The sequence below is a fragment of the Salvia splendens genome, chromosome 18 (genome assembly GCF_004379255.2).
Source record: "Salvia splendens isolate huo1 chromosome 18, SspV2, whole genome shotgun sequence".
In the NCBI taxonomy this organism is placed as follows: Eukaryota; Viridiplantae; Streptophyta; class Magnoliopsida; order Lamiales; family Lamiaceae; genus Salvia; species Salvia splendens.
The window spans coordinates 5,251,268-5,314,350 of NC_056049.1; the positions used below are offsets into that span (position 1 = coordinate 5,251,268).

Below are 63,083 nucleotides of genomic sequence, written 5' to 3' on the forward strand. Positions count from 1 at the left end.
GCTGCGTCGCGTGCCATCTCTGGTGGGCCCATCTATGTTAGTGACTCCGTCGGGAAGCACAACTTCGAGCTGCTCAAGAGCCTCGTGCTCCCTGACGGAACCATCCTCCGTTGCGACTACTACGCCCTGCCCTCTCGCGACCGCCTCTTCCTAGACCCCCTCCACGATGGCAAGACCATGTTGAAGATTTGGAACCTCAACAAGGTTCGAAATTAGAATCACATTTATTTTTTATTTTCATTATTATTATTATTAAAGCAATTAAATGAAAAAAATAAACTCCATTCCCGCCCTAATTTGTGGCTCAAATTGAACAGTTCACCGGAGTGATCGGAGCATTCAACTGCCAGGGCGGCGGGTGGGATCGCAAGGAGCGGCGCAACCAGTGCTTCTCCGAGTGCTCCCGCCCGGTCTCCGCCACCACTGGCCCGAGCGACATCGAGTGGAAGCAAGGCGGTAACCCGATCGCCGTCGACGGCGTGGAGAAATTCGCGATGTACCTCTACGGCGAGAAGAAGCTCGTCCTCTCCAAGCCCTCCGACACCATCGCCGTCGAGCTCGATCCGTTCAACTTCGAGCTGATCACCGTCTCTCCTGTGAAGACCTTGGCTGGAACCTCCGTCCAGTTCGCGCCGATCGGGCTGGTGAACATGCTCAACACCGGCGGCGCGATCCAGTCGGTGGCGTACAACGATCGGGCGAAATCGGTGAAGATCGGAGTGAAGGGAACCGGAGAGATGAAGGTGTACGCGTCGCAGAGGCCGGCGGCGGTCAAAGTGAACGGCGCGAACGTGAGATTCGGGTACGCGGATTCCTTGGTGGCGGTGGAGGTGCCATGGGTGAATCCTACTGGAGTTTCGGTGATTGATTATGTGTTTTGATTTTGATAGCTGATTTGGGGAAAATGGTGCCCTAATTGAGATGAAATTGGGGCTTTTTTTTATTTTTGTTGTTTTTGATTTTTCGATGATTATGAGCGATGTATTTCGTTTGAAGCAAGGAAATGTATTTCCGAGTAATGGAATATGAAATAAAATTTTCTGCATAAGTTTGATTGACTATAATTTAGCTTGACACTGTTGTTATTATCATTATTATTTGCATAACTACATATTTTCGGCGAATCCGGAATATTCCCTTCTTTTTGTTCTTCATTTAGAATATTCGCAATAATATTTAAATATTACTATTGGAGTATTATTTTAACTTTATGATGCACAATCTATAGATGAATCGAGGGAATAGGATAAAGTATGATGCTTTTGGGAAATACAAAGATAATAACCACCACCCACTACATTAAACCGAGCTAAAGATGACACCACTTAGAAGAATGTAAAAGTGATAAAGGTTAAGAACTCATCACTTTTGGAGAAAACCAAAAGTTAAAGAATTCAAGAGATTAGGCAATTGGAAGCCAAAATGATATTATTCATCAAACGTAGTCTGCCTCTTTCTCCACACCTTCTACAATATATAGTCATGAATTATAAATCATGACTCTTCACCTTTCATTTTCCATCATGTCTCTTCACTTTCATGATACTTCATCTTCTATTGTTTATTAACTCAATTAAATAGACTTTGATAAATACTAATTAGGACTCCTCATTTCCCTTATTCTCTTCATCTTCCTGTGCATTATTCTCCTCTGGTTGAAATGGACTCGCCCTCGAGTCATTGCCCACGGGAATAAAAGGAGCCAAATCTGTCACGTTAAATATGGGGGATACACCATATTCCTCAGGTCGATCGATCTGGTAAGCATTGTTCTCCATTTTCTTGATAACTCGGAATGGTCCATCCGGCTTAACAACGTTGCATTGAATTTGTTCTCTGACTTGGAGATTGCTTCAGGACGCATTGGCAACAATTTAATCTTGTACCCATCTTTCACAAAGGAATATGTATTATGAAAACCATCATGTGAGACTCTTCGATCATACTCCCATGGTCTTCCTAATAATAAGTGACAAGCATCCATCGGCATCACATCGCACCATATTTCATCTTTATAGGTTTTGCCAATTGAGAACGACACCAGACACTTCTTTAGTATTTTGATTCCTCCGCCATTCTCTAACCATTGAATCTGATATGGTCTGGGATGTGGTTCCATTTGTAATCCCAATTTAGTCACCATTTCCTCAGACACAACGTTGGTGCAACTCCCGTTGTCTATAATTACTGAGCATGCTTTCCCATGTGAGGTACAACGGGTGTGAAATAGCGACTCTCTGAGTTACAACTCATCCTTAGTAGTATCAGAGTGCAAACTTCTCCTCATGATCAACATTTCACCCTCATCAGCGCACTCTTCAAACTCCTCATACTTAGACATGCCCACCGGTTCCGGTTCCGGCGGTTAACCGCCGAACCGGAACCGGCGGTTCCGGAACCGGAACCGGAACCGGCGCAATATTCCCGAACCGGAACCGTCGCAATTCGGTTCGCGGTCCGGTTCAGGTTCAAGATATTTCGAACCGGAACCGTCACCGAACCGGCGGTTCGGGACGGTTCGGAACCGGCGGTTAACCGTGGAACCGCCGGTTCCGGCGCTTAAATCGAGGCAGGGGGATGGGGGCCGGTGGTGATCTTCAAAACCGGTCGAAACCGCCGGTTTTTTCGGCGGTTAACCGGAAAAACCGGCGGTTAACCGCCGGTTTAGTGGCTTTCGAGGCGGCGCGGAGCACGAGGCGACAATGGAGCAGCTTTTGCAGACGGTTCGTTGACCGAACCGGCGGTTTTATTTCGGAAACCGGCGGTTTTGGCCCGGAAACCGGCGGTTCCGCCGGTTCCGGCGGTTTTCCGCCAAAACCGCCGGTTTTGTGAAAATTCAAAATTTTTTTTTTTTTAAAATTTCAAATTCGAATTCTTCCATTTTCCCCCTCATTTTTTTCTATAAATACCCCCCTCTATCCTCATTTACATTCACCCCACTCTTGTGTTAATAAGAGTTTCTCTCTTCAATCTCTCAATTCTCTCTCTTTGTCTCCAATTTCTCATTTGTGCTATTGTGCTTCCATTTAATTACGCAATTGCTACTCTTATTACGCATTGTTATACACTTATACAGTTATACTTGTTCCCGTAGTTCTATAAGTTGTCTTTCTTTCTCAATTACTAAAACAAAAAAAAATATATTATTCCATATTTCTACATTTCTACATACCATTCCAATATGTCTTCATCCCGAGAAGGTCGTGTTGATAAGGGAAAGGGAAAGGCCAAGAGGCCATCTCGGAGATCCGTTATTGATGAAATTTCTCAAATGAACATGGATGAGTGGCAGGTTAATATTTATTATCTACTAATTTCATTAATTTTGAATTACATTTCATTATTGTTCATAATTTTATTTTGTATTTACAATACAAATATTATTTTGTAGGCTCGAGAAGAGCAAGATGTGGCACCATAAAGGTAAGCAAGGTAAGAGAACTACGTGGGCTTTGATTCCTCAATAAAATTGTGGATACGTAGGCACCTCAACTTAAATTTGAAAAGTTTAACTTCGAAAGTTTAAGTTGAGCTCAAGCCCTTTTCAATTTTTTTTCCCCCCTATTTCATAGATCATTCAGGATGCGGCTATGTTGTACTTGAAGATCATTAAAATATATTCCCCATTTGATAAATATCAAATGCGGAATATATTTTAATGATCTTCAAGTACAACTTAGCCGCATCCTGAATGATCTATGAAATCTTACCTTGGAATCAACCTTTTTTTCTTGCAAAATGTTGCCCATTTTCTAAGCAAACACATATCAGCACGCTATATACACATTGCTGCATTTCTAATAGGGGCAATTTGATCTTCCAAAGCAATCAATGCATCTCGAACACACATAGTCAGAACATTATTCAAGCATCTAGCATGGAAAAAATCAGAACAAACTATCTATTAGTACTAATTTTTTCAATGCTAGATGCTTGAATAATATTCTGACTATGTGTGTTCGAGATGCATTGATTGCTTTGGAAGATCAAATTGCCCCTATTAGAAATGCAGCAATGTGTATATAGCGTGTTGATATGTGTTTGCTTAGAAAATGGGCAACATTTTGCAAGAAAAAAGGGTTGATCCCAAGGTAAGAGAACTACGTGGGCTTTGATTCCTCAATAAAATTGTGGATACGTAGGCAACTCAACTTAAATTTGAAAAGTTTAACTTTGAAAGTTTAAGTTGATCTCAAGCCCTTTTCAATTTTTCCTTTTTCCCCCCCATTTCATTTTTTTTTAAATTTACCTTCCGAGTCCGACGAGGCGACGAGCCGACGCCCGACGACACTTGTAAATTATATTACATTGTTGTATGTTGTTGTATTGTATACTTATGTATTGTAAATTGTAATGTATCGTTGTCCGTTACAACTCAAAATCAATAAAATTTATTTCATTTTCTCCTTATTCGTCTTATTTGTGCTTGAATTATGCATTGTCTTGTTCCGATTTGTTGTATAAAGCCAAATTTCAAATTAAAAAAAAAAAAAAAAAATAATTGAACCGGCGAAACCGCCGGTTCAAAAACCGGAACCGCCAAAACCGCCGGAAAACCGGCGGTTCCGAACCGGAACCGGAACCGCCCGGTTTTCGAACCGGAACCGGAACCGTGAAATAGCCTCACGGTCCGGTTCCGGTTCCGCTTCCGCCAAAACCGGAACCGGCGGTTCCGAACCAGAACCGCCGGTTTTCGAACCGTGGTCATCTCTACTCATACTCATCATATTTTGGAGCTTCTTCCTCGTCCTCTCCTTCTTCTTCCACCACGCCATTGATTGTTATGACTCTCTTATTAGGACAATCGGCTTGGAGATGACCATATCCTTGGCACTTGAAACATTTTCTCTTTATGTTAGGCAGCTCGACAGGTTGCTTTCCCTTCTCAACATTTTTATATGGACCATCTTTGTTAAAGGAGAAACCAGATGTACTAGAATTACCTTTAAAAAAAATTGTCTTCTCAAAGGTATTTTTCATCGCCTCTCGTTGTTGTTGTTCCACATTAACAGCCAACTTCTACACATCATTAAAAACCCAATAAGGTTGGAGACGAACAACATCAGAAATATTTTTTCGAAGACCACCCAAATATCGAGCAATCGTCTGCTCCTCCAGCTCACGAACATCACACTTCAATTTTAGAAACTCAAACTTCCTGGTGTACTCCTCCACCGACAACTCTCGTTGTCGGAAATTATGGAGTCGCGAGTAGTTTTCTTGCTTGTATGTATCAGTTAAAAATTGCCCATTTAGCTCCCGCTTCATTTTTGCCCAATGAAGAATTTGGTTTCGACCTTCTCTCTCACGCTGTCGTTTTAGATTTTCCCACCAATAAGATGCATATCCTCGCAGCTTAATGGCCACCAACTTGACTTTCTTTTCCTTTAAATCAAAGATTCTTTCCACCTACATAAGCTATTCGACAAAATCATCTCCCCGAGCTTTCCCATCAAACTCTGGAATGTCTACCTTCACATCATCCCTTCGATCTCTTACGAAACGCCTTCTCCTCGGAAGGTTACTGGAATCATCACTGTCGTCCACTCCATTGCCAGCATGAAATGGGTTTTCTTCCATTTCACTATCATTTTAGAGTCACGAGGTGATTCAACATTCCCCCTTGTTTCGGCATGTCGTTGTTGGAGTTGTTGCACTTGTCTTCTTAATTCCTCCAATTCGATATCGCGAAGATCGCGTTCACGCCTTGGTACTTCTCCTGGAATGACCTTTCGACGTGGCGGCATCACGACTCTCGTCTCTGATACCACAATGATGCACAATCTATAGATGGAATTGAGGGAATAGGATAAAGTATGATCCTTTTGGGAAATAAAAAGATAATAACCACTACCCATTACACCAAACCAAGCTAAAGACGACACCACTCGGAAGAATGTAAAAGAGATAAAGGTTAAGAACTCACCACTTTTGGAGAAAACCAAAAGTTATAGAATTCAAGAGATTACGAAATTGGAAGCCAATATGATACTCCCTCCGTCCCGCACTACTCGCACATTTCCTTTTGGGCATGGAGATTAAGGAATGAGTGATAGACAAAGTCAACAATTACGGCTGTAGGTATAAATTGTAGCTAAAAATGGAAAGAGTGCAAATAACTTGGGACGCCCAGAAAGGAAATAAGTGCAAGTAGTGCGGGACGGAGGGAGTATTATTCATCAAACGTAGTCTCCCTCTTTCTCCGTGCCTTCTACAATATATAGTCATGAATTATAAATCATGACTCTTCACCTTTCATTTTCCATCATGTCTCTTTACATTCATTATGTTTCATTTTCTATTGTTTATTAACTCAATTAAATAGACTTTGATAAATACTACTAATTAGGACTCCTCATTTCCCTTATTCTCTTCATCTTCTTGTGCATTACTTTATATACTATATAAGATTTTTAAAGGTGAATATTCAAGATCTTTACAAACTATTTGTGTAAAAAACTTTGGGTGAATAAGTACAATAGATTAAGAAATAAAGACATATGCTCCTCAAAATCGTTAACGTTAGTTTGTATAGAGACGAGTATGATGCAAAGGACATAATACTATTATTTTAAATAAAAATTAAACGATGAAGCTATGTTTTTTTGGAAAATAATTCCCACATTCAAATATAGATTTTTTTGTTGAATTTGTGTCTATTGTTTTAATTGTGTTGAATCACTTCTGAAATGATTGAGACTGATACACAAAGCGGCCAAATCTCAACAGAGAATTAAAAAAATGGACTCGCACAACAGCTATATATATCAATATAGAATCAACAAAAATGTCAATCGAATTGCAACGTAGAATCAACCGTAGCTTATAAAATGTCAACATAGGATATGCCATGTGATACGACATATCAACAAAAATTCCAATAATTTCAACACAGGTTCAACGGAAAAACAAACACAATCTGAATAACAAATTGTATTCGTAATCGACTCAACATACGAACATCTACATCCTAAGAATCTGAAAATCACAAATCTGGAAATGAAAAATCTTTAAAATATGGAAATCACGAATCACAAATGTGTCAATCTTCAACGTATGAAAATTATGAATCACGAATGTGTCAATCTTCGACATATAGAAAACACGAATCTGAAAATGAAAAATAAAAAATCTTCTGCGGCATTAAGATTAACCTATAATTCTCATTACCATGAAATTACCTTTATCAGCGTTAGAACCCTCCATATAATAAAAAACCTTTATGACACAGAATACACCGGAATTGATTTTATGAAATATGAGATTCGGCCGGATAATATTACGCCGGTGACGGTACAACCATAAAATAAATTCTTGAATACACTGGCAAAGAAATCAATTTAAGTATTCAGAATAAAGCTTTAACGTCAATTACAGTGGTGTTAAGATCCTTTCAAAGATGTGAATATTTTCAGTTTTGGAAGGTGGGAGAGAAATTAGGAACGCAAGAACCGTTCAAAAACTTAACTTACAAAAATACTCTCTGTTGACAAAATACATGCTCTTGTTGAGATGAAAATTCTACGCAATATTAACTACATATCTGTTATAATTAATGGCTAGGATTAAAGTTTTGAGTTTGTATTAGATATATGGTTTGCATTTGATCACACCCTTTCAAATATATTTGTAAAAAAGATAGAACCTAAAGATAAATTCCTCTATACTGTTACTGAAAATTTCCAAGACCGGCTAATGCCTTCATTAAGTTAAGGTCTCTAACACTGGAAGATAGGTTACAATATTAAACTTTAAATATTACATTCATATTTAGAAAATACCAATGAATTTAGGTTAATTATTCCCTTAAGTGATTAATGAACATAAATGAGAAGAAAAAATTGAGAAAGAGTTGAAATATGATTAATGATTTTCTAATAATATAAAATGATATTTTCAAGTTAAGAAACTTAAATAATGCAAAACCATTTTCCAATTACCTAATTTGATGTTTAATAGTACTACTGTCTTATCCATCCACGATTACAATCCACGTTTAACATAACACAAGTTTTAAGAAAGATGGAACATCTTTTTTGGTCCACGAACTTTACCAAAATATCATTTTAGGTCCGTAAACTTTAAAAATATCATTCAAGGTTCACCAACTATGAGTTAATATCATTTAAAGTACTTTTTACTATTTTCAAGTTTTTTTGACGAAAATACCCTCAATATCTTAAAGGGTGTATATTTTTAATTAATTTATCATATACTCATATTTTTTTATAAATATCTTTACAATTTATTTTTGATAAATTTTCTAAATATAATTTGACCTTCAATATTATCATTTAATTTTATGACATGCAAGAAAAGATCTTTATTCAATTTTTTATTATTAAATAAAAGTTCTTTATTCAATTTTAAAAAAAATTAATATAAAAAATTGAAGAAGCAATTTTACTTGCATGTCACAAAATTAAGTGATAATATTTAAGGTCAAATTATATTTAGAAAATTTATCAAAAATATATTGTAAAGATATTTATAAAAAAATATGAGTACATGATAAATTTATTAAAAATATATACACTTTAAGGTATTGAAGGTATTTTCGTCCAAAAAAACTTGAAAATAGTAAAAAGTACTTCAAATGATATTAATCTATAGTTGGTGGACCTCAAATGATATTTTCAAAGTTCACGGACCTAAAATGCTACTTTGGCAAAGTTTGTGGACTAAAAAAAATGTTCCCTCTTTAAAAAATATAGTAAAAAGTTAGTAGAAAAAGGATAATGGAAGGTGAGTCATTCTTTTGTTCATATTAATTTCATAATAAAATGTGAGTGAGATAAAGTTAGTAGAATGTGGAATATATTACCAAAGTAGTAAAACAACAAATGTGATATTTATTAATGGACAGACGAAAATAACAAAATGAGACGTTTATTGATTGACAGAGGGAGTACGAAATATTTAATCCTAAGAGTACTTCAATAAAAGTAACAGTTAGAAAGATCTTAATTGAATTAATATTTATAATATAAGTAAAGGGAAAATTGTTATTTAATTCACAATTTTTGGGTTCTCTGATTTTATAACTTGTAAAATTCGCTTATTAAATCATAACTTTTGCACAATTTTCAAATTTCCAATATAATTAAAATTTTGATGAAATTTGTTATTTAGATTATTTTTGGTTAACTTCTTAATAAATTTAGCATTACTCTATATCTATAATGTGATGGTTGATTTTAGATAAATGTAATTGGTGAAGATATAATAAAGAAAAATACCAAATTCACAATAAATTTATCAAAATTTTAATTGCATGGGATAATTGAGAAATGTACAAAAGTTATAATTTAATTAGCTAGTTTGATAAGTTATGAAATTTATGAGAAGTGAACCAAAAATTATGATTTAATTTAGAATTTTCATATATAAGTATGTTGTATCACGGTTCCAAACTCCTAATCGTAATTGTATGAATCTGTATAATCACGGTATCTCTTTCTAAAACACTTAGCATAATTTTCAAATAAATAATAATTTAATAGCATGAATCACATAATTTATTGATAAAAAACAAATATATGTGGGTCAATCTAGAATAACACTTAAAACAAAGCACCAAACTGCAAAGACTTCCCGCACACCCTTATACAAGAGCAGCTTAAATCTCTAATTTCTTGAAAATATGGGACCTCAATTGAATTTAACCATTTTTCCTAATCCAATCCTGTTTGTAAACTAAAACCCCAATTTCAGCTTTTGATTCATCTCTCCTCAATCTTGTTACAGAGAGGAAACTGGGAAAATATTATACACCCGACAGACCACAGCTCCGCACAGCGCACATCTGGTGTTTGATAAAAGGAGACAGAAATTCGGAGGATCATTTTTGGGGAAGCTTCAATTGAATCGCAAACCGATGGAATTATATGCATAGGCAATGCGAATTTACGAATTGCAGGAACAAGGGATTAAAACCCTAGGAGAAGGCAAATCCCATTTTTCCAGGTTAGTTTCAGCTGCCCGTGTCATTCGTTTTTTCAGTTTTCATATTAGGTTTCGTGTTTGAGCTATAGGTTTCTTGTATGAGTTCTGCACATGCCACGAATTATAGCATTTTAATCGCGTCGATGGTTTGCGGTTAATTTTTGATGGAGTTGTTCCTGGGTTGTTCCTTTTGTTCTGATTCTGTGCTAGAAGTGATTATGGTACGTAGCGCCTGAAAATGTGGAATATTACAGTATTAGCCTTCAGTTTGAATACTTTTCTTCGTTCTGGGCCACCAGTGAATTCGAATTTAGGACTTGAATTGAAAAACTTGTTCGATGTGGTTGTTAGTTTTTTGAATCTTAATGTCTCTTCAATTTTATGTGATTATCTATTACTAGCGTAGACATGATACAAATCGGCGTTCCCACAAAATATTAGCTTGTGCTAGTTCACACGGTTATATTTTGAATTCCCAACTCTCGCCCTGTAACACAAATGTCAAGATTTTAGGGAGTCTATGTCGAAAGCATTAAGCTTGGAGTTGAACATTTTCAAAAGCCTAGAACGAATTTTAGTTTGTTTCTGAGTGATGTGTATCACAGGTCAGCTTGTAGTTAGCTAATAAGACAATGACTTAAATGTGTGTGATATGATGAAGATGTCGAGATTCTGAAATAATTTGGTCACCCTCGTATTGACTGCCCAGATTAAAAAACAATTATTTTAAAGCTGTTTCCAACTTCCAGTGACACGTGTTAGTATCTACACCAAACCCCTTGCCTCTACTGTGCTACAGCCTACACACGGTCATTTAGTGTCTTATTGATGTCTATCCTAGTTCAGAAACTAAATGAGTGCCCAAACTTGCAGATATTCTGCATCAAATCTAAAACTTACTTTAGTGTTTTTGGCTTAGATTTAAATGAGTTATGTCACCTTTTGAAGTTATCATCTAAAAGATTATTATTGTAGTAATAGCTGATGACCTCTAACTTCTCCACATTAGTACAGATATCCCCATTATAATAAGCAGGTTTGTCTGTTTTTTCTAAGATTTATAGAAGTCATCACCAGCCTATAGTTGTCTGTTTCTCCTGAAAGTAGTTAGTAAGGGACCATATTGTCATGGTAAGCTAATAGGTTGCTTTTTAGATTTTTTTATGCATCAAAGATTTGCAGGGATAATCATGATACCGAAAATCATAATTTACTGTTATTAGAGTGATGCCGGACCAGAATGATGGAATGAAGGTACTTCAAGAAGTGCATCAATTTCGATTACTATCTAATTTAGAAAGAGATTGAAATTCAAGGCATAGAAAAGGAATTATGTGCATACATGACTATGTAGACACTAGACTGTCTTTATTGCATCTTGATTTAAGCATATAACTTGAATCTTTAAAGTTCTTTCTTTTGTGCCATGTTCGAAATGCTTTGAGAAATCAGAAAGGGGTCAGGTCAATGAAACCTATTTCATTTTTTCATTGTTGGTTCCTTCAATCTTTACTGACTAGTGCTCAAAAGCTTTAGCTTATTTTTGTGTGCGCGGTTGAAATGTCAATAATATATGTGTGCATGACTGCACATCCATAGGCGTTTGACATTTAGAGCTCTCTGGTTCATTAACTTTCATCTGCCTGATATGATAGATTACTGGATTATGGCAATATGAACCATTCATACCATGAACTGAATTTCTGACAAAATACTTTCAGACAGACTGATTTAGTTATTTTTGTTTATAATGGCCTTATGCTTTGTTATTTTGTGCCAGGTGCCTTGACAATATTTTGTTTCTTTTGTTGGCTTTCCAGTCTTGGAGCCATTTGCAGACATATTTTGCCTATATATATCCTCTATTTTCTGAACATGCTGTAAGGATTATTGGAGTAACACAAGAAACCTGATATATCTTGTTCATCACAAACATTACATGGAACTCAAGGTTTCTCCAGAAAAACCTGGGTTTTCATCTTCTGATGTGGCCAGTGATACCGAGGAGAAAGAAATCAGTGAAGGTGAAGATGACGACGATGATCGTAACCACAAGCATCGTAGGCAGGAGGCTCGTTCTCAATCTCAGGAAGGGGAATCTCTTGATAACCATTTGAAAAGACCATACAGAAAAAGAAACCGGCCTTTTGAAAATGGTTATTCTTACAGGGACCCACAATCAGGTGAACCCTGGAGAAATTACAATATGGCTTCAGACAGGGACTTTCCTACTAGGTTTGACAAGAGACGTTTCAACCAGGGCTCATTTTCCAAAGCTCCTATGGATTTGAACCAAAGGATCAGAGGTAACCACAATCTACCAGGTGAAGTTGGCTTTGCCAGGGGTAGGGGGAGGGAACCTGTTCCTTGGGGCATCCATGATGCAAGGTTTGGATTGGTTGATGTTGCATCTCAAATAGTTCAACCTGGGCCTGTTCCTTCTGCTATGTTTGCTGGAAGGGGCTTGTCAAATGTTTCTAGTGCACATGGTACATCTTGGAATGCATTTGGGCTGGTTCCCAGCTTACCTAATGGTGGACTTGACTCACTTCACCCCCTTGGTTTGCAAGGACCGCTAAGACCAGCAATCATTCCACCAGCGAATGTTGGGCTTCCACGGCAACGGTGTAGAGACTTTGAGGAGCGTGGGTTTTGCTTAAGGGGAGACATGTGCCTGATGGAACATGGTGTTAATCGTATAGTTGTTGAAGATGTTCAGGTGTGCAAACTTTCGTAGTTATAAGTTCTCAAGCTATATTCATTAGGTCTTATGGAATTCTCTTGGTGGTTAGTGAGTGTCATTTGCAAAATTATATTGTATTGTAGGAAGAATACATTCTTATTCAGGTGTGGTAGAACATGTAATTTTCCTTGTGCTACATATTTCCAGCATGAACTGTATTTTTTTTTCTGTGAACATTTCTTTTAGCCACCAAGCTTGCAAAAATTAGATGTTGTGACTTGTGATTAAAAACCTGTGTTGTTGATTGTATCTTTATTGTTGGTAGGATCTCAACATGAATACCCCCTGGTATAGAATTCCCAAGGAACTTTCAGTTGCACAGATTTGAGATGTCTTCATAGGTCAAGAGTAGTCTCAATATCATTTTGGGTTCATAGATATGATGTGTAGTCAGCTTTGCTGAGAAACTAGCAAGCCTCTTCTTTTTGGTTAACAAATGCTTTGTTACTTCTGTATTGCAATCAATTATGCATCAATATTAACTTCTCAATTCTCATGTATAAGTGTATGTGTATTTACTGTTGAGTGCCATGGGTTTATAATTATATTGCCAGCAGTTTATTTACTTCTGTGCTTTGATGATTATTAGTCATCACATATAAGGCCTTGATTACTTACTTTTCATATTTTTCAGAGCCTTTCACAATTCAATCTCCCGGTTTCACTTCCAGGCTCGCAACTTCTTGGAGCGTCTTCTGCACAAGGAGCTTTACCTGTTAACAACAAAGTTTTTCCTGCAAAAAGTAGCAAGCCTGGAATGAATGTAGATGGTTACGGCCTGAATGGTGGTGTTGTGGGGGGTTCCATGGCAGGGGCATCGACATCTGATGTGTATGATCCAGATCAACCTTTATGGGCAAATGAGACAACGGCAGCACTAATAGCACTTAATCAAGCAAATGTTGATGAAACTGAGTCGTTCATGGACATGGACCTTCCCAACCAGCATAATGTTGAATCAATTGAAGGTCTTAATGATGGTCGTCCACTCAGAAATGCCAATACTAGTGGATCCCAAAGTACATCTGTGTGGGGAAGAATAAGCAGTTCAAAACATGATTCAGAACAGGAAAACAAGACTGTGAAAACTCTGAACACGGATCGTTCAAATGTTCCCAATCAAGATAAATGGATGAATGTTAATGGAGATGGATCAATTGTTAAGGAGTCATTTGGAAAGAAACAAAGTGATTTTGTTCGCGACACTCGAACACCAGCTCAAAGGGGACTCCGTACTTTATTTGTCAATTACATTCCTCTAAAAGACAATAAGAAGGAAAATCTTCTCTCACATTTTCAGAAATTTGGTGAGGTTGTTGACATTTATATTCCCATGCAAACAGAATGGGCTTTTGTTCAATTTTCTAAAAGGGAAGAAGCAGCGGAAGCACTAAAGGCACCCGATGCGGTAATGGGCAATCGGTTTATCAAGCTTTGGTGGGCAAATCGAAATAATATTCCCGATGATGGAATAAGTGGCTATAATGCTGCGCCAATTACACCTCGTGGAACTTCACATCCTCCCGTTTCTAATCAATTTATTCTCGACAAAGGAAAAGAAAATCCTCATCCTGTAGTTGGAAAAGATAGCAACTCCCATGCTACTGTTGGTCAACAGCCGGTTTCTGACCATCCCAAGTCAGTGATTACAAATGGTTCCAAAGCCCCTCCTTTACAGCAAAAGAAATTTGAGAGCTTGGAGATTTTGAAGGAAGAACTTCGTAAGAAACAGGAGTTGCTGGATCAAAAACGAAATGAGTTCAGGCGCCAGTTAGACAAACTCCAAAAACAAGTAATTCTTCATTTGAAATGTGGCTGTCAGAGCTGTTCCATTTAAGTGTTTAGCATGCCATCTCTCATTATCTTAAAAACCGTGATGTTTCATTAGCTGAACTTGACATATTTAAACTACCAGGCAGGTGTGTGGTTACCATGTTCTGTTCCTTTTTTTCGGGGGGGTGGTGGTGGTTAAGTTACCAAAATATTGTTTATTACAAAGGAGTCGAGGCTGTATAGAACTGACTGAACAATCTTCTTCTCCAGCCTCCAGTTTCTTTAGTTTAGTTGCTATATTTCTCCATTCTTGTGTTTCCTCTCCTCTCCTGGTTTTCTTTTATTATGGAATATGGAGTCACTGTTGTCAAGTGATTAACATAATTGCAAAGCATCACTTATCTTTGTTCTCCCCTGATTGAGTCTAAGGTCTCCACCCTCACCTATTTATTCTTTTTCAGGCTGTGGGCAGCAAGGATATTCCAGCATCAGATTCGACCACAAAAAAAATTAAAGGCGAGACACCACCTAATCAGTCAAAAATGGAAAATTCCAAGTCATCACCAAGAGATGGCTTGTCCATTGAGAATACCCGGTCTGAACAGCATTATGTGACACATACTTCAACCTCAACCATGCCTATTCATGAGCCTTTAAAACCTTCTTTCCGTCTGCACGCACCTCTAGGGACACCATTTGTAGCAAACAGATTCAAGCTGGACAATCGGCCCACAGTGTTCAAAGTTGTTCCTCCGTTACCATCTGATCTTGCAAATGTAAGCTATACTCCTCTTAGTATTTATCTCACATATTTCTGCTTGAAGGATACTTTTCTATTTCCCTTCTTTTCTTGTGAGATGTACCGATCAAATGGTTATTGATGCATGCTCCAAGTGTATTTCCGTATTTGAGTGGTGGAAATTCATTATTTTCTTTTAAATTAATTGCATTAATATCTGCCTTCTAAATGAGTGTCTGGCCGGCATTCAGTTCATCATGAAAATTACTGTTATTTTTCCTGCGCTAAACAATGATATGCTCTATAGGTTGCTGCTCTGGAGGAGCACTTCTCATCGTATGGTGATCTTGCTTCGGTGGTACTGGAAGAGTCGGAACTCCAAGAGACTAATGATGCTTCAGTATCATCTTCTGATGTCTCAGCCTGTGTTTCCTTTACAACCCGACGATCTGCTGAGAGGGCTTTCTCTCATGGTAAATCATGGCAAGGTCACAAGTTGCAATTTTCGTGGCTTACGTCTATTAATACTAGCAAAGAAGTCGACAAATCTGGGAATCCTCCTGCCACTTCAAATGCATCTGTTAACACTGGCAAAGAAGTCGACAGCCACGGGAATCTCCCAACTGCTTCAGGTGCCTCTGATAGCATTGGGAATCTCCCAGCTGCTTCAAATGCACCATCTGATGTTGACACTCAAACTAGTGGAGATGATGCATCGGCAGATAATCAGAGAACTCCTGCCTCGGAACCTGGGAACCACAAAGTAGAAGCTGATGCAGATTCTGCTGAACAGGAGAAAGATTCAAAATCAACGTCACCCTCGCCCTCACCCTCTTCCTCGGGCGAAAAGCAGCTTTAGCTCTTGAATCCGATGCCCGCTTCTAGTTGTACAGTGAGGTAAACATGATGTCAAATTATTATAATTCATATGGTTTAACTGAATCTGCAGCTAAATTCTAGCTACGGTCTTATTTTCTCATTTTTGGGTTTTTTTTTCGTGGAGAAATGTCTAATTTTCAACTAGCAGTCCTCGTTAAGTGCGAATTGTAATGCGTTGTGTTCTTGTTATATATATTTTTAGAAACGAGAGGTTTACATTTTAAAAGGAAAAAAACACAAAAATTGTTTAGAACAATTGACAATTCTCTTCTCTTTAGGCGTCTTTACGTTGTGGTTTGTTTGGTGGGTAGATAATTCATAGACTTCCATCCTTCGATAAATTATCTACCCTACCAAACATGCGTGTTTTACACTTGCTTGTTTTGGTTCTACACATTAAATGTGTTAACTTCTGGTTCCAAATAATTTGTTTTGGTCCATATTTAATAGTTTCGTAAAAAATGAACAGTCTGACCTGATTAGATCTTTCAGAGATGTTGAGGTTGATGATTTGAAGCTGATTTGCAATTTACACCATCGATGTTGCCATCAAATCAAAGTAACGATAGTTCCTCCCAACGTTGGTATTTGTTTTTATATCGAAGATAATAATACGAGTCTAATTTACAAGGACCTAACTTGTAACTTGATATAGTTGAACAAACAAAGGCCTCATGCTAAACAAAAGAGTAACATGGACACAAATGATAATGATAAGGACCTAACTTTGTAATGATACTCGCGCATAAATAGAAACAACGTATCATCTGCTTGAAAATCGACGCCTTTTAAACGACAACCATGTTAGCGAGTCTCAGCTGTTTATCTGCAGGCAGATACCCCTTCAGACGTCTGATGCATCACTCGCAACAAGAGCATCACGTGTCTTCCTCACTCGAGTCGATAGGTTGTGAGTCGGGCAGGTGATGCTACAGATTCTGCAACTATTCTTGAACCAATGTCGGGTAGGAGAGGTGGTAGAGTAGCGGGAAGATCAGTCAAGAAACACTTGTTTTATCAGCAAACAAAATAGGCATATACTTAGAGCTGCTACCAGATAAGAGGCCAAGGAATGGTAGAGCCTGAGAAACATGGAACTGTATCAGTAAACGTCGAAAATGAGTACCAGAAGGACAATCGCCCACACGACACATGCTGCATTCTGCTGTGACTGGAGGAAGTTATGGCAGAATGACCCTACACAGGCAGAACGACACATGCCAAAACTGGCAAACATGTTTCCCCTCGAGGATTCTTAGATTTGCACTAGGAATCCATGAAATGATCACGAGACGCAGCTCTGTATATTAATTCCCTAAACCAATGACAGCACCCCAGGCATCCTCCTCCAGATGATCAAATAAATGAAGCACAAGTAGTTTGTAACACTAGAATTTGTAGCATCTGCTAAAGAAAGTGTTGCATTAAATAAGTCAGACTATGAAGTACAATTCTCATATAATTAGGATTTCTATTTATGAATCTATCCTTCACTGAATGCAGAATTGACAATAGGTGACGGAAGAACTACACCATTTTCACCTTTCCATCTTAAGCCAGGTTAAGTACAGAGTATTGTTCATGCTCATGAGAATAGATAAGTCCAACATCTTTTTCGACAGCCAATACGCACCTACGATTTTCTCAAATCCACACAGCTGAGCTTCATGAATGAGCTGACAGAAATTACAAACAAGAAAGATGTTCACTGATGCCCGGGAAAGGGGTCTTGTTTGAGGCATTCTCGTATCAACTTTACAATTTGCTGAACAATAATTCAATTGTAAATGAGCTGTTTCATTTTTCCTTTTCCTTTGCTAGGCTCTCTACAATAATGAAATGAATACAAGTGTAGATACTTGTGGCAAATTATAATCCATAATCTATAACATGGTCAAAATGTTATCTGTACACGATCTATTTTTGCTCATGAAACTTGGGTGTATGAATACATATCACTACAGATTTAAACCATGTCCATCTTGTTCATACGGCCTTTGGCTGTATCTGCTCAAAGTCGAAAACCTCGAACATGAGTCGCCTAACGTCTGGCTTCCCATAAACAGCGTATGCGAGGCCATGGATGGCTTGCTGAACCGAGGTTGTAGCTGGATTTCTGAGCCTCCGGTTGTGCTCATACGAGTCCTGGACCTGATCGCTGTAGATGATGAAACGGTGAAGATACTTCTCCCTCAAGAACTTGCCGCAGAACTTGTTCATCAGAAGACAACGGTGCTTCTCCTGCAGCCATTTCCCAGGAGCATCGATGTGCTTCATAAGCAACCTCTCGGCCATCACAAGATCCTGCCAGCAAATTTTGTTAAAATTAAGCAACAAGTGATAGAGGAAGGGATAACATATCCTAGTTGAAACTCGCGTTACCTGGATCTTCTGACCAACATATTCCAAGCGCTCGAAGCAGAACCGTGGGTGTTCAAACTTGTGTTTTGATGGATGCATGAAACAGAGCTGGTTGCATTTCAAGCACAATAATGTTAGGTGTAATTTCATTTCAAACAGAGCTTGTGTTTTGTAATAACGCCACACGCCTTATCTAAGAAACAAAGATAGTCGATGCTACAACAAAGTTGTAAGAAATACCTGCAACCCTAAGCCAAGCTCAATATTCCTTGCTTCTGTTATCTCAGGTATCCTATCCACCATAGCCAAGGGATATCCAAGTGTTCTCATCACTTGAGGTCTACATTCAAAATCCCATATGTTTCCACGGAATCGGTGCATACCAGGTGGCACACATGCTCTGAAAAGCCTAGGATGAGCAAAAAGGGCATCTTCTGGTGGCTGAAAACATCAAGCCAGTTGTTGCATTAAAAGTATACATAATTAACAAAGATGTTAAATAACTACATAAAAAAAATCAACATATTCAAGTAATTTGTTTATTTCACACATCTTGTTATGGTATTTGGTCAAATGTCAAATGACATGAAATTTGCGATCAAATCGACATTTATTTCTGGCACTTACTATCATACCTTCAGAACTCAAACTCATTTCCCCCTATTAACTACGGGCCATGAATGTAAAGTATTTTTGTTTATGACAGTATCGAGTAGTTTGTGTCTCATAGTAATGACATTTTTCATTTGTAAGTAGGAGTGTTGTATGTAAAGTAATGGCATGAATAGATCGGGAAAATTGCACAGGACAATATAGTGGAACTCTCTTTGAAGATAGAGGAACAAACAATTATCGTAATTCTTCATGAAAATCTTAATAGTTCCTCACTAAAAGATCAGTAAAATGTTAACAAATAAGGAGGGGAGAAGCAATTACCCTATAAGCAGCAACATCTTGCCAACTGAGTTTTCGGTTATCAAACTCAACAGATACATAGTCTATATCTTCAAGCTGTCTCCTTAATTTAGGCTGGCAGTCTTCAGCCTCCGGGTCGAGCCCAAACACTTCAAAGAGAACACGATATACTTCTGGCATGCCAAAACACAAGTATATTGCTCCAAACAACGCCCAGAACACAGATCTACCAAGCCAATATCACTAGCCTGTCAGAACTTAAAATAACTACCAAACTAAAGTAATAATTGTACTACTCACAAGAATCAGTGCCTTTAATGCTATAAGACATTGATTAAAAACAGATGATACTATTGAATTGTCAAGCTCAAAAACACCAGAATGCAATCTAAATATCATAGTTCCAATACAAAAAATCAGACCACTCAGGCAGAGTAAGAAAATCATTTGCAGGATACAATGTGAATAAAGAGTTCAGCAAGACCACAAGCAACTAGATTATCCACTTCTAATTCTATACTACAAGCAATAGGTCAAAGGGCTATAGTATGAGTCTCTTTCCCTAGATATTGAAAACCCAACATGGCTTCTCGAACACTACCAACTTGATCACTTAACGATATCAGTGCAATGAAACCTTGCATACTAAATAATGATGAACTTAAACCTTTTAATATGAGCAATATCATTGTCAATAAGGCATAACATTGCACAAACCACATCAACTCTACCGATTCTTTGAGCAGCAACTTAAAGCAATACTAAGTTGATTCCCCTCCCACTTTATCCAGTTAAAAACCATCACAGAAATGTAGTACTGACAAGTTATTATTTGAAGAACTCAAGCCACAAATCATATTCATTCTTTTCCAAAAACATAAAAATGAACCAAGACAAGGGACATACTTCACTGGAGGCTCGCGGTCTTTGCGAAGGAGCCTATCCATATCATCATACTGGAAAACCAAATTCTGCAAGCTAGCAGCTTTGATCCACTTGGGCAGAAACCTCTTACCAATCAAAGCATACACCCTCTCCCTCATCGGCCCCGGGGACTCCCTCGGATAGCGCTGCAAGAAGAACTCACACAGCGCCAGCTCGAGCACATACTGCCCCAAAAACAACAGCCGCGAATGCCCTGACCTCACATGCCGCACATTAGTCCTCTCACAGTGAGGATGCTGAAACGCCAAATACAGCAAGGAATCGAACTGCTTGGCCGGATTATCGTCTCCGTAGCTTTCCGAGGGCTCCAACGGATAACCCAGCGCCTGCTTAGCCTCAAGCAAATACTCATCCATCCACGTTCTATCGGCATTGTTCAATCGCTGCGAAGGGAGGCAAGAGCTCAGCAAAGGGAAGGACTTTAGCGATAATTGGGGGCTGTTGAGGAATCTGTCGGCTAATCTCTTGTCGTCTAGTGGAGGTTTGAGGATGAATCGTTTTGGGGGCGCCCTTTTCTTGGGGGAGACTACTTTTTTGCGCTCGGCCAACTCTTTGAGGAGGCGTTGGGGGCTGTTTTGGGGGAGCTCGGCGGAGGAGACGGCGAAAATGTGGAGATTCGGTTGGGTTTTGGGGATTTTGAAGTGGGTTTGGAAGGGGAAGAGAGTGAGTGAGGAGGAGGAGAAAGAGAGGTCTATTTTGGTGGGCGTGAAGGATGAAGATAAATCCATTTTAAGAGGGAGGGGTGATGGAATTGGGTTTCTATGAGAAATTGAAGTGGATTTGGGAAGCCATTGATTGAGGAGGTTTTTGTAGCTGCAGAGATAAGGGACGGAATTTTGTGAAAAGATGGAATACAGATTACCGTTTTGAGGGTTTGAAAACTATAGAAGCTGAGGCCCGAAGATAAAGTCGGCGGCCCGCGTGAATTTTCACTATTCGAATTCTTACTATATCTATATCTTTAGAAAAGAAATAAATACAAAAATTCACCTTCAATTTTCTGATTGGAGGGAATTTAATTAATTTATAGAAAAGAGGAAAATCAGCTTTGGATTGAGACAAATGTCCGTTCTCAAGGCTTATGGTGCGGTGATTTTAAACCTTGGTGATAAGGTTTTGCGTGAGATTCAGGAGCAGAAGACCGTGGCGAACATTCTTGAGAGGCTGGATGAGATCTATTGCAGTAAATCTCTGACGAATCGATTTTATATGAAAAGAAGGGTGTATTCCTATAGTTTTTCTGGTGATAGATCGATTCTTGAGCAGTTGGAGGATTTCAATAAGGCGATAGATGATTTGGTGGCATGTGATGTCAAGATCAGTGATGAGGATAAGGCTATCTTGGCCCTCAATGCATTACCAGATACGTACGATCAGCTCAGGGATGCGATCTTGTATGGTCGTGATAAAGAGATTACTTTCTCTGAGGTGCATTAGGCCCTTATGGCAAAAGAATTGCATAAAGGTGTGGCGAGGAACCAAGAGTCACAGACAGAGAGCCTAAACATCAAAAAGTTTAACTTCTTAAAGGAAAGAAGAAGAACTTTAAGAAAGAAGATGGATTCAGGCCCGACAATAATGATCAGAAGGAGACACGGTCTTGCCATTGGTGTAAGAAGTCGGGTCATCGGAAAAAGGACTGCTTCGCGTGGAAGAGAAAACAGGCTCAAGATGTTGGTAATTCTAAGCCAAGCTCAGATTGTGTGGAGGAACAGGAAATCACACATGCTCTAAATGTTATGGAAGATGTATGTGGTGGTTCTTGGATACTTGATTCGGGGTGCAGCTTTCATATGTGCCATAGACTTGAAATGTTTGAGGAAATTTCAGAAGCTACTGGGACCGTGGTGTTAGGAAATAACCAGGTCTGCCAGATTAAAGGCATTGGCAAGGTTAAGCTCAAACTTGATGATGGTTCTGCTGTGGTTCTGATCGAGGTCAGGTATATCCCTGAGGTAAAGAGGAATTTAATCTCACTCGGTTTATTGGAGAAAAATGGATGCTCTTTCTATTCTTTTGCTGGGACCTTGGAGGTGAAGAAAGATGGTGTTCTGATATTGAAAGGAACAAGAAATGGCATTCTATACTACCTCTGTGGGTGGGCTTTGAAAGCTTGTGACCAAGCCAATGTGGTGAAATCTGAAACCATGGAGATATGGCACATGGGGCTGGGGCATCCAGCTGATGGAAGTATCAAGGAGCTACTAAAAAAAGAAGTCATTCATGGGATTGCAGAGAGGGCAGGTCAGCCATGGGAAGACTGCATTATGGGCAAAGCAAAGAAATTGCCATATCAGAAAGGTAAACACACTTCAAAAGCTCCTCTTGACTATGTGCATAGTGACTTGTGGGGGCATTCTCCAATTTTGCCTGTTGGTGGTGGAAAGTATTATATAACAATCATAGATGACTATTCTAGGAAGTTTTGGGTTTATATTCTTAAAGAGAAATCTGAAGCATGCTCAAAATTTAAAGAATGGTGTGTTGTGGTTGAGAAAGAAAAAGGTTGTGTGGTGAAGTGCCTTAGAACTGACAACGGGCTGGAGTTTTTATCAAAAGAGTTTGAATCTTTTTTTCAGGCTAAAGGCAATAAGAGACACATGACAGTTCATCTCAACGCCCAACAAAATGGGGTTGCAGAGAGAGCAAATAGAACTATAATGGAGAGAGTGAGGTGTATGTTGGCTTCTTCTGGGATGGAGAAGAGATTCTGGGCAGAGGCTGTGGCCTCTGCTGTGAAATTGATAAACAAATGCCCCTCATCTAGCATTGATGGAGATACTCCAGACCTGAGATGGTATGGAAGTTATGGAGATTATTCTCATGTCATGGTTTTTGGGTGCAAGGCATATGCATATTTGAAACAGACTAAGCTGGATGCAAGGGCAGTCAAGTGTGTGATGTTAGGATACCAGCAAGGAGTGAAGGGGTATAGACTCTGGTGTGTGGAGCTCGGGAATCACAAGGTGATTATAAGCAGAGATGTCACTTTTATAGAGTCTGAGATGCTTAACAAAAAGGCAGAAAAGACCATGATTGACCTACAGCCAAATTCTGATCTTGATGTGGAGGACCACAGACCAGCTTCTGCTAAAAAACTTGATGTCTCTGATGAAGAACAATCAGAGGAAGAAGCTGGACAGCCTGACCTGAAGGATTATCAGTTAGCTCGGGATAGAGGCAGGAGAAAGGATGTAAAGCCACCAACAAGATATGCAGACTCTGAAATGCTTTATTTTGCACTCTGTGTGGCAGAAGAGATAGAGTTCTCAGAGCCTGGTTCATACAAGGAAGCTATGAATTGCAGAGAAATAGACAAATGGCTTAAGGCAATGATAGATGAGATTGATTCTCTCATCAAGAATGGTACCTGGATCTTGGTAGACAAGGTGGAGGGCAGGAAGCTGCTGACTTGTAAGTGGTTGTTTAAGAAAAAGATAGAGTCTGTTGATAATGAGAAAATCAGATTTAAAGCAAGATCGGTTGCCCGGGGTTTCACACAGGAACATGAGGTTGACTACAATGAGGTATTATCACCCGTGGTCAAGCATACATCTATTAGGATATTGCTGGTTGTTGCAAAGATGGACTGAGAACTTGAGCAATTAGATGTGAAAACCGCATTCTTGCATGGGATCTGGAAGAGACAATATATATGTCTCAACCAGAGGGTTTTGTGCAGCAGGGAATGGAGAATAAGGTTTGCTTGCTCAAGAAGAGCCTATATGGGCTCAAACAGGCCAGCAGACAGTGGCACAGAAAATTTGATGATTATGTGTTAAGAAATGGATTTGTGAGATCCAAATATGATGAGTGTGTGTACATCAAAAAGAGGAAGGGAGCTGTAGTTGCTTATTTGTTGTTGTACGTGGATGATATGCTAGTGTCAGGAGCATCAAAGCAGGAAGTTCAGACAGTAAAAGATGACTTGAGCTCAGTGTTTGACATTAAAGATTTAGGTGGAGCCAAGAGGATCCTGGGCATGAATATTGTCAGGAACAGAAAAGAGAGAGAAATTTGGTTAAGTCAGACTGATTACATCTTCAGGATCATTAAGGAATTCAGGATGGGAGACTCTAAACCAACTGGAACTCTAATGGCTCAACATTTCATATTATCAGTAGAGCAAGCTCCAAAGGATAAGAAGGAAAGGCTGGAAATGGAGGCCTATCCCTTATGCTAATATTATAGGAAGCATAATGTATGCCATGATTGGGACAAGACCAGATGTGGCTCATGCAATTAGCACCACAAGCAGATTCATGAGCAATCATGGCAGAGAGCATTGGCTGGCTCTGAGATGGGTACTTAGATATCTGAGAGGAGCTGGAAATATTAGAATCTTGTTCAAAGCTGGTGCTGATAGTGGGTGTGATGTTCTGGTGGGTTTTTGCGATAGTGATTTTGCAGGGATCATTGACACCAGAAAATCTCAATCTGGGTATATTTTTACTATGCATGGGGCAGTTGTGAGTTCTGGAGGCCGAGTACATTGCTCTAACCTCAGCAGTCAAGGAAAGCTTTTGGCTTAAGGGGATAGTGGCTGACTTTGGGGTGGAGCAGGGAGCCATAGCCATAGGCTGTGACAATAATGGTGCTTTGAGTCTAGCAAGGCACCAAGTATTCCATGAGCGTAGTAAGCACATCGACGTGCGACTACACTTAGTGAGGGAAGAGGTAGAAAAGGGGAATGTGAAATTGTTCAAAGTTGACACCGCTGTTAACCCCGCAGATATGCTGACAAAGCCTCTGCCGAGAGAAAAGTTTGAGCTTTGTCTAAGGCTAGTTGGCTTGTGCAGTCAGCAATTCACATCTAAGCAATGAAGGTGGAGATTTGTGAGTGTTAATTGCTTAGCTGCAATTGTAACTACTGATCGAATCAAGAGGGAAGAAGAAAGCATCGGAGCAACTTAGCTTTCAGCTGGAGGAAGCTCAGTAGCCGTTGGATGCTGCGAATCGAAATGATTAAATCATAGCCATAGGATTTGATATTAGTTACCGTTAGGTTTACTAGTTGATTAGCGGTAGATAAAAAGGGAAAGAGGAAGGGTTAGAGTAGAATCAGATTCTGATCCAAATTGTGTAAAACATTCTCCTTAAAGAAATTCAATAATAGATTTTCATCTTGTTCGTCATTCTCGATTCATCATCTCCGATCGAAAGTGAACAATTATTACTAATACTAATTCAATGAAAATTAAATTCGGTGTGCATCGCCGCTTTGTAAGTACTGTACTAATTTTTCCATTCTCGATTCATCATCTCCGATCGAAAGTGAACAATTATTACTAATACTAATTCAATGAAAATTAAATTCGGTGTGCATCGCCGCTTTGTAAGTACTGTACTAATTTTTCCACTAATCGATTATCATCAAAATGTATAGCTCTGCACTTTGTTTTATGATTATTTAACGTTATTTATTCAGTCCAAAGCAATTGTAGGCATAATTCATCAATCATCATTATTTGGGAAATTAGTCTACGTAATCCTGCAATTCATTTTCCATATGTTGCAAACAGTTTGGATCGCGTTTTATTTGAATAAAAAGCAGTGCTATTCACAAATTCCTAAAGTCAAGAATTTTGCATCGCCGCTTTGTAAGTAATTTTTCCACTAATCGATTATCATCAAACTAGTGTTATCACTCGCCACGACATAAGATTTTCTTATAATAAATAAAATTTCTAAATGATTAAATAGAAATAAAAATTAATATCATTATATACATTTATACACTTTTATTTTGTGAGTTGAGTGAAGAAAAAAAATTAAGACAAAGAATAAAGTGGTGATAATAATACTTACATCTCAATGTGTTAATTAGAATAAGATACCGTGGGACACAATGAGTATATATTAACACTTTATTAGATATAGTATATAAAAAATTGTTTTTGAAGAATGATTAAAATAAGTATTTATAAAATTTATAAATAATTCAAAACGTTACAAATAATAACAAAAGGAGAAATGTACTGTGTCATCCCACTTTAAATGAAGTATTTCATATTCGGCAAACAATTTTATACTTCCTGCATCCCATAAAAATATGAGCATTTGAAATGACACGAGAATTAATGCAAAAGTGGTAAAGTAAGAGAGATGGAGAAAATGTATTTAAAATAGTGTTAGTGGATAGTGAAACTCATATTATTATTAGTGTTTAATCAATTGTAATTGGTGTCATACTGGTATAAGTTGTAAATAAATTACTCCCTCCATCCCACAATGATTAATACTCTTATTGTAGGCATGAGTTTTAAGAAATGTAAAGAAAAGTTGTTGGAAAAGTTAGTAGAATATGAAACCCACTTTTTTATATTGGTTTTATTAATAAAATGTGAGTGAAGTGAGTTAGTGGAATGTGAGATCTACTTACCATATATGGTAAAAAAATGAAGTGTGACAATTATTGTGGGACAAACTGAAATGAAAAAGAGTGACAATTATTGTGGGGTGGATGGAGTATTTTATATGGGTAATAAGTTGGGGACAATTTTTCATAAATAGAAATGTTCATATTTTTATGGGACAGTCGAGAATGAAAAGTGCACATATTTTTATGGGACGGAGAGAGTAAGTTTTTCCCTCTAATACTCCCTCCGGTCCCATAAAAACATTAGTATTTAAAATGATATGAAAACTAGTGCACAATTAGTAAAGTAAGATAAAAAAGAAAATGATAGTTATATTAGTGGATAGTGAGACCCATATTATTATTGTTAATGTTATATGAATTATAATGGTAGAGTACATAATAATGTGTTTGACAATAACTTTCTATCAATAGAAATGCATGGAAATAGAGTACGGAGAACAAAAAAAAAGGAAGAAAAAGTTGCAAGGAACACAATACACAGCATCCATCGGGAGCACATCATGGTGTTGTGTTTCTTTTACATTGCAGAGATCTAAATCCTTACTACTATTATATATTGAATTGATTTATATGTGGAATGTTTCTTTTACATTGCAGAGATCTAAATCCTTACCACCACTATATATTAAATTGATTTATATGTGGAAGAGTTTGGGGACAATTTTCAATTAAAAGACTTACTCTCCACTTTCGATAAAGACTAAAGTCCTAATTTGGTCCTTAACATATTGCGTTTTTTTTATTTTGGTCCAAAACATTATCTTTTGAATTATTCGGTCCCTCACATTTGAAATCGGATCACATTTGATCTATTTTGGACGGTTTCGTCAATTTTTTGACGGTTTTAAATACTGGGTCACAAATCCGTCACTAATCCGTCACTAACTGGGAGAACCTGATCCGTCACAAATCCGTCACAAATCCATCTCCCGCCACCGCCACTGCCGAGAAGAAGCACTGGTGGCTCACCAATAGAAAGGTATACACATTACGTCAATTTCTCCTCTGTTACATTTTTTTATTTCGGAAATAATGCAGATGGTGGAGAGATACGTAAGGGAAGCTGATAGGGACTCAACGTTGGAGGAAGGAGTATGCACGGCAGAAGGGCCGTCACCAAGCGTGGAGCAGGCCGGAGCCCAAACTAACGAGCCCAACATCAAGTCGAAACCCGCGAAGAAGCTAGTTCCGCCGAGAGAGGAACGCCCGAAGCGCAACGCGCCTCGGCCAAGCAAGTACAAGGATTTCGTGCCAAAATAATTAGAAGAGTTTATTTGCTTTTATTTTTTGCCTTTAGAGATATGATTGTTTTCCTTAAATAACGTTATTTGCTTAGATAGATAGAGTCAAATCCTTTCGGGTTTTCTTCTTGATTCTTTCCCAAATTGTAAGTCCGAATCAAGTAGGGGGAATTCTATATATTATAGAATTCCCATAGATCGAGTCTTGAGAAATAAGTAATACAAATTGCCTATTGTCTCAACCCTAGTTCTCATCAACAATTTCCCAGCACCTCCACTGGGTCAATTCATCGAACATCTTGCGTACAATCTGTGATAGGACCTTAAATCCTATCAACTGGTGCTTCATTGCGCTTCTCTTCCCCCGCTTCACCATCACCACCATCGTTCAGCCTATTATGGCATCCGACGACGTCAATACCGGTGGAGACCCCTCTCTTGCCTACACCCTTGAAGAATTGGGCCAGACCATGTTCGATATCAAAGTCCGCATCGCCGGAGATGAAAAGAAGATCCAATCGAACCGCTTCGCTCAGGAAGCCTTTGAACGACAACAGACAGAGTGGAATAAGAGCATGGATGATCACATGACGCGCCTGATAACGGCCGTCGAAAATCTAGGAAAAAAGCCACCCGATGCCGCGACGCAGATGTCGTCGGCGTCGCAGCCCTGTGGCTGGAAATTACCGCCCTCGCACACGATCAAGCCGGTGGGGTTTAATCAGGATTCTTGGCCGAAGTTGAAGATGGATCCACCCTGATTCAATGGTGATGGCGTGGTTTTGTGGATCAAGAAAATTCAGAAATTTTATAATCATACTTTCACATCGTTATCCGACCGTTTGTATCTGACGGAGTTTCTTCTGGATGATGCGGCGAAGGAATGGTTTGAGTGGTGGGAGTCTAACAATAAGGACCGAGGTTGGGATGAGTTCTTGCTCAACATCAAACGGCGCTTCGACCCCGATTTGTATGAAGATTATGTGGGTCGCTTGCCAACCCTGCGCCAGAAGGGATCGTTGGAGTCATATCTAGCCGAGTTCGAACCCATGTTACGGAAGGTGACCCACGTGGGCGACGACACTCTAACATCGTTATTCGTTGCCGGGTTGTCCACACCCCTCAAGCATGAATTACTGATTCGACGTCCCGCATCCCTCAGAGACGCTATCTCTCTTGCGCAGCAACTTGCTGCGTGTCACACTGCCTCTCACACCAGCCAATCATCCGGATCGCGTTCGGCTTGGCAGACTCGCGATGGCAAACAGTACCAGAAACCTCAGAGCCCATCCCCGAAGCAGCCTGATCCTATTCGCTTGCCTAATCCATACCAGAGGCAACAACGAGAAGCACAACCTCTATCTGATTACCCTGTGGTCCGCGTTTCAGTGGCGTAGCTAGCGGACCGCACAAAACGAGGTCTGTGTTGGTATTGCCCGGAACCGTACTCGCGTTCGCACGTTTGTAGCAAGAAGTTTTATGCCCTTATGGGCGAGGATGAGGAGAGCGACACGGAGCATGACAATGACGAGCCTCTGGACGGCGATGACGCTGAAAATATGGTAATCTCGGGCGATGTATCCCGCATTCTGGTTATTGGCCCCAAGCTCCGACCCCGTTCAATCCGAATTACTGGCATGATATATGAGGCTCCGGTGTCCGTGTTGATCGATGGCGGCAGCACACATAATTTCATCAAACTCGCCGTCGCCGAACAGCTAAGTCTTTCATTGCATACTATTTCTCTATTTTGGGTTTTTGTCGGCAACGGTGCTTCGTTGCGATGCGATTATGTGAGCCTCAACACCCCTATTTCTCTGTCGGGTAATCGCTTCGACATCGATCTGTTTCTACTGCAGGTCGAAGGCCCCGACGTCATTTTGGGCGTCCAATGGCTACAGGAATTGGGCAAGGTGGCTTTGGATTTCCGCAATCTGACCATGGAATTTTTATGGAACCAGTCGCGGGTTATTCTGACAGGCGAGGACAAACCGCCCAGGCATATCTCCTACAACAACCTATTTTCGCTTCTCAGCCAGGATAGCGAGTCGGAATTATTTGAGATCATTCCACTGGGTCCAGATCAGACAGGGGACCTCGCACCCCAGGTCACCATCGATCCCGCGCTGATGTCAGTTCTGGGTCAATTTGCTGATGTGTTCGAGGTACCGGATGGTTTACCACCTGCCCGCTGCTGGGATCACCGAATCCACATACCTCAGTCGACCAAACCAATCAAAGTTCGACCGTACCGCTACCTGCATTTTCAGAAAGTAGAAATTGAGCGCCAAGTGAAGGAGATGCTCTCTTAGGGGGTTATACAACATAGTACGAGTCCTTTTAGTTCGCCTGTTCTCTTGGTCCGTAAGAAAGACGCCACGTTTCGGTTCTGTGTGGACTACCGCGCCCTAAACGCGGCAACTACTCCGGACCACTTTCCTATACCTACTGCAGACGAGCTGTTTGATGAGCTCCACGCAGCGGTGATTTTCTCGAAACTGGACCTTCGTTCGGGGTATCACCAAATCAGGATGCACGTCAACGATATCCACAAGACGACCTTTCGCACCCACGATGGCCACTTTGAGTTCTTAGTGATGCCATTCGGCTTGACAAATGCGCCGTCCACTTTCCAGGCGGTGATGAATGGTATCTTTAAACCGTTTCTCCGTCAGTTCGTGATCGTATTTTTTGATGATATATTGGTTTACAGCAACTCTGCAGAGGAACACAGGAATCACCTACGTGAGGTCCTATCGATTCTCAGGGACAACTCATTCTTTATCAAGAAGTCAAAATGTGCATTTGGTGTATCGACGATTGATTATCTAGGCCATATTCTATCTGCTGGGGAATTGCGGGTTGACCTAGCGAAAATCGAGGCCATGATGGCTTGGCCACCGCCAACCAATGTCAGACGTCTGCGGGGTTTTCTCGGGCTCACAGGGTATTATCGACGATTTGTGCAAAATTATTCGGTTATTGCAGCCCCACTGACGAAACTGCTCAAGAAAGACTCCTTTATTTGGAGTGCGGCGGCAGCAGCAAGTTTCACAGCCCTCAAGGAGGCAATGAGCTCCACCCCAGTCCTCCGTCTCCCATATTTTTCCTTGCCTTTTGTAATTGAAACGGATGCATCCGACTTCGGCATCGGGGCGGTGCTTATGCAGCGCGGACACCCCGTCGCCTACTTTAGTAAGAAGTTGGGGCCGCGTAGTCGCATCGCGTCTACATACCATAAAGAACTTTACGCTATTGTTGAGGCGGTACAAAAATGGCGGCAGTATCTGTTGGGTCGGGAGTTCATAATTCGCAGTGATCAACGAAGTTTAAAGGACCTTCTCTCTCAAGTAGTGCAAACACTGGATCAACAATTTTATGTCCGCAAACTCATGGGGTTTAAATTTACGATTGAGTACAAGTCGGGAGCATCGAATAAAGTGGCAGACGCTTTGTCCCGCCGCGATGATGACAACACAGATTCCACAGCAAAGTTATTTTCGCTGTATGCTCGCCTAATTCCGGCGGTTCTCGAGATGATTCGGGGCGAGAATGAGCAGCTTCCGGATCTGCTTGCTTTGCATCAGGCGATTACCGCCGGCACCGCCCCGCCTAACATCTCGGTTGTGGACGGATTGCTATATTTCAAAAGACGGTTGTATCTCAGCCGAGATTCTCTTACACGGACAGCTATCCTCAGTGAGTGTCACGACTTGCCCGCCGCCGGCCACCCCGGAGAGCGTAGGACCCTCGCTCGTGTTGCCGCTGTCTCCTATTGGCCGGGCATCCGTCGCGACGTACGTGAATACGTAGCAGCCTGCTTCACTTGTCAAGCAACAAAATATGTGCGAGATAAGCCCAACGGCCTTATTCAACCATTGCCTATTTCGGGTATGGTGTGGGAGGCGGCATCCATGGATTTCATTGTTGGACTTCCTCCTTCGCAAGGATATACGACTGTCATGGTGGTCGTCGACCGATTGTCGAAATACGCCCACTTTGGCTCGTTGAAACCGGGCTTTGATGCCCCCCGCGTCGCCAGGCTGTTTGTTGACACGGTGGTAAAATTACATGGTTTTCCTGCTAAGTTATTATCCGACCGCGACTCCATTTTCATGAGTGATTTCTGGGATGAGCTATTGAAGCTTAGTGGCACAAAGTTGCAGTTCACGACGGCCTATCACCCTCAAACCGACGGCCAATCGGAGGTTACTAATAGAGCTTTGGAGCAGTACTTGCGGGCTTTCACATTTGATCGCCCCGCTCGGTGGTTGGCGCTGCTTCCTTGGGCGGAGTTAGCACTTAACTGTAGCGTGAACGCGAGCATAGGAATGTCACCTTTCCAGGCGTTGTATGGGCGGGAACCGCCCAACCTTTTTGCGACATACCCACGGCCGTCGCACAACACAGCAGTGGAGGAATTGTTGTCCGAGAGGCAGGAAATGCTGCAGACCTTGAAAAGGCACATTGCCCGTGCGCAGGATTCTATGGCTGAATTTGCAAATCGCCATCGTCGCGACATCGAGTTTAATGTGGGCGACCGCGTATTACTGAAGCTCCAGCCGTACCGCCAGCTTTCTGTCAGCAAACCATTATCAAACAAGCTGGCTCGGCGTTATTTTGGTCCCTACGAGATCACCGAGCATGTGGGCAAAGTGGCGTATCGTCTGCTCTTATCAGCAGAAAGCAGGATCCACAATGTTTTTCACGTTTCTTTGTTGAAGAAGTTCGTGCCATCTATTTCAGTGACAATGAACCTGTCGGCTTCTTTCCGGTGTAGCGATCCTTATTACACTCCGATGTGCGCCTCTGAGTCCCGCACGATGTTGGTGAATGGCATTCCGCAAGAGCAGTGGTCGGTTGGCTGGTCATCGGATGGCGGCGTTACCCATTCATGGGAATCAGCTGCTTTGCTTAGGGAACACTTTCCTGATCTTCGCCTTGAGGACAAGGTGACTCTCGTCAATGGGGGAGTTGATAGGGACTCAACGTTGGAGGAAGGAGTACGCACGGCAGAAGGGCCGTCACCAAGCGTGGAGCAGGCCGGAGCCCAAACTAACTAGCCCAACATCAAGTCGAAGCCCGCGAAGAAGCTAGTTCCGCCGAGAGAGGAACGCCCGAAGCGCAACGCGCCTCGGCCCAGCAAGTACAAGGATTTCGTGCCAAAATAATTAGAAGAGTTTATTTGCTTTTATTTTTTGCCTTTAGAGATATGATTGTTTTCCTTAAATAACGTTATTTGCTTAGATAGATAGAGTCAAATCCTTTCGGGTTTTCTTCTTGATTCTTTCCCGAATTGTAAGTCCGAATCAAGTAGGGGGAATTCTATATATTATAGAATTCCCATAGATCGAGTCTTGAGAAATAAGTAATACAAATTGCCTATTGTCTCAACCCTAGTTCTCGTCAACAATTTCCCAGCACCTCCACTGGGTCAATTCATCGAACATCTTGCGTACAATCTGTGATAGGACCTTAAATCCTATCAGAAGCCAGGATGCTGATCGCCACGCAGGAGCAGAGCGAGATCGCGGCGGCGCTCCGTCTCCTCGATGCGGCGCTGGCTGTGGCGCCGCGCATGGAGGTTGCGCTCGAGCTGAAGGAGCGGAGCCTGCTCTGCCTCTGCCGCTTTAAGGAGGTGGCGGACATGCTCCAGGACTACATTCCTAGCCTCAAAATGGTCATCTCCGAAGACGAGTCGACCACCGGTTCGTCCGATAACTCGTCGACTCAGCTATCGAAGAATGACTCACGCTCCATTCCTCCGGCGGCGCCTCCGAGCCGACGTGTACGTGCTTCTCTGTCTCCGATTTGAAGAAGAAAGTTATTTCCGGTTTGTTTAAGAACGTGGAGGAAGCTGGCCAATGGAGGTATCAATTCATAATTGCATTTTCTATATTTTATGAATCGATAATAGTATAAAATAATACTACTCCGTTAGCAAAGGTTGATACAGTAATACTAGCTTCTAGATCACGCAAAACCACTGGCCGCCATTAATGAAATCTCACCAAATCACAAGGATCAGATGCAATAATTTATGCAAAAACGAGTTACAGCTTGACACAATTTTTGATGCATTTCATCGAACAGGTACTCGGAGTTAGGCCAAGCATGCTGCCACCTAGGTTTAATGGAGGACGCATTGGTGCTCCTCCAGACCGGAAAACGCCTGGCCACAGCCGCGTTCCGCCGAGAGAGTATTTCTCTTTCCGACGACATCTTCTCCTCCATCAAACACCCCCTCTCCGGCCAGCCGGAAAGGCCTCCGAAGACCGAATTCGAGAGCATCTCGCACCTCCTCTGCCACATCAAGCTCCTCATCCGCCGCAAGACGGCCGCGATCGCCGCCCTCGACGCAGGACTCTGCTCCGAAGCCGTTAGACACTTCACGAAAATCCTCGACGGCTGCCGAGGCACGCCGCAGGGGTTTCTTTCAGAGTGCTACGTCCACCGCACCTCGACCTTCCGAAAATGACGGATTAGTGATGAATTAGTGACGGATCAGTTTCTCCCAGTTAGTGACGGATTTGTGACCCGATAATTAAAACCGTCAAAAATTTGACGGAACCCTTCCAAAATGGACCAAATGTGATCCGATTTCAAATGTGAGGGACCGAATAATTCAAAAGATAATGTTTTGGACCAAAATAAAAAAACGCAATATGTTAAGGACCAAATTGGGAATTTAGTTATAAATATTACAAATTACAAATAAAATAAAAAAGACATAATTAAAATCCTAAAAATTAAAAATTACATAATTAAAATACTAAAAATACCTAAAAATAAAAAATTACATAATTAAACTCCTAAAAATTAAAAATTACATAATTAAAAGCTAAAAATACCCCGTGGACGACTACTCATCCGGCGGCACTACCCCCAATTGTCTTTGGAGGCCAATATCATGGCCTCGTGCGATCGAAGTTGCGAGGGGGTCATAGTGGACCTATCGGCCATATTGAGTTGGGCCAAAAGCTGCCACAACGAGTTGGTGGGGGTGGAGGTGGCGCATATGGAACGGGAACGGGAGCGGGAACTGGAGCATCGGCGGTTGCAGCCGCGGCTCAACGGTGGTTGGCCGCCGCCTTCTTCCTTCCTTGCGGTCGGCGTTGGGAACCGCTCGGGCCGGCGTCGGGGCTACCCAAGTTAGCTCCGGCGAGTTGGCTAGCCACTTCTTCTGAGCCGGCGTCGGATAGGGATACCGACCTTGACCGTTTGGAGGAGCCGCTAGAGGAGGATGTTACGCCTCCCATATACTTCGGGTGCGTCCGCGTCTCCTGCCAAACGTTGAGGTATTTGAACGACTTGTAGTTCATGGATTGGTAGGTGCTCAACGCGGCAGTGATGATGTCGACCTCGCTCTGGCCGCTCCCCGCATTCCGCTCTTCCTGGAGGAAATAGCCATTGAACTTGCCAATTTCATCGTTGGCTCGGTAGATGGCGTTGCGCTCGATTGTTCCCGGCGCCCGGTTTTCATTGTACCGGCGAGCGATGCGCCACCAAAAGTGATCGTCGGATTGGTTCGTGCCAACCACCGGATCTTCAGAGATTTCCAAGTACGCCGTGAACAATTTATCCATCTCCGCCGGAGTGTACGGTGTGCGGACACCGCGAGTAGGAGGAGTCGGAGTTTGGGAGGGGGCGGTCGGCCTAGGCTCCGGTGTCCACCCGTATCGCCCTTCGGGGGCACCTTGGTCGTCGATTGGGTATGGCCGGTAGCCACCCGGAACACCCGAACTTTGGGTTTGAGTAGGGGCCGAATATTCCGTTTTCGGACTAGGAAACGGTTGTGAACCGAACCATTCGAGGTTCCAACCGTGGGAGGGCGGGGGGCCATCGCCTTGGCCGGACATTGTTATGTTGTAGGAGTGGAAGAAAGATTGAGAATATATATGAGAGAATGGTGATGAGAATGAGAATGAGAATGGATATGAGAGAATGGAGATGAGAAGAAAGAATGAGAATGGAAATGCGCTCATATTCAAGATATTGATTTCCTTGTGTAGTTGATCCTTTAAACATGAATCTATCTCTTTGGTAATATGGAAACCTGATAACACTATTTCGCTCCAGTCACCATGTATACTCTCTAAGTAAGAGCATTAAACATCTACTCCGAGCAAATATTATTTTCCTAATTTTATAATTCCTCTCCTGTAACACACTTCCAAGATTTCAGCTACTTTCACAAACTAGTATTTTGCATTTTCATACATATAGGAAGTGCTTGAGGTACAACCTTTTGCTGGAACATGGTGGGTGAGCAAGAAGGGATTTGTTGAATCAGTGTCCCAGCACCAGCCCCCACTGCATTTACGACCCCAATCATATCTCCTAGTTGAACAAATGGTATATGAGTACTCGAGTAGGTTTTTCTACACAATTCAAGAAATCCTTTAACGTGCTCGGGCAGCCATGAATTTGAAACCAATGAAAGGAAGCTTCCAGCTCCAACACAAGATGTCATTAACAAGTTCTGGAGGAAGTTATGAGGTTGTTTAACAGACAATAGTCCAGAGATGAGATCCATGAAGCTGCTCACAAGATGGTCCAATTCATTATCATCAATCAGTTCTACCTTATGGCAGAACGACACTACAGTGGGTACTGAAAGGCATGCTCCTAGTGCCAAAACTGGCAGACATGTTTCACCTCGAGGATTCTTTGGGAACAAATCATTTGCACTAGGAATCCATGAAATGATGAGGGACTTTAAATACAGGACTGCATCACGAGACTCAGCTCTGAAATTCATGCTTATGCAGTCGCAAAGTAATGAATATCTGTTATAGAGCTTTTGAGCCAATCCAGTTAAGAACTAAGAGGTGGGAAAAATGAAACAAAAATGTAAAGTGTAACCAAGCCTTATCAGTAGTTGTTTGTCAAGCTCTCTTGAAAACGTATTGCATTACCTCTCTCCCTCCTTCTGGTATTATAAATGTCCTCTGCCAGGAGAAATGATTTACAATGGAAAAATAGCACAAATAGATTATAATTCAGTTTCTTATCCTACTTTATTCAGAAATCGTTTATCATGTTATAATTCAACTTTATGGAATACAATATGTGAAACAATATAAAGTAACACATTTTGGACCAAACTCATAATTAAAGAATGAAGCCGCAACAGAACAGCAGAACGAGTGGCTACATCTGTTGCTTTGTGTCACTAAACTTTAAAGCCAAACTTTTTAGGTGGAACAAATATTAGAATTGCATGTATGTTAGGAAGTGGAATGAAGTACTGGAATCAGATGACAGAAAGCATTAAATCTTCACCAGACAAAAAGCTCCAAGTGCAAGAGCAATATTCTCAGCAGATCGAGGAATTGCTGCTTCTGCTAATCTGGTTAGGATCTGCGAGATTATGTGGAACAGATGGTTACATATTATGGAAAAAGGACTTGTGTGCCGAAGAGACAAAACAATACATGCGCAATGAACCTTCAGCATATCAGTAGCAGCCTTCGATGTTTTGTCCAACACAGTCAAATGTGCCTTTGCCTCAAGTACCAAGATGGAAGACCTTAACCATCTTTCCATGACTGCAAAGAGAGAAGGGCAAGCAAAATATTTCTTGAGAGCAGAAGGGAGCCAGATATCTCCACAGCTGCATCCTCATATATACTGTCCACATCCAGTAATCCCTGCTGACAGATATTTTCAAATCTAGAATCCCCAAAAGCAGTTTGGAATAGATAAAGAGATAAAGTAATCTCACTTTTAAAGATCCATGGTTTCTCACATCTTTACGAGTAGGAAAGCACAACAAAGCAGCACCAGGTAAATCTTTAATCCTGTATTTACTTCCTGCAAAGGAGATGTTCTTTAGCATGGTTTCAAATTCAATGTGGGACAGACATAGAGGTTCAGAATAAGAGTTTCACTAATGACAATTTGAGCCTATTCATTTCAGTAAAATGAACTAGCCCTTATGTTGGCATCTTCATAATTTTACTATGAATTAAAGATCTCACTTGGTTGGTGCCCCTTTATTCTATATAAACGGAAATCAAAAACTAATATCTCTAACTTTAGATAAAGACCAACCTATGGGATTGGGAAAATGAATAGAATTACATACATAGACAAGTGTAGTTTCTATTTTCTAGGTTACACAGAGTTGGAAACTTATTTCGAAATTAGCATGATAAAAAATTACAAAGGTTCAAATAATCAATGGCCTTGTACCTGAACCAAAGATAACATCAGGAACTACATCTAACAACTTGAAAATCTTGTTTTGAGATCCAGTGACCCTTTTCTGCTTTACAGATCTTCGCCTCGTACTGTAAACACATAAGAATGATCAATATGAGATATTTGAATAGTTTCTTCCATAGTATACAATGTAGATGATAAAAATGTTTGTTCTTAACATATGCTCATAATTTATAAGTCTGACTTCAAACTCTTTTAGCGCAGCAAACAAATCAGGATTAGTCTGAGAATGGATCAAGTTATAACATACAGTACTAAAAAGATAGTAAGTCATTTCCAGCATATTTTACATGATGCCTCCAGAGTTGTTAAATACTCTATTCGTCTGCAGAAAATACAATACAATTGCCTTATTTGGGTTCCACAAATAATAGTAAGTCATCAACAAAATTTCTACATATTGTGACTCTTAATAATAGTAAGTCATCAACATCGTAGATGACATGGGCAAGCCCAAACCAGCACATGTATCCAGTGTTTATTCATATATAGTGGGCCTAAGCTAAGCGTTAATGTTTGGGCTTCAGATCGACTTGGGGCTTATATTGTGTGGGCTTCAGGTAGTCAGCCTATGCAAAAGTAATTTCTTAATATAAATTTTGAAATATACTTGTGTGACTTTTTAGCACTTTGCATGCTAAAATACATAAGCCATGCCATGACAAAAATTATATATTCAGAAATTTTATATAATTTGGGATTAATGGTCGGAAACAGGACGTTTAAGGTTATCAGTAAAATGACACGCTAGCCAAATTTCATCAAAGTTGAAAGGATAAGTCAGATTTTAAAACTTGCTAGTTGATAGCAATGTAGCAAATAGACTTCGTAACATATATACAATCAATATAATTAAGTAAATTATGAATTATCAACTTTATTGATGATTTGTGAAGACCAAAGATTCTATCAAGACCTCTCAATATTGGCGGATATATGTAGGAGGACAAGGTTTAAGCACTTATCAAATATATTTTTTTAAAATTTTAAACTCGAAGTTTAGAATATTATCTCTATTAATATAAATTTCTACATTGATATCATAATTTGTTTGCTGCAATATTGCTAGTCCAAGTTGCACTTGAAGACCAACCATCCAAATATCATTTTATTTAGATTGATTAGTTTACTCTCTTTCGTTAAGTGACATTGTGTATTATTGAGGCGGGCGGATATCTATGACTATAATGTATATAGGTAGCTTAAATAAATGTAACGGACGGTGCAGATCATGAATTTATTATCAAATCTTTCATCCTGAGAATAAAGTAGAGAGAAATGTGTTTCTATTTTTAATAATAAATCATCTTGGTTGGAATAAATTAAAAAGGAAAGTGGATCATCTTCGATGAAACCGAGGGAGTAACAAATAATATATGGAGTATATGTTTTATCCGGCAGGATTCATTCGTGTACATAATTGGAGTTCCTTTTGTTTTTTTGGAAAGGAATCTAATGTTCACTTGGTGGCAGACACATCTATACAATTAAAGTCAATATTTTATTGCAAAATTAGTTCCCATGTGGTAGGTGTGAGATCATCACCATTAACAATATGTAGTATATACACAAGCTTAGCCTTATGGAACAAAACAAAGTGCTGCAGGCTTATCTAGATCAGATCCCCTCCACTTTCTCTATTTTTCATAAATAACATTCATATGCAAATCAAAATGTGTATTCCAACAATTCATGAAGCACTACAAACTAAATTTATTTAAGTAGATTCTGATGTACTAATATAAAATAAAACTAAAAAATTTAAAATAAGATAAGAAAATAGTAATTTGTCATTTTTTGCCCGGATGGCTGAAATCAGTCATCGCTAGCAATGATTTGATTCTCCAACTTGATTCACAAGTACCATGAGAATTTCAAGTCATTTCGACACACGGACAACGTTTTCAGCGCATTTTTATATTCATCTGTGTGTGCTGCTGAAACTGCACAGAACATCTTAGGAATGTGGTGAGGACAAATTAAATCCATAGACGATGATGATTGATGGGCTAAGTCTTATCTGCATCTGAGTCATGTGGGACAATGCTTCAATCTAGGGATTCCCATTAGATAATTATTTCAACTAAATTCCAGATAATCTAAATCAATTATGAGAGGGAGAGAGAGAGAGCTAAACAATAGTATTTCTTAAATTGAAATCCAATTACAGTCAACATGGACATCACATAATCAGCAGTGGTGGTAATAGCATACATAATTAGCTAGGTATGATAAGAGGAAATTTTTTATTACGTCATATTTAGGCCGAGGGCCTGAAATAGCCAAGGCTGATGGGAAACTGTAGTCTCGGGCCCCCATTTTAATCCCGGGCTTCTCACCCCCTTGCTCGTCGACGATGAAGATAAGCTCGGCCCTGATTTCTTCTCGTAGAAACTTCTCGGCCCTAAAGTCAGCTCCAGATCATCAAATTCACATTTTCCAACTGACTCCCCGGCCCGTTCCGACTTAGACCCCGGCCCGTTATAAGGAGTCGGGCTATTCCTATCCCGCCCGTTTTTGGCGATGTCTTTCATCAACATTTTCTGTATCCGATACAAGCGATGGAGCTCGTAAACCTACACCCCAAAAAAAAATTTTAAATTTTAAAATTGAAATTAATTTAATTTAAAAAAGAAAAGAAAATATAGACTGGGAATTAAATTATTGATGATTTTCACCTGCTCTCGAAATGTTTCCTCGTGCTTGAGCATGGCCATTTTCATGTATTCCTTGTCGTACTGATTCAGAAGCCTCTCCATTATTTTCAAATATTCATACAATCTGTAATTTCTTCCTAAAATAATATATATTAGTAGTAATTGTTAAAAATCGGCACATGATGATGAAAGCTGTGTATCGTGCTAGTGAGGCCATAAATACATGTGAAAACCCACATGTTTTTTTATTTTATTTTATTTGATTATGAGTTATGATAATGTTAAATTGGGCCATAGTAATTATTGGCAAACGAAAAATATCTATAAGCATGGCTTGGCATCGTTTTCATAGAGTGATCTAGGAAAGTACTTGATGAGTCATAGTGAATCCATCACCCCTAGTCCACACATTCTCACTATTTTAGATATTTTCTTGGGAATAATTGGACTACATTTCTTTGTTTTTATATAAAATTGTGAATATTACATTTTGTGTTTTTGTATTGATTCACATAGATTATGAGAACTATTACCCACCAATAATATAAGCAATTTCTTAATTTCATAAGAATCCAAAGAAAGGGTGATTTTGAAAAGATTGATAAAAGAAGAAATCCAAGGATTAATGCTAGTCAAGGACAGTAAAACCATAACATGAAGCCTCAAAATTCTGTAAAATTGCAGAATTTTCAAGAAAAAGGGTAGTTAATTTGGGCTGCAAACCTCAGAAAAAGGTGATAAATCTTTCTGTAAATTCTATAATGATCTAAAAAAGAAACTAACAAAACCCATCAGTTTAAGAAAAAATTTAGAACAAAGAATATTGACCAAAAAAGGAACCAAATCTTGTTTTTAATTAGACATGAAGGAATTTTCTTACCAGTGTCATGAACTTGGAAAAAACAGATCTTTCTCTCTCTGATCTGATCTGATCTGATTCTGCTTCAACAACTTGTGCTTCTTTTCTCCTCACAAATGTTGTTACCCTTTTGGCATATACGGGCGATGTATAAATATATATACTCAAAGTGTTTGGAGAGATAGAGAGAGAGGAGATGGTGCATAAGAATTTGAGGAATCTGTGTTAATTTGTTGTCACAGAAATCAAAGTAATTGTTTGTTGGTAATGGGTGATAGGAAATGGGGGTTTTGATGTGAATGATGAGAGGCATGCCAAATAAATCCCACTGCTATGTGTATTTCAAGCTTTGTGGAGAGATGCTCCGACCATCTCCACCACACCAATTATTTTTTTATTCACTATTCCAACGTTATTTTTTTTAAATACACTATATTGTACTACCTGGATTAGGGTTACACATGGAACAATTATTAATTCTCTTTCAAAAAATAATACTAATAGAAAATATATTTATATGATCCCCTAAGTCTTATCTGGATCATTGGATATCGATTTTTTTTAAATTGTAATTCAAGTAAAAAAATGTAAATATACTTGCATAAATAAAATTAGAATAATGCGATGTACAAATGCAATTTTATTGAAACAAATTACAACTTTAAAATTATAAATTACAACTTAAAATTTACAAATTACAACTTAAAAATTATAAATTACAAAAGACTTAAAGTCTTGATTACAATTTACAAATTACATATTCGAAACAAATGGGAGAAAAAAGAAATAAAGAAAAATGACTTGAGCTCAACTTAAATTTAAAATTTAAGTTGAGATGCCTACGTATCCTCAATGCTCAATTGCATTTTGGAATCAAAGTACACGTAGTTCTCTTACCTTGCTTACCTATTTGGCTTGATCGGAGGAATTGGCCTACTCTTCGTCGGGGAAGTAGTCTTGGTCGGGTTGTACTACTTGATTGTCTCAATCCGGTTCTTGGTCTTTAATTTCGGCGGAGCACCAATCATCAAGTAACATGGTGGCTTCCATGTTTTGCCCGGTGAGTCTACTTCTTCTGTCGTCCAAGGCGTTGCCTCCAACACTAAAGGCAGACTCGACGGCGACAGTGGAAGCCGGAACCGAAAAGATCTCATTGGCCATTGATGCAAGGATGGGAAAATCTTTCTCGTGTGATCCCCACCAATCTAGGACGTCGATTTATTGGGGAACGGGACCTCCTTCTTCATCATTGAAAGAAAAGTGTGAGTCAAAATATAAATCTAACTCACTTGCCGAATTTGCCGTCCTTCCTCCGCTGCTGTAGCCGTATAGGTCCGCCAATTGGGATTGGGCGTCGGGGTCATCAACTTGGAAGAAGCCAAAGTTATATGAGAAAAATGTGAGTAAATAAAATAAAATAAAAATTCAAATTTTCGAAAAATCGGCGGTTTTTTTGGACGAAACCACCGGTTTCGTCAACGGTTTCTGACGAAAACCGGCGGTTCCGCTGACGGTTTCTGAAAAACCTAGTGTGTAGGTCGGAAATAGGCCTGAAAAGCTGCCGGAACCGCCGAACCGCCGGTTCCGACGGAACCGGCGGTTTTGGTTACGGTTTGCGCACAATTGGAACCTGAATCGGCCCGGGGGAACCGGCGGTTCCGGGCACGGTTCCGGGCTGGTTAGGACGGTTCGGTTTGGGGACGTCTAATAGTATGCATGTATAACATCACTCTATGCATTTCTTTCACATGCCGTACATATGTATAATTTTCTTCTATAACTACCTTTGTGTTAGTGGCCAATTGTATCACCTTCGTATTAAAATAATTACAATCACAATTACTTAACTAGCAAATTAGAAGTAACTATATCAATAAATCGACTCATGGTAACAGTAACAAAATATAAAAGGAACAAAATGTAATGAGAAAATCGAATAATTCTACTGTATTAAAGCATTATGTGATGACACACTATAATTGATTTCATCGCGAATCTTTGCGGAGCGGATCACCTCCCCCACATGCTACACCATTTGTTACCTCGTCGGACACTTCATCTTCATTTTCACTGAATTATTATCTCATCTTTGAACATCAAATTGACGCCCTTAAAAATGTGAAGGACCAATCTAGTTGTCATCTTCCCCAACCTCCATTAAAATCCAATTATGTAAAGCCACAAGTCCAATTCATTTTCCAAAAGTCAACAACAGCAACTCCTTCGTGATTCTATCCCTCTTCAAATTCCTTCTCAAATTTGACACAACCTCCTGCACTTCTCTCTCTCGACCAGAATTCCTCGAATTAGTGAAATCTCCGCCTACTCTCTTTTTTTTTCTTGCGCCGTCAACCTCCAGCTCTCGGAGTTCACCTGCCAGTGTCGGCCGTTCACGCTTCTATCCGGTCACAGTGCCGCCTCCGTCGCCGTCGTCCAGCAGCTGTCGCTGCCGCTGCCGTCCCCTATTCCTCTCTTCTTTCTCTCCTTCTATCACTCTCCCAACCGAACAGCAACTCCAATTCGTCGCCCTGCTCACGCTGCCGCCTGGTCCTCCGTCGTGCAGCGCTGCTGTTCACCCCGGTCCAGCCACCACTGCTCCACCGTCGCACTCTCTAAATCTCCAACCGACCCGGCGGTGCACCAGCGGGGGGGGGGCAGCAAGCTGCAGTCCGAGCGTCCAACTTCCTGAGAGCAGACCGAAACTTAGAGATTGCGATAGGTCGGGGAGGAAGTCGTAGTTGGTTGCGGAAAGGAGGGCGAGCTTCCTGATGTTGACGACGGACTGGATGGGGATATCTGTGAGATGAGGTGCCGGAAGAAGAATCCGAGCAACCAGTCATGCGGCAATGGGAAAAGTGGCTGCCATTTGGTGGAGATCGAATCGCCGGTGGCGATTTTCAGGGGATCCGAGAGGTGTTGGAGCTTATCGGCGGGGACAAGTAAGGGGAACGAGAGAGAGAGGCAGAGGTGGACAGGTGATCGGGATTCCGGTGGCTAGTGACTAGTAGTGATGCTCGGAGGCATCGTGGTGGTAGTGCTGCTTTGGATTTTCCAGCGGCGTCATTTTGATGTTTAAGAGGTGAGATTATCAGTAAAAAAAAGGAAGATGAATGCGTTGACAATATTTTGCGAAGAAGGTGCCACATAGGATTTTACTTGTTTTTTAAGTAATATTTTAAAGAGTAAGCACATGTAACTATTTTATTGGTAGGGTAGCTAATAGTGTAACATGTGGGGGGAGGTGAACCCCTTCGGAATCCTTGATAATAGGACTATTTAATACTACATGAATGGATTTTGTATTAGAGCATCGCAAGGGCCCGTTGCGACAAATCATCAAAGTAACAGCGTAGCCTGACAAAGTGAAGCACATGCACAGAAGAAGTAAATACTCCATAATAATTTAGTAATAATGCATAAATTGTCTAATAACAAGATTACGGTATATGTACTTCTATTTGTTGATACATACATGTAGACAACCAATTATAGGAATTTTTGTACTATATATTTCATAAATTAATACAAGGAGTAAATAAGGTTTAAGGTACCACCGGATTTCAGCCGTACAAACCTTAGGGTACCTACACGAAATAAAAAGTCATCGATATTGTCCGATTATTAGGTGATTATAATATACCCACTTACAAAACTACTTTATAATTTAATATAGCGGATCATGAAAAATATATTTGCTATAATATAATTACGTGGTGATAGTGAAAGATATTCCTTCTTTGTATAACCAGTCTCAAGTATTGATGAAGAGCGTAAATCAAAATGTAGAAGCAAGGAAATAATGGGTGGCTTAGAGTATCCATATGGGCTCAAAATGTCCTGGACGCACCGCTCCGCCCCGCCCGACGCCCCTCCGTTGTGATGCGGGGCGTGACAAGAGGCGCTTGGAGCGGTGCAAGTGCTGCTCGCCCGCCCATTGAGAGCAAGCCTCTATAAAATGAGATTCTTTTCTTCTTTTAATTTTTAACTTAAATGCAATTTATTTATTTATTTTGATGAATTCATTATATATAGACTAAAATATATTGTTTAAACGTAAATGCTATTACACTTAATCTATAGAACCAAAAATATTTTGGGCAAATATATAGGATTAGTTTTATACTTTTAAAATAATTTTAAATAGAAGGAAGAAGGACAGACTCAAATCCATCCAACATGTTGACTGATCAAATACCATACAAAAATTATAATGCAAGTTTGTATTATAATACTCGCCTTAGTTGGATTATGATAATATTGTTATGTTAATAAAACTTTAATGAATTGGATTAATTGGATTATAATATAATGATGTATATTAAATATAAAATGATTAATGAGTTGAATGATAATATTGTTATGTTAATAAACCTTTAATGAATTGGATTATAATATAATGATGTATATTAAATATAAAATGATTAATGAGTTGAATCTAACACAAGCAAACTCATAAATTAAAATATCCAACATGAGTTAAGCACTATTTTATGAATTATTGCTAGTGAGATCATTTTAATTTTATGTCATTGACCAAAATGATTTAGAATGATCTTTGTAATTACATAGGTTTGAAACATAAAAAAAGACTAATGAAAATGCTTGGTTGTTTATTGAATTTATAAGCAAATTTTTTCATGATCCCAAAGTATATTTTTCCTAATGTATATTTAATTACTTTAAGTATGTGTTGTTTAAAATTATTTTTTAATATTTTTTATGTTTTCACTTTGATCAGAATTTAAGATGATTACTTCATAAAAGATTATTTACAAATTTACAATAAGAAGATTCAATTCATAAGTTCGAATTTCAACTTCATGATTTAATAATGACAATTTGGATGAATGATTATCATAATGATTTAATAATTATCTTAAAAAAGAAAAGCACCCTATTAGAATATGAGAAATATATTGTGAAGAATAATTTAGTTTAGAGGAAATATATAAGAGGACAAAGTGTCTATAAAACAACAATATGATTTATGAGATGTTAGTAATTTGGACAAACTTAGAAACATTTTTTTTAGACTTATCAACTTATACAGATACAACATCCTCATATTTTATAGGCATTGCTTACATTCTAGAATTTGTATATAGATTTTTCCTTATAAAAATCTAATATTTTATTAGATAATACCAATATCCGGAGAATTCTATATTTAGATGATTTTTACTAAAAGTATCTAGATATTCTAATATCTGATTTTAAAGATTTCTATAAATAATATGTAGATATTTTTACCAACATTTGGATTATATTACTAAAAATTAAGTTTATTTTTAATTATTACTACACACTCAACAACAAAACAAAAGAAAAGTACCAATGTGTCTCAACTTTGCTACTTCAACTAAATATGAGATAATTAACTTAGTGTCAATCGATATAATTCATCTATGTGTACTATATGACTATTCTTAAAGCTATTATCGACTAATATATTATAAAATACACAACTATAATATAGAAATAAATAAATGACAGACGAATGTCGCTCTTTAGCTCGTTTCACGAGTTTCCTTTATTATTATATCAAAATTTATAATTGAAGTACAGACAAAAGACAAGTTTGATACATAACTTGACAACCAATAATCTTACGTACGGGAGTAATTATATATAGTGTTTATGTACATTAAAATAAAATTCTTCTTACATGTTTGGTGCAGTATTTTTGTTCCATGATGAATCAGTTGTTTGGATTTTGTGGAATTATTATATATTGATTGCAATAAAATATGTACTATATTTGGAAAGATCGAAACACCACCAACGTGGAGACGATGTTCATCTCAATTAATTAATTAATATTATTACATATATATAGGGGGTGCAAAAGGAAAAGAGAAATGCTAAAATAAGAAAATGAATATTATGTGTGTTCGTGCCAATCTAAATCAAGTATAAGGATGATAGTCACATATAGTTGTCGGATGATCTCATTTTCTTTTATCCTCTTGTCTTTCTCTGCGTAATGATTAACTTGTGTCACACACTTATTTTTTCTTTCTTTTATTTTGTCATTCTATTTTTTTCTGTTCGCAGTTGGAAATGCTCCAGAGGAAAGGGTATTTGAGAAGGTATTATACGGTCTTTTATTTTGAGAAAATATTTTTACCTTTTATTGATATAAAAGGTATAAAGTTAGTTATTTTATTTACATTTTAATTTATCTTCTTTTCTTGGAGTCCATTACATTTTAAGAAGGTATAATAACCTTTTTGAGAAGGTAAATGAGAAATATACTTTCTCAATATACATTTTCCCATTGAAGATGCTCTTACGAGAAAGAAGAAGATATTTTTTGATAAACAATAATATTAGTTGATTATGATTTTTTAATTGTTATTTATATTTGATTTTGTACTTGATTAACTTTATTAGGAATTTTTAGTGAGGAGATTGAAAATAATGATCATTTACTAATTCCTAACATTGACTAGGAGTACAACTTTGATATATTTCGAATTCTAACAAAATAGGAGTAAAATGCAAATTCGAGAAATGAGTGATAATATGAAGAGTGATGGATGTGGGAATTGGGACATGGAAGCACGCGTTGCCGGTGCAGGAAGGTGGTGTGGGGGCCACTTGATGTAGTACCATTCTCCAACTTTTTTATCTTTATTTTTGACCCCCCTATGTTTTATTTCCATGTTTCTAATTTCTTACACAATTCTAATTTCAAAGATTCAAGTTCCAATTATCCTGGTGAATTTACTAAATTCAAATCATATCGTGTGAGACTATAATCAAATGATGAATAACCTCGAGGATAAATGGCCACATTATATGTCAATCAGCACAAATTAACGTTTATTAGTGGACAAAAAAAGTAAGTTAGAATTGATAAAATAAAGCTTTAAATCTATGTATTAAAAAAAAAAAATCTATGTATTAAGAAGAATTAAAATCAATATTTCCTCTGTCCATTCATCGACACAAGTCACTTTTTATCATTTCAAACTATTCACTAAAAAAACTTGATTTAAATTTGACTATGAATGATAAATAAGTCATACATTTTACACTGTCATTCTAATAGTTTATTATTCCTCTATATAAAAATGAGATATATATTCTACTAATGTTGCATTGTATTATAAAATTAATAAAATAATAATAAGATACGTATTATACTAATTTTTTGCAATTCATATTTTTTAAAATATTTAAAATTTCCTGCCGAAAAAAAGGAATACAAATTGTGAACTATGGTAGGTATATATATTTTGATGCAAGTCGATAGTTAGCCTTAATGTACCGTATTTTTTGTGAATTCTATCCTTATCTTATAAGTTCATTGGATTAATTTAATAGATACATGTTCCCTTTTATTTACCATAGAATACGAAAACTGCGTATCGTGTGAGCTATATAGCCTATAGTTCGGTTTATTTGTGAAAGTGATTTTAATACTAGTATATTTTAAGCATGAAATAAATTGAGCATGTAACGTCTTAAGAGTTGAGAGTTAAGAAATACAAGAGAATATATATGATGAGTAGGCTATATAGTAAATACACTGTGGTTAATTAGGCGTAGTTAAATTGTATTGGGGAGAATGTATCAATTATATTGAATGAATAATAACGTTTACAATGATCACCCTTTATAGAGGGGATGAAGTAGGGAGCAAGAAATACATAATATACACCTAAAAATATACACACTCTATATGGAAATAAATCCCAAGATATCCTCCTAATTTGATTTGCTCGTATATTCTAACACTCCCCCTCAAGTTAAGTCACGGGATTTCCGATACTTAACTTGCCAAGCACTTCATAGAAATCCTTTGCTCCCACTGCTTTAGTCAGAATATCAGCTAACTGATCTTCAGAGCGAACAAAAGGAAATTCAACAATACCAGATTCAATATTTTCCTTGATGAAATGTCTGTCCACTTCAACGTGCTTTGTTCGATCATGTTGGACAGGATTTTCTGCAATACTGATTGCTGCCTTGTTATCACATAATAATTAACAAGTGTATTGTGATACAAGTCCTAATTCACTCATCAACCCTCTAAGCCACAATACTCACGTTAAACCGTTCCTAATGCCCCTGAACTCAGCTTCAACACTTGATAATGCCACAACCTTTTGTTTCTTACTTTTCCACGTGACAAGGTTTCCCCCTACAAAGGTAAAGTACCCTGAGGTTGATCTTCTATCCATCGGGTTCCCAGCCCAGTCAGCGTCTGTGTATCCATGAACTTCAAAGTGTCCATTTTTCTTGAACATTATTCCATGATCAAAAGTCCTCTTCAAATATCTGAATATTCTTAATGCCGCTTCAAGGTGATCATTTTGTGGGCGATGCATAAACTGACTAACCACATTAACAGCATAAGCTATGTCGGGTCTGGTGTGAGATAGGTAAATCAACTTACCTACTAGTCTCTGATACCTTTCTTTATCGGCTAGTTTTGCTCCTTCTACAATCTGAAGTCCATGATTCACAACAATTGGTGTCTCTGCCGGTTTGCACTCCATCATCCATGTTTCTGCTAATAGATCAAGAATGTACTTCTTTTGACTAATGAAGATTCCTTCCCTTGATCTTAAGACTTCAACTCCAAGGAAGTATTTGAGTTCCCCTAAATCTTTCATCTCAAATTCCTTGGCAAGATTCTTTTTCAACTGCTCTATCTCTTCTGTGTCGTCTCCTGTGATGATCTTGTCATCAACATAGATTATTAAACACGTGATCTAGTCTCCTTTCTTCTTCAAGAACAGCGTATGATCAGCATGACTCTGTTGGTAATCATATTTTTTCATCACCTCTGTAAACCTCTCAAACCAAGCTCTTGGAGGCTGTTTCAACCCATACAAAGTCCTTTTTAATAAGCAGACTTCTCCAGCTGCAAACTCATCTTCAAAACCAGGAGGAGCCACCATATAGACTTCCTTCTTCAGCTCACCGTGTAGGAAGGCATTTGTTACATCGAACTGATGCAATGGCCAGTACTCGTACAGTGTTCATTTTAGCCACAGGGGAGAATGTCTCTGAGTAGTCTACACCGTATGTCTGAGTGTATCCTTTTGCCACTAAGCGGGCTTTGTATCTTTCAATGGATCCATCTGGTCTTCTTTTTATCGTATATACCCATCTGCAACCTACAGGTTTCTTCCCTTCAGGAAGAAGACACTTCACCCAAGTGTGATTCCTTGCCAATGCTTTTAACTCTATCAACATTGCTTCTCTCCAATGTTTGACTTTGATAGCCTTCATCCATGTCTGTGGAATTTCTTCTTCTTCATATAAAGCAGCTTCAAATGCCCTTGCCATCTTTGTCATGTTTGCCTTGGCCACATTTCCAATCGCGTATCGTGACCGTCTGTCTATCTTCTCTGGAGAATACCGTTTTGGCGGAATTCCTCTCGTGCACCTTGGAGGTAGGATGTATTGTCCGGTATCCCCGTCTATAACCTCATCATGCATATTGTCAGTAGTAAGGGAATTCTCAACGACATTATTTACCTCGGATACCAAAGCGGGAGGCGACGTTGGGTGAGTAATGGGCTCCTCGGGTTGTACAGTAGGCAAAACTTGCTCGGCGACAGATGTATCTGATTCGGGTCGATCTCCAGTAGGATTATGATTAATGGTCGCAGGTGCCCAACTTAACATGTCACTAGTATTGAAGTCTATTTCACTCTCCCCCTGGCTGGTAAGTTGGGTATTGTAGAAGAATTCTGTTTCTAGGAAGGTGCAATTCATGGTTGTGATGATCTGTCTAGTTTTGGGATTGTAGCATCTATAGCCCTTTTGATTAGACCCATACCCAACAAAGACACATTTGACGGCACAGGGAGAAAGTTTTGTACGCTCATGTTTTGGGATATGGACATAGACAGAGCAACCAAATATACGGGGATCTAGAGATAATGCAAGAGGAATATTGGTTAGTGTGGACAGGACTTGGAGAGGGTTTCTTTTGTCAAGTATTTTTGTCGGCAAACGGTTAATAAGGTAGGCAGATGTGGCAACGGCTTCTGGCCAGAAGGATTTTGGGACTTTTGAGTCAAAAAGGAGGGCCCTAGTCATTTCAAGAATAATACTGTTCTTACGTTCAGCTACCCCATTTTGCTCAGGTGTGTAAGCACAAGAAGTTTGGTGTACTAAACCAGTTTGGGCACAAAAGTCTCTCATTTTTGTGTTAACAAATCCCCCCCCCCATTATCAGACCTAAGGGTTTTGATTTTTGTATTGAACTGAGTAAGGATCAATTTATAAAAAAAAAGTAAACTTTTCAAAGACGGCAGATTTATTTTTTAGAAAATACACCCGAGTCATGCGAGTGCAATCATCAATAAAAGTAACAAAATACCGAAATCCCCCTCCCCCAAGTACTGGAGCCGGACCCCACACATCGGAATGAACAAGCAAGAAAACAGAATCGACTCTAGTATTACTGGGTTTAAAAGTCTGTCGTTTGTTCTTGGCCAAAATACTTGTGATAGAGATGGAACATAGAGATAATTTGATAGTTCCCGCCCCTTCCAGAGGAGCCAAATTACCACTAGCGGTTTCCACATAAGTACGTTTAGCTTGAAACAATTCATCAAAATCAGACTTATCATATGTCATAGTGTCTGTCGCTCCACAATCAAATATCCATCCCCTATCATCTTCTGTAACAGATTTTTTAACATGACACGCCTTGGAATTTTCAGAATCATTATCAAGGATTGCAAAACGATTACTACACATAATTCTGGGGTTGATTCGCAATGTATCACAATTCTGGGGTGCAATTCCTAAATCATGCATGTAATGAGGTTCTTTATCTAAATATGAGGTGGATTGTGGGTTTAGATTGAAAAACCTAAACCCGTTACCTCCAAAGCTTGTCTGCGCCGCAAGATTAGCTTTTGCTCCCGTCGGCTACGCCTCCCTGCCGTTGACCACTGGGTTCGCCGCCCACCACCCGCCGGTTGCCATCTCCGTCGGACCACCTCTAGGTGTTCCGTAAGAAGTCCCATTTGAATCGCCTCCGGACTGAATGTCTTGTTCGTTGGTAGGAAAACTGACGGCGGACCTCCCTCTCGCCGTCTGATTCCGATTTGGCTGCTTATGCCCGTCCTCCCACCATTCCGGGTATCCTATTAACTGGAAACATGTTTCTTTAGTATGTCGAGGCATCTGACAATGGGTGCAATAAAGTTAGGATTTATCTTCCTTTTCTCTATTCCGATTTGAGGCAGATCCGGTCGGAGGTTGGCCTCGGTGTGGCGGTTGCGGTTGCTGGCCACGCGGTGGGTGTCGATTCTGTTGATGCGGATGAGGAGGGTAAGAAGGACGGATTCTGAATCCGGCGCCGATGCCGGAATCTGGAGGTAGGGGCTGCCTCCAGATCCCGCTGTGTTCTTCCTCTTGCTTCAAAATCCCGAGCGCAGTCTCGGCGTCGGGTGCATGGTCTTCCTTTAACAAATCCCTCCGGAGTCCATCGTATTTGTTGTTCACGCCGGAGAGGAATTGATGGGGTCTCTTGATTTTTGTCTCCGTCTGATAGATCTTGACACCTTCATCGCAACATGTGTATGGGCAGAGCTTCCGGTTATCCATCCCGACCCATAAGTTCTGTATCTCCGCCCAGTAGGCTTCGAGTGTTTCAGTTCCTTGAACCAGCTTGTTGGTTCGATCCTCCAGATCATATATCTGGACGGGATCCTTGCGAGTGCCAAACGTGGTAGCGAGGCTCCGCCATATTGCGGCCGCAGTTTGGTGTTGAGCAAACTGTAACACCAAGCGTTGCTCCATGTTTTGGATCAACCAAGAAAAAACGACGTAATCTTCCGCCTGCTATGATTTGAATTTCGGGTTGTCTTTCTTGGGTGGATCTGTATCGCCTTCAAGATGGTCAAGCAATTCACGACCTCCAACTGCTATTCGCATTAGACGAGACCAGACAGGAAAGTTATTCCCATCTAGTTTGATTCCTATTGAAACTGATTCGATTGTTTTTGTGGCCATCGGTTGCTTTCACTTGATTTTGCTAATTGGTGCAGGTTCGGGGCTGATATGAGTCGTGTGATGAACAAGATTCTGAGTTCTTGTGCTTTGAAAAAAAAACGGCTTGTGTTTAGGGTTAGGATCGTATGGCTCGTGATACCATGTTAAATTGTATTGGGGAGAATGTATCAATTATATTGAATGAATAATAACGTTTACAATGGTCACCCTTTATAGAGGGGGATGAAGTAGGGAGCAAGAAATACATAATATACACCTAAAAATATACACACTCTGTGTGGAAATAAATCCCATGATATCCTCCTAATTTGATTTGCTCGTATATTCTAACATATTTAACAGGCGTGATCACGATTAACGGATTAAGTAGTTAGTTTAGTTAATATAACCTAGGATAATGCCATTAGTAATAATTATTATTAGTGGAATCTCTAATCCATCCAAATAAACTACCATTTCACTTTCTAATCCATCCAAATAATCTACCACCATTTCACTTTCTGCCATTCTATTAAAGTATCAAATTGAACAAAAGGACAAGTACTCATACAAAACAAATATTTGTACCTTTTACTACTTTATTGCTGCTCCTGAAATATATTTACATGTTATCATGTATGGTGAATAATATAAATATTGAAAATGATACTGTACTATATAAGTTACTTTTGGAAATTTTAAATCAACTATTAGAGGAAAGGATTCAAAAATTGGAAAATAAATTGGAATATACTAGTAACTGTTAAGTAACATGTAAAACTAACACGAATTTGGATTAAATCAGGCGCAAACTTATAATTGGCTATTCATATAGTTAGGTTTTCGATGAATATGCCTAAGATTTTTAAAAAAAAGTGGAGACATTATTTTTGCTTTCGCAGTATATAAAAATTGAATATAGTCAGAGGCATCAGACTCCATTCACAACACACACAGCCTGACCGAAATTTCGAGAACAATGCCTCCTTTTCTTTCATTGATTTCCATGAGAATAAATACTAATATTAAAATGGAAGTATTCAAGCAAAATAATTGAAGAATCCAAGACTACTGAAATTAAAAGGAAAAACGAAAAAAGAAATATAGAAAAATAGAAAAAAAAGTTTTGATTGCATGTATTGCCTGGAGTATATATGTGATTCCCTTGTCCTGTTAGTCTTGATATTTGAAATTAAATGATTGTTTTTTATAAGATTTCGATAATGGAGGACAAATGCTGACACAATTACCATGCTTTCCTATGTTATTACCATGTTAATCAGTTTATTACTTTTAACATATGATCAAGCACATAACTTCATGATGTATGTCGAATTTAGTAAACAATAGTTGAGATGTTGTACTTTGAAAAACCAATCAGATAAAATCCAGATACAATTGAGTCTAAGGTGCCAAACTTTTGAACCTCTTGAATATTGCTCATAATGTTTATTTCGTTTACGTTAACCCCAATATGTATATAGGGTGGATGAGAAACGTCTTACCAATATATATATAGGGTGGAAGAGAAACGTCTTATAAACTAAACTAAATAGTATTTCATCACTCATAATTTATTATTTTATGCTCTACCCTAAGTAGTACTCCCTCCGTCCCGTGCTACTCGCACGTTTGCTTTTCGGCCCGTCACAAAGTCCTTACACTATTTATAATTTAAGTTAGAATTAATGCATTTAATTAATATGTTAGTTTAAGTTAAGAGCTCTTTTATTAAGTGATGTCTCATTACCCCTAAAATTCTTTTTTAATTACACAAAAAAATCAATCCCAAATTTACGGCCTAAAATGAAAAGTGCGAGTAGCATGGGACGGAGGGAGTATTAAATAAGAACCTATATATAACACTGTTGATAACATGCATGCATGAAAATGATAATATATCAGTTGAAAACTGATGATAGATTCATAAACAGAATTCTTGAGATCTGACACAATGAAGATCGTCATCTACTTATAGAAGGTAGTCCTTTCTCCACTATCAATCGAGTCATCACCGCCACCTCTTCTGCAAAGGTTGAGAAGCAGTACTGTGGGGTCGATGACAGAGCTATGACGGCTCCAAAGGTCGATTAATGAAATTTTATGATGATATTCATTAATCATTAGCCCGGTCCCATTTGGATTCAAATCCATATTATGTAAAAAAATTGATTATGACCTTACATTCGGGCATACTCTAACTACAGTCATCACCAATTACACCACGACTTAGATTAAGAACAATAGCTAGTAAATAAAATATTGAATGGAAGAGAAGATACATCGAATGAGTACTGTTTGCATTGCGAAAAGATTAAAATTTGAGGCTTCGAACATTAAAGTCCAAAGAAAAGATTGATGACATATATATTGACATCCACTATATAATGGCCCCACTATGTCTCTCTATTTTAACATCGGCAGTCCAATCTATCATAGCAAAAGTTATGGCACAAGTCTGTGTGGCCACATATTCTAGAGGCCCATTATGGAGTATTACAGTAATTTCTTTTGATGTTATCGAAATCTCATATTTAAAAGTTAATTATAAGGGTGTGATCTGCTGCTAACTCATCAACGTAGTATATTAAAAATGTTAATACCATGATAATGAAATGTCAACATAAATTTAAGTTGATATTTTAATACATTGTGTTGACATTAATATTTAAATGTCAACAGAGTTGATTAAAAATATCAACACAATATGTATTAATATTTTTAATACAATAAGTTGATGAGTAGATGATGCACTATTTATTAGTGCTAAAAATACCTGCAATCATACAGGGTAGATCTAGTATAGCTAAAGGTCAGTACCGGATATCGAACACAGGGAATAAGATTGCAACTGACTACCATATACTAAGCGTCATATACTATCCAGAGACACGTGATTTTTTGGTTGATTAATTAAACTAGATTGAAGGAAATAAACAAAAAAATGGAAAACATAAAAAGAAATAATACAAAGCAGGCTTAAGAATGTAGAATTTTAGGATCAAAAAACACAATCGACTTCCTTGAATTACGGTCTCCAGAGCTATTAAGTCGATCACAATTATAGATTAAACCCCCTCCCGAGGTGAGAAACCTGTAGATTTAGACGTCACCACGGTTCGTGAACCGCCGGTTTACGGTTCGGAACCGGCGGTTCCGGTTCAAGATTTGTTGGAACTGGAACCGGCCCGTCGAAGACCGCACGGTTCCGGTTTATGAACCGTGAACCGCCGGTTCACTTGAACCGGCCTAACCGTCGGTTGTTACCCGGTTCCGGGCCGGTTCGGCGGTTCGGCGGTTTATCCGATTTTTTTTTTTTTTTTTTGCATTTTGTAAATTGTAATTCAAGTTTAAAATGTAAAAAAACTTGCGTAAATAACATTAGAATGAAGCGATGTACAAATGTAATTTTATTGATACAAATTACAACTTCAAAATTACAAATTACAACTTTAAAATTACAAATTACAAGTTAAAATTTACAACATAAAAATTAGAAATTACAACTTCAAAATTATAAATTACAAAAGACTTAAAGTCTTCATTACAATTTACAAAATTACATATTCGAAATAAAGGGGAGAAAAAAGAAATAAAGGAAAAGGACTTGAGCTCAACTTAAATTTAAACTTAAATTTAAAATTTAAGTTGAAATATAAGTTGAGATGCCTACGTATCCTCAATGCTCAATTGCATTTTGGAATCAAAGTCCACGTAGTTCTCTTACCTTGCTTACCTATTTGGCTTGATCGGAAGTATTGGCGCCTACTCTTCTTCGTCGGGGAAGTAGTCTTGGTCGGGTTGTACTACTAGTTTGTCCCAATCCGGTTCTTGGTCTCTAATTTCGGCGGAGCACCAATCATCAAGTAACATGGTGGCTTCCATGTTTTGTCCGGTGAGCCTACTTCTTCGGTCGTCCAAGACGTTGCCTCCAACACTAAAGGCGGACTCGACGGCGACAGTGGAAGCCGGAACCGAAAAGATCTCCTTGGCCATTGATGCAAGGATGGGAAAATCTTTCTCGTGTGAAGACCACCAATCTAGGACGTCGATTTGTTGGGGAACGGGACCTCCTTCTTCCTCATTGAATGAAAAGTGTGAGTCTAAATATAAATCTAACTCACTTACCGAATGTGCCGTCCTTCCTCCGCTGCTGAAGGCGTATAGGTCCGCCAATTGGGATTGGGTGTCGGGGTCATCAACTTGGAAGAAGCCAAAGTTCTGTGTTTGACGGGGGGGTCTAGGTCGAACTTGGTGGGTAGTGTTGTACTTGACTTCGTAATCGTGAAAGAGAGCCCGCAAGTCGAACTCAAAATTTCTTTGGAGGCTTGGGAGGTGGGGGAGGTTTATTTGGAATGTTTGGGCAAGGTTTATGTAGTTGTCGTCATCGTCAGTTTGCAAAGCTCGGAGTGGTTCAAGATCAATAGAAGCTAAACTGTTGTAATAAAATTCTAAAATTTTGAAAGTACCAACTAGTTTCCACTTTGGATCCAAAACTTTGGCAAGCAAAAAAACTGTTGGGATCTCATTGAAATACTTGAGCCATTTTTCAACCATAACACACATAAGCTCAAGATTGTTTGCGGAATTTTTCATTGCAGTTTTAAAACCAAGTGATATGATCATGCAATGTTCTAAAACACGAACGGATGTGCAATAATACACACCCGATAACTCCATAGTGGCACTTCGAAATTTTTTGAATAATTTAAATACACTCAGGCTTTGTTCCCAACAAGAAGATGTTAGATATAAATCATCAACAGGGTAAGTTCTATAAAAATCAACTAAATAGTCTATATGCTCCATTGTAGATTGCAACATGTCATATGTAGAGTTCCATCTATTAGAAACGTCTAAAGTAAACTTTGTGTACCTTATTTTCTTCGAGTGGCAATACTTCTTCCACGCCTTGCCAATTTGAGGCTTCCAGTGGATCAAGGATACAGCTGTAGTAATAGGTTGAATATGTCTTTGCCATAAAGACAAAGCATCTTGTACACATAAGTTTAAAATATGACAAATACATCGTTGATGAAAATACTTACCACTTATCACCGGGGAGCAAGCCGCAATTAAATCGGATATACTTGCGGTGTTGGCGGTTGCGTTATCAAAACCAACCGAAAATATCTTGTTGCATAACTCATACTCATTCAAAACTTGAATAATTAAAGAAGCAATTGCTTGTGCGGTGTGTGGGGAAGGAAATTGTCTAAAACCAATCAAACGTTTATTTAAAGACCAACTATTGTCTATAAAATGACAAGAAATACCCATGTAAGAATTTCGTTGGAAAGAATCCGTCCACACATCGGAGCAAATATTAACTTTGTGCCCCAAGGTGGATAGACTCTTTGCAATTTCCATTTTTTTTGCAAAATACTGCCGGTTGTTAGATCTTTGAGCAGTAGAGGGGGGAATTCTTTTTGCAGCAACATTAAAAGCTTGTTGCATAGTCATTTCATATTTTCTGTCATTAAAAAAATTGAACGGCAAATGTTTCATTGCCGCCCATCTTACCATGGTATCGGTAGTATTTTTGGGATCGTATTTAAATAGTGGCATACCTGTTTGAGACGATGAGCCGGCGGGGAAGTTGATTTGGGTTTGGGATCTAGAATGCCCAAATTCCACGGGGTGTTTTGCCTTCAAATGGCGTGTGAGAGTACCATATCCCCCACCGATTACAAATGGATAGACTTTATCGCAATAGTTGCAATAAGCTTTGAACTCGCCTGTCTCCACGGTAGTGGTCGAATCATCAGGATTAGAAATTACAACCGGGACCTTCTTGTAATGTTGGTGAAGATGTCGGATTTCAACTTTGGAGGCATCTTCTTCTTTTGTCTCCCGGAAGGAGGAGGAGCTTCGGCCTCCTCGTCATTTTCGCCAACTTGGCCGGCACTAGAAGGTGGGAATTGATGCGATCCATCGTCGCCTTCGTCCGATGATAGATTCACATCGTATTCGAAACGCGAAGCCGAATGTGGCTCTTCGTCGCCGAGGGTGGCAAGTAACAAGGCCGCATTTCGATCTTCTTCCTCCTACGAGAATTATACACATTAAAACATATAATACTAACATATTAAAACATACTAACATATTAAAACATATTAAAACATACTAACATATTAAAACATACTAAAACATACTAACATATTAAAACTTACTAAAACATATTAAAACATATAAAACTTACTAAAACATATTAAAACATATTAAAACATATTAACATATTAAAACTTACTAAAACATATTAAAACATACTAACATATTAAAACTTACTAAAACATATTAAAACATATAAAACTTACTAAAACTTACTAAAACATATTAAAACATACTAACATATTATAACATATTAAAACATACTAACATATTATAACATATTAAAACATATTAAAACATACTAACATATTAAAACTTACTAAAACATATTAAAACATATAAAACTTACTAAAACATATTAAAACATATTAACATATTAAAACGTACTAAAACATATTAAAACATACTAACATATAAATCAAAGAAAGGACCACGCTGAGGCATTCCACAATAGGCCATCTTGCACAAGCATATAAGAAAAGGCGGTAGTCCGCACATAATCTTTTTCCGAGCAAGTATACCAAATGGTGCTCTCAAATTAAAGACTTATCATATAACATATTAAAACATACTAACATATAAATCAAAGGAAGGACCACGCTGAGGCATTCCACAATAAGCCATCTTGCACAAGGATATAAGAAAAGGCGGTAGTCCGCACATAATCTTTTTCCGAGCAAGTATACCAAATGGTGCTCTCAAATTAAAGACTTATTATAACATATTAACATAGTAAAACATTTAATTTAGAAGTTTAGAACTTACTTGTAATCGAAGAGCGGCTCGCCTTCCCACCTCCTCCGCAACTTGTGCTCTAGAAGGGGCACGACGACGCCGAGAGTCACTTTGATCTTGAGCAATGCCCTTGCCCCGATCACCACCACGACGAGATGAAGACATGATATTATGGAAATTGGAAGTAGAGAATAGATAGTAGTGTTTATGTGAATATGACTATATGATAACGTGAACAAGAACAACGTGAGTAAATTATGAGCACAAACAACGTACACAACTTGAGAGAATGAGGATGGAGAATAGAGAAATTGAGATTGAGAGAGAAATTCTTATTAACACAAGAATGGAGTGAGTAGAAATGGAAGAGGAGGGGGTATTTATAGGGGAAAATTGTGATTAAAAATTTAAAAAAAAAACAAATTTTGAAAAATAACGCCGAAACCGCCGGTTCGCCGCCGAAACCGCCGGTTTTCGGTGGAACCGGCGGTTTACGGACCGTTTGAATTTTCAAATTTTGAAAATTGCGGTGGGAAACCGCCGGTTTAGGCCCGGAACCGCCGATTTAGGCCCCGAACCGCCGGTTTAACCCTGACATTGTGAAAAGGCTAGGGAGTAGGCCTGAAATTGTGTCGGAAACCGCCGAACCGGCGGTTCGGAACCGCTGGTTTCGCCGGAACCGGCGGTTCCGACCCGCCGGTTACGGTTTGCATAAAATGAGGAACCGAAACCGGCCCGGCGGTTCCGGCGGTTCCGGTGCCGGTTCGAACCGCCGGTGACGGTTCCGGTTCGGAACCGCCGGCGACGGTTCCGGGCCGGTTCATCCGGGCCGGTTCGGTTTGGAGACGTCTATGTAGATTAGGTGATAGGATTGAAGTCCCCTTCTAACCCTTAAACCCCTAACTCCTAAAAGCATATAAGATCAAAGACCTCACTCAAAACCTCAACTCTCCCGAGTTCTATTGAATTAAGGTGTGAATTATTCCTTTTTCCAAGTCAATTATTTCGTCTCCTGAGTACTCTAATAAACTCTAACATGTATTCAAGAGGTAGCTAATCAATTGAACATAGAAAGCACCAGATAAATCAAATAACTGCAAGAGCTAACAAGGAAAATCAATCGAATATCTATAGCAAAAATTCTACAAAAGATGTTCTACTCATAGACAAGTAAAAACTACAATTAAAGTACGAGACATGAAAGAAATTGATAAAACCCAAGGTTGAATCTTCAATCTTCAGTCTTCTCTTGCCTGGATCTGCAAAGCTCCGCTCCAATGGAAGATGGATGAATTATGTGTGGATTATGGAATGGAAAGAGGTGTAGAGATGGAAAAGGATTGGAGGCTCTGAGATAAAAATTATGAATTAGGTTCAGAGGTATTTATAGGCTGGAAAAAGGTTTATTTTTTATAAATTTCGTGCCCTACAAGAAATAGGAGAGATTTGGCTTCACAATATAATAATTTCTTTTCTTCCGTGAATTTCCGCCTAATTTCCGCAAGATTTTGACTGCACTGCGCGATGTTTGTAAAATGGTCATAACTTTCTCCACAGAACTCCGATTTAGATGTTTAAGGTATCCACGCGAAGTTCTTTCGAAGACGAAGAGACTGGTATCTAGTAGGCACTGATTGGACTTCAAAATCGCTTCCATAATGGGCTCGAACAGAGGCCGCTGCACTTTTTTTACACATTTTTCTATCTTTTTCTATCATTTATCAACAAACACGTCAAAAATACCAAATGTATAACATATGCAATTTAAGAACATAATTTGCATGATTGACATTTAAAACAAGTCAAATCTAGTCCTTAAAAACATGTAAAATCTGTGTTTGTCAGTAGACAAATTAATAATTTAAGAAAAGTTAGCATTATCACGTGTCCCTGATTTATAATATCTATAGTCTATTTCTATAGTTGACGATGGGAATGTTCTTCCCATCGGTGATACTTGTATTCTATTCATAAAAATATCTGAGGTCCCGTTTCTGATTCAGAAATGACTAGTTTTTACCCAACAAATATTTGTGTAGCTGCTCTATGCTATTTAGATATTTAAAAAAAAAGATAAATAATGATACTTTATTTATTATTATAATAACGTAAATTTCCAATCAACAGTATTAAATAGAGATGGAACGTTTGACTAGCTAAACCGCATTTCATAATCTATAAGTATTTTTCCAACTATTTTATTTCTTGAATATGAAAAAGGTCATGCTCCAACTGAATTCTGATATTTATAATAAACGAAAAATAAATTGAGTTGATAAATTCTTTAGCTTAATCGGACAATGTTAGAGAGGGTTTTCACATTCATAGTTAAAAAAGTTATTCGGTAATTTTAGAGACGATTTTTTAGTTTGAACTGTTTCTATTAAGCAAATTAAATATGTATACACTCAACCACCATATAAAAAATTTATGGCCCATATAAATTTGGGTATAAATTAATTTGGGCCGACTCAAGCAATTAGAGCATTCCTGTACGATTTATTTAAGACTAAAGTCCATTTTAGGACCTTTATATTTGGCAAAAAAACCTTTTATCCCAGCTTGAGACCTTTTGGTCCCAACAATATATTTTGATCCAAA

The 63,083-nt window shown here is 38.9% G+C and overlaps 5 protein-coding genes across 6 annotated transcripts in view; 3 read left to right on the forward strand and 2 right to left on the reverse strand.

The window, feature by feature from the left end:
• Positions 1-1,048, forward strand: part of LOC121775990 (probable galactinol--sucrose galactosyltransferase 5) — a 2,992-nt gene extending 1,944 nt beyond the window's left edge. The window contains exons 3-4 of the mRNA XM_042173109.1: positions 1-204; positions 318-1,048. The exon at positions 1-204 is cut by the window's left edge and continues 164 nt beyond it. Coding sequence (XP_042029043.1) covers positions 1-204; positions 318-881 — 768 coding nt within the window. The 3' untranslated portion in view covers positions 882-1,048. The remainder of the gene's footprint in view (positions 205-317) is intronic.
• Positions 1,049-9,681: 8,633 nt separating this feature from the next.
• LOC121777307 (zinc finger CCCH domain-containing protein 41-like) lies at positions 9,682-16,342 on the forward strand. 2 transcript variants are annotated; one of them, XM_042174513.1, is made up of 5 exons: positions 9,682-9,966; positions 11,726-12,664; positions 13,323-14,480; positions 14,923-15,237; positions 15,508-16,342. In XM_042174513.1, the coding sequence occupies exons 2-5, from the start codon at positions 11,885-11,887 to the stop codon at positions 16,057-16,059; spliced, it is 2,805 nt and encodes a 934-aa protein (XP_042030447.1). In that variant the 5' UTR covers positions 9,682-9,966; positions 11,726-11,884; the 3' UTR covers positions 16,060-16,342. The 2 variants fall into 2 exon arrangements, with proteins under 2 accessions (XP_042030447.1, XP_042030448.1); XM_042174514.1 differs by having other exon boundaries at positions 11,766-12,664.
• A 1,593-nt stretch (positions 16,343-17,935) lies between these two features.
• On the reverse strand, positions 17,936-21,158 carry LOC121776069 (ribonuclease III domain-containing protein RNC1, chloroplastic-like). Its single transcript, XM_042173194.1, has 5 exons — positions 20,262-21,158; positions 19,377-19,581; positions 18,681-18,881; positions 18,462-18,548; positions 17,936-18,383 (listed from the first exon to the last, which is right to left on the reverse strand). Exons 1-5 carry the CDS (start codon positions 21,026-21,028, stop codon positions 18,066-18,068), a joined length of 1,578 nt encoding a protein of 525 aa, XP_042029128.1. The 5' UTR covers positions 21,029-21,158; the 3' UTR covers positions 17,936-18,065.
• A 12,262-nt stretch (positions 21,159-33,420) lies between these two features.
• LOC121776630 lies at positions 33,421-34,401 on the forward strand. The gene is made up of 2 exons (XM_042173821.1): positions 33,421-33,725; positions 34,017-34,401. The coding sequence occupies exons 1-2, from the start codon at positions 33,421-33,423 to the stop codon at positions 34,399-34,401; spliced, it is 690 nt and encodes a 229-aa protein (XP_042029755.1).
• Positions 34,402-40,282: 5,881 nt separating this feature from the next.
• Positions 40,283-42,051, reverse strand: LOC121775721. The gene is made up of 3 exons (XM_042172748.1): positions 41,688-42,051; positions 40,829-40,944; positions 40,283-40,726 (listed from the first exon to the last, which is right to left on the reverse strand). Exons 2-3 carry the CDS (start codon positions 40,907-40,909, stop codon positions 40,400-40,402), a joined length of 408 nt encoding a protein of 135 aa, XP_042028682.1. The 5' UTR covers positions 40,910-40,944; positions 41,688-42,051; the 3' UTR covers positions 40,283-40,399.
• Positions 42,052-63,083: the final 21,032 nt, after the last annotated feature.

Excerpts from the sequence above, each read along its gene's own strand:
- LOC121777307 (XM_042174513.1), top strand. The coding sequence starts at position 11,885 with ATGGAACTCAAGGTTTCTCCAGAAAAACCTGGGTTTTCATCTTCTGAT. Across the intron at positions 12,665-13,322 it reads TAGTTGTTGAAGATGTTCAG|AGCCTTTCACAATTCAATCT; the intron begins GTGTGCAAACTT and ends CATATTTTTCAG. Across the intron at positions 14,481-14,922 it reads TAGACAAACTCCAAAAACAA|GCTGTGGGCAGCAAGGATAT; the intron begins GTAATTCTTCAT and ends ATTCTTTTTCAG.
- LOC121776069 (XM_042173194.1), bottom strand. The coding sequence starts at position 21,028 with ATGGATTTATCTTCATCCTTCACGCCCACCAAAATAGACCTCTCTTTC. Across the intron at positions 19,582-20,261 it reads GACCGCGAGCCTCCAGTGAA|ATCTGTGTTCTGGGCGTTGT; the intron begins GTATGTCCCTTG and ends TTGGCTTGGTAG. Across the intron at positions 18,549-18,680 it reads AGCTTGGCTTAGGGTTGCAG|CTCTGTTTCATGCATCCATC; the intron begins GTATTTCTTACA and ends AAATGCAACCAG.
- LOC121776630 (XM_042173821.1), top strand. The coding sequence starts at position 33,421 with ATGCTGATCGCCACGCAGGAGCAGAGCGAGATCGCGGCGGCGCTCCGT. Across the intron at positions 33,726-34,016 it reads CGACGTGTACGTGCTTCTCT|GTACTCGGAGTTAGGCCAAG; the intron begins GTCTCCGATTTG and ends TTCATCGAACAG.
- LOC121775721 (XM_042172748.1), bottom strand. The coding sequence starts at position 40,909 with ATGGAGAGGCTTCTGAATCAGTACGACAAGGAATACATGAAAATGGCC. Across the intron at positions 40,727-40,828 it reads AGGAAACATTTCGAGAGCAG|GTTTACGAGCTCCATCGCTT; the intron begins GTGAAAATCATC and ends TTTGGGGTGTAG.